Source organism: Rhinoderma darwinii, chromosome 3 (genome assembly GCF_050947455.1).
Source record: "Rhinoderma darwinii isolate aRhiDar2 chromosome 3, aRhiDar2.hap1, whole genome shotgun sequence".
NCBI classification, from domain to species: Eukaryota; Metazoa; Chordata; class Amphibia; order Anura; family Rhinodermatidae; genus Rhinoderma; species Rhinoderma darwinii.
The window spans coordinates 361949283-362021371 of NC_134689.1; the positions used below are offsets into that span (position 1 = coordinate 361949283).

A 72089-nucleotide genomic window follows, 5' to 3' on the forward strand; every position below is an offset into this window, starting at 1 on the left:
ATGCTGCCACACTAGAAATGCTGCCAAACGAGAAATGTTGCCACACGAGAAATGCTGCCACACTAGAAATGCTGGCACACTGGAAATGCTGCCACACTGGAAATGCTGCCACACTAGAAATGCTGCCACATTAGAAATGCTGCCACACTAGAAATGCTGCCACACTGTAAATGATGCCACAGGCCTCCGCTGATATCATGCCACAGGCCTCCGCTGGTATGATGCCACAGGCCTCCACTGGTATGATGCCACAGGCCTCCGCTGGTATGAAGCCACAGGCCTCCAATGGTATGATGCCACACCGTATATGCTTCCACAACGTATATGCTGCCACACTGGAAATGCTGCCACACTGGAAATGCTGCCACACTGTAAATGCTGCCACACTGTAAATGCTGCCACACCGTAAATGCTGCCACACCAGAAATGCTGCCACACGAGAAATGCTGCCACACGAGAAATGCTGCCACACTAGAAATGCTGCCACACTGGAAATGCTGCCACACTGGAAATGCTGCCACACTAGAAATGCTGCCACACTAGAAATGTTGCCATACTGTAAATGCTGCCACACTAGAAATGCTGCCACACTGTAAATGATGCCACACCGTAAATGCTGCCACACTAGAAATGCTGCCACACTGTAAATGCTGCCACACTGTAAATGCTGCCACACTAGAAATGCTGCCACACTAGAAATGCTGCCACACTGGAAATGCTGCCACACTGGAAATGCTGCCACACTGGAAATGCTGCCACACTAGAAATGCTGCCATACTGTAAATGCTGCCACACTGTAAATGCTGCCACACTGTAAATGATGCCACAGGCCTCCGCTGGTATCATGCCACAGGCCTCCGCTGGTATGATGCCACAGGCCTCCGCTGGTATGATGCCACAGGCCTCCGCTGGTATGATGCCACAGGCCTCTGCTGGTATGATGCCACAGGCCTCCGCTGTTATGATGCCACAGGCCTCCCTGTTATGATGCCACAGGCCTCCCTGGTATGATGCCACAGGCTTCCCTGGTATGATGCCACAGGCTTCCCTGGTATGATGCCAAAGGCTTCCCTGGTATGATGCCAAAGGCTGCTGACACGAACGCACATGAACAGAACTTACCTGCTCCTGACGCGACCTCCGCTCTGTCAAACTTCTTCCTGACTGTTCTTCTTGCGCCTTCGCCTCGCTGCACTGAACACATGACCGGAAGCCGCGGCCGGAAGTCGTCATCTCACAGTGCGGCCGCGGCTTCCGGTCGACATGAACATGGCGCCGGATTTCGCTCTAGCAAAGACCTGACTTTTGGTCTGTGTGTGAGCGGCGCATGCGCCGCTCACACATAGACCGCGTACGCTATAGTGGATGGGACGGCTCCCGTTCGCATTCTCTATGGGGATGTGTGTGCCGTATTCCATCACTGTATGTGTCGTTAATCGACACACACAGTAATGGAAAAAAAAAATGGCAGCCCCCATAGAGAAGTAAATGAAGTAAAAACGAAAAAAGTACAACACAACAACATACATTAATAAAATTTATTGATCTATCAAAATAAAACCCATAACATATTAAAAAAATGTTGGTCGTGACACTGTTCCTTTAAGAAGAGAACCTGTTTTGGATGTGTCACGGAACATTATTTGATATATTTACAACAGAGGGGAATGTTAGGAACGTTTTAAAATGTATGATTACTTTATCTAATGAAGACTAAAAATGTGTATGCAAGCTTACCTGTAAAAGCCTTGACTGACAAAATGTCTAATATGTTTTATTGTTAAGATAACTGATATTATATATGAGGAGGGGGGAGCTGAATTCCTAAAAATTCCTAAAAAGGGAGATTAGAATTTCCCGACAGAAATTAAACTTCCATTTAGTTTTGTTTTTTAGGTGTCAAGTATGATGTATGAAGCAAAATGTATTAGACCTAGTTAGACTTGTTGTTCTCAAAATATGTATAAAAACTCTGTCATTTAGTGTAGATGCAGACATTTTGCCATATTGTCTCCTTATCGATAAGAATAAAAGCCAGCGCTTTTCCATTTATTCAGATGACGCCTCAATACTATTTTGATAAGAATAGAAAGTTCTCCTAACATAAATGATTATTACAAAAAATCTTACATTCTAAGATCGATATTTTATCTTGGTCTGATCATGCTCCTATCTCCATAACTATATCTGAGGAGTTCAGTAGCTCTCCTTTCTCTCCTTGGAGGCTTAACAACTCACTTCTGAACAAATCTGATTTATCTAATCAAATTAACACTAATCTAACAAAATATTTTGAAATAAATGATAATGGAGAGACTTTTGATACCATCGTATGCTGCGCACACAAAGTAGTGATTAGGGGTCTTCTCATTAAAATGGCAGCGACTGAAAAGAAAAACGCATGATAGCCTTCTGACCAAAATAAAAATCTTAGAAGATAAATATAAATTACATTTTTCTCCTCTAAACCATACGGAAATTAAGAAACTACGTTCACAATTATACTTATACAAGCAAAACAGGTATGAACTCAATCTCAGGAAATCTAAGCTGACTCACTATTGGCAAGGAAATAGGGCGTCCCAACTTCTGCCCAATAAAATCAAATACAAATAGGCGAAATCGAAAATTCTCTATATTATCGACTCTAATGGTAATAAAATTCTTAATTCGCAGAAGATTACTGAAGCTTTTGTGAACTATTACAGTACTTTATACAATTTGAACTATCAAGTTGATACGACTCAACCAAATATGGAAATAATCAATAATTTTCTAAAAGATATATCCTTAACTCAGATATTCCTAACTCAAAAGGATCTCCTAAATAAAATAAATTCAGTGGTGCCTCCCATTACAAGATCAATCTTAATCTGGGACTAAAGAAATTTGCAGTGTCTGATCTCAAATCAACTTATAAATTTACGTGGGTAGAAAACTCCCTCCGCTGTTTTGGTAATGATATCTCCTACCGGCATCTAAATTATTTGTTTTCAAACTGTTTTTATTGGTAAAAGCATATTGAAAAAGGTATACATCACAGTATTATAACATTGGCAACGCAAAGCCAATACACAATTGTCAAAATAAAAGAGCAACAACAACAATGGGGTCATAGAGAGGGGAAGGAGGAAAAGTGGGGGTTAGGGTAGGACAATAGAAGAATAAAGGCAAATAAAATAAAAGAGTATTGTGTGACAATAATGGCCATACAGTAACAACATGTCTTGTATACAGCAGTAAACAAACAAAGGTCAGCAAAACCATTGTATGAAAATGATAAGCATAACAACATATACAATAATATGTAAAAGCAACAAATCATAGCAATGTTTACAGTTTAGAAAAATCAGGTAATTCAAGCCAGGGAGACCAGGTGGATAAATATTTCCCACGCATCCTATTTTCCCAATGAGCTAGTTCTTCAAATCGCTGAATTTCAAACATCTTATCTAACCATTGAGTAAAAGTTGGAGGGGCAGTGTGTTTCCACAATGTGGGAATCAACAATTTAACTGCAGTTATCATATGAGTCGGTAAATTGTGTTTCTTAGGCGTAAATCCAACTATAGGCTTCCATAATAATATCAATTCCAAAGTTAGTTTGATGTTGAGAGAGCAAATTGTATTCACAGCTTTTTCTATTTGAAGCCAGAACGGTTGAATGAGGGGGCAATGCCACCAGATATGTGAAAGTGAACCAATAACTCCATTACAGTGTACCAGTGGTGTTTTGTTTTATACCATCGTGTAGTTAATTTAAATGAGTTCTCTTGAGTTCTTGTACACAGAGAGAAGCCATGTGTATTTGCCCGTTTGAAATGTGTTTCTGGCTCAGTGAATTGCACCCCCAGCTCTTCCTCCCATTTCCCAATATAACGTGGTTTATACTCAGTTTGCATTGTTAAAGCATGGTGATACATCTGGGATAATTTAGGAGCAGTGTATGGGTCTAAAGCAAACAGATCTTCCAACCAAGTATTAGTACGAAGAACAACAAGAGACTTCGGTAATTTTTGGCATTCAGTAATAATTTGGTGTGTCAATAAAAAATTTCCATGTGGAACATTAGCTTTCTCGTGAAGATGCATTATCTCGGCATCATCAGACGTCGCTTGAACATCAGATATAGTCAGGGTGTTCAAAATATCCCAAGGAACAGGTAAGGTGGAATCAGGATTACGTTGGAGACATGGGATTAAACATAAAGGCATTAAGGAGGAGGGGGAAGATAATAAATTGGAAAATCTGTTCACCTCTTGCCACACTGAAATAGTGCCCTTGAGGAGAGTATTAGTGCAAAGCGTGCGTGAACTGACCGAACGCAAACCCCAGAAGGCCTGCCTTTCCTCCACTGACATAATAGAGCAGCTCTAAAAGTTGCTCTTCTTTTATTTTATTTCCTCCTCCACTGACATAATAGAGGCATAGATATTCCCCGGGTCACGATGTGCTAAAATAGTCCATCTGCGAAGATGGTTGGCCCTATAATAGGACAAGAGGTCAGAGAGACCAAAGCCTCCCAAGCGGGAATTTGTAATAAGGTATTTGTAAGATAGCCTAGGGAGTTTGTTGTTCCAAATAAATGCAGAAAAAGTATTTTTAACTAATAGAAATAAGGAATTAGGGAGCAAGATAGGTATAGTTTGGAGAACATATAACAATTTGGGTACGATAAAAGTTTTAAGTAGGTTCCTCCTACCCATCCATGACATAAAGGGTATATGTAAGGAGTGAAAGTAAGTTTTAATATCAGCTAATAAGTTTAGATAATTGAATTTATAAAGTAGGGATGGGTCTTTAGGGATTTAAATGCCCAGATATTTAATAGACGTATCTGGCACATATAAGGAAAGCTGTTTTTTAAGTGTGCTATGATAGGTTGGGGGACCGAAATATTGAGGTGAGTAATCTGAGGAAAAGAACGCTCAGGGTTAGTGGTGAGTATCAAAAGATCATCAGCAAATGCTGCTGTTTTGTCCGTAAGCGCACCTATGGATAAACCTTGGATAATGGGGTCCTGATGGATTTTCTGCACAAGCGGGGTCCTGACGGATTTTCTGCACAAGCGTCTCCATAACCGACACAAATAACGTCGGAGATAAAGAACAGCCTTGTCTCGTACCATTAGTAATGGCAAAGTAATCCGACAGCACGCCATTTACTCTCACCTTTGCACTAGGGCCACTATATAAGGAAAGAATCGCCTGAATAGAAGAAGAAGGTATACTAAATTTCTCAAGGGAAGCAATCATATAAGGCCAATCCACTCTATCAAACACCTTTTCTGCATCCGTACTAAGAAGGACTAAGGGTATTCAAGATTTTAAGGCATATTGCACCAATCTCAAAATTCTTGAGGAATTATCTGATCCTTGTCTTCCCTTGACAGATCCAGTCTGTTCAGGACCAATAATGTTAGATAACAGAGGGCTTAGACGGGTTGCTAGAGCTTTCGCCCACCACTTTATGTCAGTGTTAAGGAGAGAAATGGGCCTGTAACTTCCACATTGTGATGCATCCTTCCCTTCCTTAGGAACAAGGATAATATGTGCCACTAGAGCTTGACATGGAAGTTTCGAGCCTGTCAGGAGTGAATTACAGAGAGAGGTGAATGGAGCTATTAGTAAGTATTTAAATTGTTTATAATAATTTATAGTTTAACCATCTGGGCCTGGACTTTTACCTGAGGGGATATAATGAAGGATCTGTAGAAGTTCTGATGGGGAAAAAGGGGCAAGCAGTTCCTGGGCATCATTGTCAGATATACGCGGATTGTCAATAGAATATAAAAAGGAATGAATAGCTTGTTTGGTGGAGTCTGGAGAGGAAATAGAAGTGTTAGAATCTGCAAGATTGTAGAGACTCAAATACAATTTTTGAAAGGCATTAGCAATTAATTTTGTATCTGTGACAAAATGGCCCGGGGAGTGTGCGATATGGCAAATAAATGCTTTATCCTGTTGAGTTTTAAGAAGGGCGGACATAGTTTTGTTACCCTTGTCTCCATGAGCATAAAATTTAAAGCGTGAAATCTGAGGCAGTTTGGCTGATTTAAAGTTGAGAATATTTTTAACTTTATTACGTAGGGAATATAATTCGTCTTTAGTAGATACAGCTTGAGTACGCTTATGGAGATTTTCTAGCAAGGAGATTTGAGAGAAAAGGGAATTTAAAAGTGCCGACCTCTGCCTTTTAACATGGGTACTTAGGGAGATAAATTCTCCTCGTAAAACCGATATATGGGCCTCCAAGGTGACAGCAGGTGAAACAGCTGGTGTAATATTAGCGTCAAAGTAGTTCTGTATGTGCGTCTGTATACAAGATTGGTAAGAGGGATCCGCAATCAAGGTGTCATTAATCCTCCAACACCATTGTCCTTTAGGAACATCCGCTAGTGTTAGGGTAGCATGGATGGGTGCATGGTCCGAGAGGAGAATATTTCCTATTCCAGACTGAAGCAAAAATGGGATATGAGATTGAGATATAAAAATCTAATCTAATCTGTGGCAGGTGTGGTGTGTGTGGGAAAAATAGGTGAAGTCCCTATCAGAGGGATGTAATATTCTCCAAGTATCTGTCAGGTATAAGACGTTAAAGAATTTACGAAGTTTTGCAGTGTGTCTATATGAAAGTGAGTACTTACTAGTAGTGTCCAACAATGGGTTTAAAGGAAGATTGAGGTCACCTCCAACCACCAAAACACCTTCAGCAAATTGTTTGAACAATTTTAATGTCTGCACTATCCACGTAGTCTGCTCTAAATTAGGTGCATATAAATTTGCGATCGTAAAAAGAGTATTGCCCAAGAGGCATTTGATAAATAAATAACGACCCTCCGGATAGACCATGTCAGCTAACCATTTGAAAGGTACACTTTTGTGAAAAAGTATACTTACTCCTCTACATGAGGACCAATAAGTGCTATGGGAAGTGTTCGGAAAAACATTCTTGCGCAAATTTGGAATTTTGTGTCTAATATGCGTCTCTTGTAATAGAGCAATTTTCATTTTATCTGTAAGAATTTGTTGTAAAATTTGACTTCTTTTCCGTTTAGAATTCAGACCTCTGACATTAAATTAAGTAATTTTTAAGTCTGCCACAGGTATAGGTTATAAGCAGGAGTAGATCGACACACACAGCTACAAATAAAATGGTGAAGACCACCTATTGTCCGTGGAAAGGGGAAAAGTGGTGGAAGGGTGGAAAGGAAACGCACGGGGATGGAAAGGGATAAACACATAAACAAAAAGGTTGCTAGCAACCATAAGGACTGCAACATCCCGTCAAATCTATATGTCAAATAATTATGTAAGCATGTCCTTATCAACAGGAGGAAATCATGAACAAAGAAAGTTCCTGCGTAACTAGATACATACAAGACATATATGTACGAGCAATCCCCACACTGTAAAACTTACCAGAACATACGGTAAAAAAGTTACATGTCAAAAATATAAACTCAGATCACAATAATAGAGAAACACTATCTCCTGACAAGTTTAAAATTGTAGTTTAGTAAGAGATATTATGGGAGATCTTCATGTTACTCACAGCGTTTCTTCCACAGCCCTAGTGGAGAAACGGGTATGCCAATGAACCATCAGGTAATCATCGAGAGGACAACTCGCAAACAGTCCAACTGTCTATCACGAGCAGAAGCTTTCTTGACTTAAGGTGAAACGGTTCTCATAGATTGATTCCAAAATGAGGGACCAGGTAAGGGTGGCGAGTCTACCATGGTAGATGGAAGCCACGACGGAATGTCTATAGGCGGAATGTCCAATTTCTCCCAAGCAGCTTCAAGATCTACAGGTTTTTTTAATGATGAGTTGGCGGCAGTCTTTAGATATAGCTATACCAAATGGGAAAAGCCATCGGAATTACAATTTTTTCCCCCATAAAGCATCAAGTAAGGGTTTAAGCACTCTACTTTTTGCTAAAGTTGAAGGAGCGATATCTTGAAAAATTTGAATTGTAGAAGTTTCGTAGGTCAAAGTATTTCTATTTCTAGCAGCTTTTAAGATGGCAGCCATGTCCGTGTAACTGAGCAAACCGCATAGTGTATCTCTCGGAGGGTCGTTGGAGCGAGGCTTGGCCCGCAATGCTCTGTGGATACGTTCAACCGTAATGAATTTGGCCGCATATGGGCCTATGAGGTCAAAGAAGATATCCATGGCTAGTTGAGGCAGACTATCATGTAGAATAGATTCTGGAATGCCTCTGAGTCGAAGGTTATTCCACCGACTCCGATTTTCTTGGGCTTCAATACCTAATAGGGTCTCATTAATACAATCTAGTTGAGAGTTGAGAGCACATTTGACCTTTGCACTATAATGCAGCAAATCATTTTAGATATCTTCAAGGGATTCAACCTGTGCCTCAAGTCCACGGAGATCAGATTTAATATCTGTGAGTTCTTTCACTAGCAGAGTAAGAGCTTGGTACAGTGTCCTTTTAATAAAGCCTCTTGACACTGGAGCCATCTGAGAGTCATCACCATTATCAGAATTACAGCCTGCACTATCCATATCAGAATCGTCCTCCAAAAGGTTGTCATCAGGGAGGATAAGGGCTTGTTTGGACTTACAGGCTGGAGAGGCTGCCAATTTTTTCCTCAAAAACGTATCAAGATCCGCTTGTGTTATGTGAGCCTTAGGAGTGGGTACTGCCACTTTAAGTTTGTCTTTAGATGTTTTGACCATAATGGCGATATGCAATCTGAGTAAGCAAATGTTTTGGAAGTTTCAGCAACAGGTAAGTATTCGAGCTACCATCGACACGTGAGAGTATGTAAAATTAAACACAGAGAGTGAGAACAATATAGCTGTCCATGAACCAGAGACTATTACAGCGCCATTCAGTCAGTAATAGAAGTGCTCCTTTGCAACAAGTGTAAAGAAAAATGGCTGCCGGCCACAATCCCTTCCCACACTCACTGGAAAGTTCCTGATATGTGAATCGGTAGTTCTCTATGTTCAGAAGCAAGCAGAGAGCTGTGGAAGCGTCCCAGGAGACCGTGTCTGATAGCGAGGTCTGAAAGTCCAGTATTCAGGACGTCTGCGGGAATCCACTACCACAGCCGCGTGGTGAGATAGGCCGCACTCTCGTGGCGATGAGGTAAGTAAAAAACTCACTCCTGTCAGACCTGCTACGATGGTAAATGGTGGTAGGAAGGTGTCAAGATGTGTACAGAACACCGGGGGTAAGTTCCATGGACGGATGATATGAGATTCAGACCCCGGCATCTAAATTATTTGGTGTAAATTATATCCCCCTTTTGACCACTATTAAAGAAGATATTAAAAGGTTAAAATTACAGGGCATCTCTTGGTTAGGCAGGATCTCAGCATGTAAAATGGTAATTCTTCCCAAGATTCTTTATATGTTCCGCAATGTTCCAATATTTCTATCCATGTCATATATTAAAAAATTACAATCTATACTACAATCTTTTATATGGGGGAATAGGAAACCCAGAGTTAAGGCAGATATATTGTACTTACCCATTCATATGGGTGGTCTGAATGCTCCTTCAATCCTATCCTACTATAGAGCAGTCATACTGGATCAATTGAAATCTCTTTGGGCACAGGACACCCCTAAACATTAAGCTTCATCTTCTGGGTAAACATACTATCTCGTCCCACTTAAAAGCATTATTATTTTTTTAAACAGATTTTACTCCCTATCTATTCACATTGAAAGCGGTGGTGCAAGTATGGAAAGCATCAGCTATTAATTCAAAATTATCCAACTTTCATTTGTATAGCTCATCATTAGACGTTCTAGAAGCGTCTATTGAAAACCTTTCAATATATAACTGGAAGGGTCATGGACTTTTATCTGTTGGTCAATTCTGGGAAAATTACTCCTTTATTTCCTTCTCATACTTAGTTTACACATTTGGAATTCCTAAACACGATTTCTTTAAATTTCTAGAAATAAGACATCTATTGTCACGTTTACCATTAACTTCCAAGGGTCTATGCCCCTCACTACTTGATAGCTTGTTGCTCTCCTCGCAAACCAATATTAAGGGTATTTCTAAATGCTACAAATTGTTAAATGACACAAAAATTGATCCATCTGAACATGTTAGGAAGAAATGGGAAACTACCCGCCATATTTCTATTTCTGAGGACCAATGGCGGAGTGCTCACTCCAATATATCTAAAGCTTCCAAGTGCATTAACCCCTTAACGCAATGTACATGATAAGGGTTAAGGGGGCAGCCCAGTGGCTCAGTGGTTAGCACTGTTGCAGCTGGGGTCCTGGGTTCAAATCCAATGAGGAGTGGACATGGCTTCATAAGTAGGGAAAGTGACGCAGAACTTCTGAAAAGTAGATATTAGTAAGTGACATATATTCATCTTTCCAACACCTTTGTTAACATTAGACATAAAGTGGCCAACCCCTATAAATTGGTTTGAGCTACAATACCACACACAACCTGTGGACAGGTGTGGTACAGTTTGCAGAAGGCAGCATTATTTTTCTAATTCTGGACAACTCTTTTAAGGAAGCACTCCCAGTAAAAATCCCCCCTTTTCCCCCTGTTTGTAACTGAGATGGCGTAGATGATGGTGACAACATCTGCATGGAGTTTGTATGTTATCTCCGTGTTTGCGTGGGTTTCCTCCGGTTTCCTCCCACACCCCAAAAACGTACCAATAGGGAATTTAGATTGTGAGCCCCAATGGGGACAGTAAAAAAAGAGGACCTCTGTACAACGCTTCGTAATATGTTGGCGCTATATAAGTAACTGAAATAAATAAATAAAGGGGAAGTATGGAGGGCTGAGCTCGCTCCATACACAGCCGGTGACGGCTGTGTTACGCAGCCGACACCTCACTGCAACGGGTGGCATTTAAAGAGTTAGAATCAGGGGGGCGCCCCGTTAAACACGCCATCGCGGTGCGATCGGCAGGTAGCAATGGTTTTTATGGCAGCCTGGGGGCCTACAAAAGGCCCCCAGATCTGCCATCTTTGTACTACTTTGAAGCTCTGCCTCCGGCAGGGCTTCAAAGCAGACTGTCAGAATCACGATATACAGCAATACATTAGTACTGCAGTATATCATGCAAGCTATCCAACGATCGCTGCTTCAAGTCTCCAAGGGGGACTCATAAAAAAAGTAAAAAACAGTTAAATAAAGGGTTTTTTTTATGTTCCAAAAAAACAAAGTATTAAAAGTTAAAAAAAAAAACCTTTTCACATTTTTTCCCTAAATCAATGTTAAAAAATATAAAAGTTAACATAACTGGTATCACTGCGTCCGTAAAAGTCCGAACTATCACAATATAGCGTTGTTTAACCCGCTTGGCGAATGCTGTAAAAAAACAATATACATATATAAAACACGCAAATTGCTGTTTTTTTGTCACCTTAGCGCTCCAAAAAAATTAAATAAAAAGTGATCAAAAAGTCACATATACTCCAAAATGGTATCGGTGAAAACTACAGCTCGCCCTGCGAAATTGTAACTAATTTGATGGGAAAATGAAAAATGTATGGCTCTCAGAACATGGCGACACAAAAGATTTTTTTAATTTAACAAATAGTTTTATTTTTTTAAAAGTGGTAAAACATAAAACAAAACATATAAATTTGGTATCGCCGTAATCGTATCAACCTGTAGAATAAGGTGAATATGACGTTTTTACCACCTGATGGATGTCGTAAAAACAAAACCCGCCAAAATATTGAGTTTCCCAGTACATTATGCGGTACAATAAATGGTGCCATGAAAAACTACAACTTGTCCCGCAACAAACAAGCCCTTGTATTGCTATATAGACGGAAAAATAAAAAAATTATAGCTTTTGGAAGATGGGGAGGAAAAAACAGAAGTGAACATCCGAAGGAAGGGGTTAACCATCTAGAGAATGGTAGAAAAATCTTTTATTTTTGGTACTTGACACCAGTGAAATTAAGCCAGATTTACCCAAGGTTCTCAAACCTATGCTGGAAATGTAACACGCAGGTAGGAACATTTTATCATCTCTGGTGAGAATGCACACTAATCTCTAATATCTGGTCCCAGCTATTTCAAATTTTATCCAAAATTCTTAAGCGGAAAATTCTTCCCAACCCTCAAATGGCCTTGAAAGGCCTTGATTTAGACCCATTTCCCCCTGACCAGAAAAAGTGTAATGTTACATGCATTCATAGAAATTAGATTAAAAATGGCTAAATTTTAGAAAGAAAATAACTCCCGAGCATTGAAATTAATTATTCAGGGAACTAATGATAACTGCTGGATCGAATTGATGTATGATATTGTTCGTAAAACGGATGTTTTGTTCCAACTGGAGCCCTTGGCTCAAAAGCTCATTCAACACTATTCCGAAAGATCTATATGAACTTTAATTTCTAATGTATTTCTATACTTTTCAAGTTCTCTTACACACTACTATTGTTTTACTGTTAAACTGTTTTATACTATAATATACTGATTTGTAACTCATACTCTGTATATTTTTATATTATGATTGTATTTCACAAAAAATTATAACTAAAAATCAATGTTCCAAAAAAACAAAAATAAAAAGGAGGTATTCATTTTTCAAATCTGACATGTTTCACTTTATGTGGTAATAACGTCGGAATGCTTTTACCTATCCAAGCGATTCTGAGATTGTTTTCTCGTGACACATTGGACTTTGTTAATGGCAAAATTTTGCTCGATATGTTCAGTATTTAATTGTGAAAAACACCAAAATTTGGCGAAAAATTGCAAAAATTAGCATTTTTCTCAACTTAAATGCATCTGCTTGTAAGACAGGCAGTTATAACACACAAAATTGTTGCTAACTATCATCCCACACATGTCTACTTTATATTGGCATCGTTTTTTGAACATCCTTTTATTTTTCTAAGACGTTACAAGGCTTTGAACTTTAGCAGCAATTTCTCACATTTTCAAGAAAATTTCAAAAGGCTATTTTAACAGGGGCCAGTTCAATTGTGAAGTGGCTTTGAGGGCCTTATATATTAGAAACCCCCAAAAAGTCACCCCATTTTAAAAACGTCACCCCTCAAAGTATTCAAAACAGCATTTAGAAAATGTGTTAACCCTTTAGACTTTTCACAGGAATTAAAGCAAAGTAGAAATTAATTTTTAATCCAATTTTCTTTATAACACAGAAAGTTTTACCAGAGAAATGCAACTCAATATTTATTGCCCAGGTTCTGCAGTTTTAGGAAATATCACACATGTGGCCCTAGCGAGCTACTGGACTGAAGCACCGGCCTCAGAAGCAATGGAGTACCTAGTGGATTTTGGAGCCTTATTTTTATTACAATATATTTTAGGCACCATGTCAGGTTTGAAGGGCTCTTGCGGTGCCAAAACAGTGGAAATCCCCCAAAAGTGACCCCATTTGGGAAACTACACACCTCAAGGAAATGATCTAGAGGTGTAGTGAGCATTTTGACCGCACAGGTTTTTTACAGAAATTATTGGAAGTAGGCCGTGAAAATTAATATCTACATTTTTTCAAAGAAAATGTAGGTTTAGCTTATTTTTTTCTCATTTCCACGAGGACTAAAGGAGAAAAAGCACCACCAAATTTGTAAAGCAATTTCTCTTGAGTAAAACAATACCCCACATGTAGTAATAAACGGCTGTTTGGACACACGGCAGGGCTTAGAAGGGATGGAGCACCATTTGGCTTTTGGAGTTCACATTTAGCAGGAATGGTTTGCGGAGGCCATATCACATTTACAAAGCCCCTGAGGGGACAAAACACTGGAAACCCCCAACAAGTGACCCCATTTTGGAAACTACACTCATCGAGGAAATTATCTAGGGGCATAATGAGCGCTTTGACTCCACAGGTTTTTTGCAGAAATTATTGGAAGTAGGCCCTGAAAATAAAAATCTACATTTTTTCAAAGAAAATGTAGGTTTAGCTAATCTTTTCTCATTTCCACAAGGACTGAAGGAGAAAAATCACTGCAAAATTTGTAAAGCAATTTCTCCCGAGTAAAACAACACCCCATATGTAGTAATAACCGGCTGTTTGGACACACGTCAGGGCTTAGAAAGGAAAGAGCGCTATTTGGCTTTTGGAGATCACATTTAGCAGGAATGGTTTGTGGAGGCCATGTCGCATTTGCAAAGCCCCTGAGGGGACAAAACAATGAAAATGCCCAAAAAGTTACTCCATTTAGGAAACTACACCCCTTGAGGAATTCATCTAGGGGTGTAGTAAACATTTAGACCCCATAGATGTTTCATAGAATTTATTTGAATTGGGCAGTTAAAATAAAAACAGTAGAAATAGTTTTAGCCCAAAATTTTTCATTTTCTCAACAAATAAAGGAAAAAAAGAACCCAACATTTGTAAAGCAATTTCTCCCGAGTACGGCAATACCCCATATGTCGTCATAAACTGCTGTTTGGGCACACGGCAGGGCTCAGAAGGGAAGGAGCGCCGTTTGGAGTGCAGATTTTGCTGGATTGGTTTCTGGGCACCAAAACAGTGAAAACCCCCCAGAAGTGACCCCATTTTGGAAACTACACCCCTCAATGCATTTACCTAGTGGTGTAGTAAGCATGTTAACCCTGCAAGTGTTTTGTAGAAATTAGTGTTCACTTGATGTTGCAGAGTGAAAATGGGATTTTTTCCATAGATATGCCAATATGTGGTGCCCAGCTTGTGCCACCATAACAAGACAGCCCTCTAAATTATTATGCGGTGTTTCCTGGTTTTAGAAACACTCTACATGTGACCCTAATCTTTTGACTGGACATTCGACCAGGCTCAGGAGTGAAAGAGGACCATGCGAAATTGAGGCCTAATTTGTCGATTTACAAAGTATTGGTTCACAATTGCAGAGGCTCTGATGTGACATAATAAAAACAAAAGCCTGAGAAGTGACCCCATTTGGAAACTACACCCCTCAAGGCATTTATTAAGGGGTGTAGTGAGCATTTTCACCCCACGGGTCTTTTCCATAAATGAATGTGCTGCGGATGGTGCAAATTAAAAATATTTTTCTTTTTCCCTAGATATGCCATTTCAGTGGCAAATATGTCATGCCCAGCTTATGCCACTGGAAACACACACCCCAAAAATTGTTAAAAGGGTTCTCCCGGGTATGACGATGCCATATATCTGGAAGGAAACTGCTGTTTGGGCACGCTGTAGCGTTCAGATGGGAGGGAACGCCATTTGGCTTTTTGAGAGCGTATTTTGCTTGGTAGTAGATTTGTTTGAGTATTGCTGGTGTTTCCGTTTATAATGTGGGGGTACATGTAAGCTGGGCAGAGTACATCAGGAGCATAGTCAGGGGGTATAATAATGGAGTAAAAAAACAATAAAATGATCCATAGATGTGTGTTACGCTGTGAAGCAATCCTTTCTGCACAGGCCGGTGTTGCACTGATATATGGCGTCCTTTCTTATTCCCCTTTTGGTCCACACTCCGCACCTTTGCAGTTTGGGGAATTTTGCTGGGAAAGTGTTGTTCTGGTATAATACGGGCACCGTCGCTTCCAGCAGATATGTTTGGGCCCTCCCCTTCCTGGTTCCCTAATTTTAGGTCCTTGATAAATCGCCTCTTGAAACAGAAGAAATGTTCCCCTCGGGCTGCACAACTGCATATTTTTTTATTTCCTGACTTATTGGAGCCATAACTAATTTTATTTTTTCATAGATGTAGTGGTATGAGGGCTTTTTTTTGCGGGACGAGCTGTAGTTATTATTGGTACCATTTTGGGGTTCATGCGACTTTTTGATCATCTTTTATCCTATTGTTTGGAAGGCTAGGTAAACAAGAATACGCAATTCTGCATAGTTTTTTTTAGTTTTTTATACAGCGTTCACCACACGTTATAAATTACATGTTAACTTTATTCTGCGGATCAGTACGATTCCGGCGATACCTAATTTATAGAACTTTTTTATGTTTTACAACTTTTTGCACAATAAAACTACTTTTGTAAAAATAATGTATTTTTTCTGTCGACAAGTTGTGAGAACCATAACTTTTTAATTTTTTTGTCGACGGAGCTGTATGAGGGCTTGTTTTTTGCAAGACGAGCTATAGTTTTTATAGATACTATTTTTGGATACGTGCGACTTTTTGATCACTTTTTATTCCTATATCTGTAGGGCAAAGTGACCAAAAAACAGAAACTCTGGCATAGTTTTTTACGGTTTTTTTTTTCGCTGTTCACCGCGTGCAATAAAAAAAATTATATTTTGATACCTCAGGTCGTTGCAGTTGCTGCGATACCAAATACGTATGGTTTATTATTTTTTTTCAATAATAAAGGACTTGATAAGAGAAAATGGGCGATTGTGTTTTATTATATTACTTGAAACTTTTATTGTTTTCAAACTTTTATTTTTTTTACACTTTTTCTCAAGTCCGACTAGGGGACTTGAAGGTCCAGCTGTCAGATTAATTTTTTTTCTAATACATTGCACTACCTACGTAGTGCAATGTATTAGATCTGTCAGTTATTCACTGACAGCAAGCCGATTAGGCTTCGCCTCCCGGCAGGGCCTAGTCGGCTTCCATAATGGCAGAGCAGGAGGCCATTGTGTCTCCTGTTGCCATAGCAGCAGTCGCCAGTCCTGATTATCTGTCAGGGCTGGCGATCTGCTAGTAATCGCTAAGATGCAGCAATCGCTTTCGATAGCTGCATCGAAGGGGTTAATGGCATTGATCGGAGCTAGCTCTGCTTCCTGGCGTTACAGGTGGATGTCAGCTGTAACATACAGCTGACTTCCACCGCTGATGACTCCAGATCCGCTCCTGAGCCGGCACCATCTTGCTGGCGGCTACGGAAGTCGATCAGACGCCTCCGCCGGGCGAATCTTGACCGGCATCCATGCTAGGCAGACGGGGAGGCCAGTATTAGGCCTCTGGTTGCCATTGCAGCCACCGGAACCCCGGGTTCTTATGAGCTGCACACACCTTAAGTGCAGCACTCGCGTTTGAGCGCTGCACTTAAGGGGTTAATGGTGGGGATCGAATCTAATTTCGGTCCCCATCATTACAGCCGGATATCAGCTGTAAGATACAGCTGAGATCCGGCAATGATGGCACCGGCTCAGCTTCTGAGCCGGTGCCAAACATTTGGCGTATGGGTACGACAATTTGCGGGAAGTCATGGCAAATGTCGAGAAGGGGTTAAAGGGTTTTGGCACTCCAATAAGCTTTCCTTCATCTGCATTAGCAATGTTCTGCTAGTGTGCAATTAGAACAACAATACAAGGGAACCTAGTCTTTTCTTAAAATAAGCAAGCATGTGGTTAAGATTTAGTCAGATTTTGCATGTTTAACTTCCAGATTAAGGCTGGGTTCACACGACCTATTTTCAGCCATAAACGAGGCGTATTATGCCTCGTTTTACGTCTGAAAATAGGGCTACAATACGTCGGCAAACATCTGCCCATTCATTTGAATGGGTTTGCCGATGTATTGTGCAGACGACCTGTAATTTACGCGTCGTCGTTTGACAGCTGTCAAACGACGACGCGTAAATTGACTGCCTCGGCAAAGAAGTGCAGGGCACTTCTTTGCAACGTAATTTGAGCCGTTATTCATTGAACTCAATGAAAAACAGCTCAAGATATACGGGCGTCACAGACGCCTCGTATATTACGAGGAGGAGCATTTACGGCTGAAACGACGCAGCTGTTTTCTTCAGAAAACAGGCTGTCATTTCAGCCGTAAAAGCCAGCTAGTGTGTGACCATACCCTTAAAGGGAACCTGTCACCTGCATTTCACCTATTGAGATTTACTTATCCCTCACTGGCCACTGCTATCAAAAGTTAATTGCCGTTATCCCCTCTCCTAAACTCCACCACCGACTGTAAATAACGGTCTGCAAACATTTTGCGCCTTTTATCGTAATAATCCGGTGTCCCTTTGTGAGCGCACACCAGAAGAGGACATCAATGCACAAGCACTGGATTTTGTGTGCTGGGGGAAGGCGAGGAGCTGTCAATCAAAAGTAAGGAGGCGGGGTAAACTCGGAAAGACTTGAGGAATGAAGATATGACTCTTTTCAAATGAAGATTTGACTCTTTTCAAATGAAGATCTGACTCTTTTATGCTCATTAGCATACGGTGTGGGAACACTAAAAAGCTAAATACTAAAGCTACAGAGCCGACTAAGAAGACAATTATAGGTTATATAGAAATGATTTTTCACCCACTACCACCAGGTATTGCTGGTTTAATAGGTGAAATGCTGGTGACAGGTTCCCTTTAAAGTGCTCAACTTGCTTCTTCACTGGATACTTGTCCCAATATATATTAACCCCTTAGGCGGGATTCACACGACCGGGTCGGGTCCGAGCCCGAGTGCCGGCCGGTAAAATCGGCCATTCTGCCCGGCCGGTTTGCATAAAGTTATGCATCCGTGCCGGGCCGGGCAGATCCGGACAGTGACATCAGCGGCAGCTCCTGAAGGGGAATCCCCATGTGTTCGGGGATTCCGCTTCAGGAGTTTCCCCTGATGTCACTGCCCAGATATGGACAGAGACATCAAGCGCTCTGTCCAGGAGCGGAATCCCCGAACACACGGGGATTCCGCTCCTTCAAGGAGCTAAAGTGCGGCTAGCACATAGCAGAGCGGGGAGATACCTCCCCGCTCTGCTATAGTGGCGTCGCTGCAGTAGTAGCAGCCGCAGCAGCTGCTGCTACTAGCGGCGCCATCTAAGGTGTCGCCGAGCCAGGGTGCTTTTAACAAGCAGGGGAAGGGAGCCAGCGCAGCGCTCCCTCCACCTGCTGTACACCCCGGCCCTGCAACACAGTGTGCAGCGATGCCATTCGTCAGAATGGCATCAACTCCTCCTCCTCACATGCACTCTGCGCTGTGAGGAGGAGGAGATAGAGCGCAAGCGCCGGGAAACCCGGCCATCACTCGGAACACATTCCGGTGATGGCCGTGTAATACCCGGCCCCATAGACTTCTATGGGAGCCGGGCGGCCGGGTGTCCGGGCAAAGATAGAGCATGTCCTATTTTTTGACGGCCGGATTTTCCGGCCGTCAAAAAATCGGTCGTGTGAATAGCCCCATTAGGGGTCTATCATTCCTAATGCAGCCGGGTGCCGGCCGATTTATGAACGGCCGGCACCCGGACGGGAAACCCTGCCGTGTGAATGAGGCCTAAGTGTCTAAGCCTGTTTTGTCCTTCAGGACCAGCCCCATTTTTGCAAATCTGACATGTGTCACTTTATGTGGTAATAACTCCAGAATGCTTTTACCTATCCAAGCGATTCTGGGATTGTTTTCTCGTGACATGTTGTACTTTATGATACTGAAAAAATTTTGTCGTTAAATTCAATATTTATTTGTAAGAAACGCCAAGATTTTGAGAAAATTAGCAAAAATTAGCATTTTTCTAAATTTTAATGTATTTACTTGTAAAACAGATAGTAATACCACACAAAATACATACTAGTTTATATTTCCCATATGTCTACTTTATGTTTGCGTCGTTTTTTGAACATTCTTTTATTTTTCTAGGACGTTACAACGCTTAGGGCATGACCACACGTGGCGGATTTCCTCCGCAACTGTCCGCATCAATGCCGCACAGAATCTGCGTTGCAGATTCTGCTGCGGATCTGCACAAAATGTGCAGTACATTGATGCGGACTAGCTGCTGCGGACTGCGGGAAAAGTGCTTCCCTTCTCCCTATCAGTGCAGGATAGAGAGAAGGGACAGCACTTTCCCTAGTGAAAGTAAACGATTTTCATACTTACCGGCCGTTGTCTTGGTGACGCGTCCCTCTTTCGGCATCCAGCCCGACCTCCCTGGATGACGCGCCAGTCCATGTGACCGCTGCAGCCTGTGCTTGGCCTGTGATTGGCTGCAGCCGTCACTTAGACTGAAACGTCATCCTGGGAGGCCGGACTGGAGACAGACGCAGGGAGTTCTCGGTAAGTATGAACTTATATATTTTTTTACAGATACATGTATATTGAGATCGGTAGTCACTGTCCCGGGTGCAGAAACAGTTACTGCCGATCGCTTAACTCTTTCAGCACCCTGGACAGTGACTATTTACAGACGTCTCCTAGCAACGCTCCCGTCATTACGGGAGCCCCATTGACTTCCTCAGTCTGGCTGTAGACCTAGAAATACATAGGTCCAGCCAGAATGAAGAAATGTCAAGTTACGCTCCGCAGCACACATAAGATCTGCGGACTTCATTGCGGAATTTTCACTCTCCATTGAAGTCAATGGAGAAATTCCGCCATGAGTCCGCCACTGCTCCGCAACAGACAGAGCATGCTGCGGACACCACATTCCGCTCCGCAGCCTATGCTCCGCAGCGGAATTGTACGCATCGTCTAAACGAACACTGCTAAATTAAAGTGAAAGTCAATGGAGAAACGGCTCCGCTGCGGATTAACGCTGCGGAGTGTCCGCAGCGGAATTTAAGTGAAATTCCGCCACGTGTGAACCCGCCCTTAGAACTTTAGCAGCAATTTCTGATATTTTCAAGAAAATTTCAAAAGGCTATTTTTTCAGGGACCAGTTCAGTTCTGAAATGGCTTTGAGGGCCTTATATATTAGAAAGTCACCATAAATCACCCCATTTTGAAAACTGCACCCCTCAAAGTAATCAAAACAGCATTCACAAAGTATTTTAGCCCTTTAGGCGTTTCACAGGAATTAAAGCAAAGTAGAGGTGAAATTTACAAATTTCATTTTTTTTCTTCAAAAATTCATTTGTAATAAAAATTTTCTGTACCACAGAAGGTTTTACCCAAGAAATGCAACTCAATATTTATTGCCCAGATTCTGCAGTTTTTAGAAATACCCTACATGTGGCCCTAGCGCGGTCATGGACTGAAACACAGGCCTCAGAAGCAAAGGAGCACCTAGTGGATTTTGGGCCTCTATTTTATTAGAATATATTTTAGGTACCATGTCAGGTGTGAGGAGACCTTGTGCTGCCAAAACAGTGGAAACACCCCAAAAGTGACCCCATTTTGGAAACTATACCCCTCAAGGAATTTATCTATGGCTATAGTTAGCATTTTGAACCCACAGTTTTTTTACTAAATTTATTTGAATTAGTATGTGAAGGTGAAAATCTACTTTTTTTGTGAAAAAATTAGGAAATTTTAAATTTTTACAAGGAATAAAGTAGAAAAAACACCCCAACATATGTAAAGCAATGTCTTCCGATTATAGCAATACCCCATATGTGGTAATAAATTGCTGTTTGGACCCACAGCAGGCCTCAGAAGAGAAGGAGCACCATTTGGATTTTGGATTTCTGATTTTGCTTGAATAGTTTTCAGTGCCGTGTCGCGTTTGCAATGCACTGGAGGGAAGAAAACCGTGGAAACCCCCCAATAGTGACCCCATTTTGGAAACTATACCCCTCAAGGAATTTATCTATGGGTATAGTTAGCATTTTGAACCCACAGTTTTTTTGCTAAATTTATTTGAATTAGTATGTGAAGATGAAAATCTACTTTTTTTTCTGAAAAAAGGTAGCCATTTTTAATTTTTACAAGGAATAAAGGAGAAAAAGCGCCCCAACATTTGTAAAACAATTTCTCCTGATTACGTAACTACCCCATACGTGGTAATAAACGACTGTTTGGACCCACACCGGGGCTTAGAAGGGAAGGAGCGCTATTTGGCTTTTGGAGCTCAAATTTAGCTGGAATAGTTTTTGGGTGTCATGTCGAATTTGCAAAGCCCCTGAGAGACCGAAACAGTGGAAGCCCCCCAAAAGTAACCCCATTTGGGAAACTACACCACTTAAGGAATCTATCTAGGGGTATAGTGAGCATTTAGGCCCCACACGTCTTTTGCAGAATTTATTAGAATTAGGCCGTGAAAATTAATATCAACATTATTTCCACTAAAATTTTGAATTTTTTCAATTTCACAAAGGATAAAGGAGAAAATGCACCCCAACGTTTGTAAAGCAATTTCTCCCGAGTACGGCAATACCCCACATGTGGTCATAAATGTTTTTTCATTAGAAAGTAATTAACCCTTTACGAACTGATTCATGTTTTGCTTTTTCGTTTTTCCTCCCCGCTTTCCAAGAGCCACTACTTTTTTATTTTTCTGTCAATAGAGCGGTGTGGGGGCTTATTTTTGCGGGACGAGCTGTAGTTTTTATTGGTACCATTTTTTGGTACGATGCCATATCGGTGGACATAAACGGCTGTTTGGGCACGCTGTAGGGCTCAGAAGGGAGGGACGCCATTTGGCTTTTGGAGCGCATATTTTGCTTGGTAGTAGCTCTGGCGTTTTGCTAGTATTTCAGTTTATAATGTTGGGGCACATGTAGGCTGGGCAGAGTACATCAGGGGCATAATAAGAGGGTATAATAATGGGGTAAATAAATAATAATCCACAGATATGTGGCCAGTGTCGCACTGATAAATGGTGCCCGATCTTATCCACTTTTGGAACACTCTGCACATTTTGCATCGCCATAATCTGGGAGTCTGACCTTTTTTTATTTTTTCACCACCGGAGCCGTGTGAGGGCTTATTTGTTGCGGGACAATTCATTGGTACCATTTTGGGGTACATGCGATTTTGTTGATCACTTTTTATTCAATTTTTCGGCAAGCCAGGTGACCAAAAACCATAAATTCTGACAATGATTTTTATTTATTTTTGACGGCGTTTACCCTGGGCTATAAATGACTATTATACTTTATTCTGCGGGTCGGTACGATTACGGCGATACCATTTGTATATACGTTTTTTTATGTTTTGCAGCGTTTGAGCAATAAAATAACTTATTTAGAAAATAATGTATTTTCTGTGTCACCGTATTCTGAGAGCCATAACTTTTTTATTTTTCAGTCAAAAAAGCTGTGTAAGGGCTTGTTTTTTGCGGGACGGGTTGTAGTTTGTATCGGTACTATTTTGGCGTGCATGCGACTTTTTGATCACTTTTTATTACATATTTTGTGAGGGGTGGTGACCAAAAAATAGTGATTCTGGCATTGTTTTTCGTTTATTTTTTTTTTGCAGCGTTCACTGTGCGGGAAAAATAATATTATAGTTTTATAGTTGGGGTCGTTACGAACGCGGTGATACCAAATATGTGTGCTTTTTTTTTACGTATTCATTTTTTTTCCTATAATAAAAGACTTATAATAGGAAAAAAAGCAGTTCTTGTTTATATCACTTATAACTTTTATTTTTACACTTTTTTTTAAAACATTTTTATTCTTTTTTTTACTTTTTTCACTTGTCCCACTAGGGGACACTTAGACTTGCAGCTCTGATCGCTGCTGGAATACATTACACTAGACACGTAGTGTAATGCATTCCAACTGTCATTGTGACGTGACAGTCACACTGACACGAAGCCTACGACGACCACCCTCGGGGTGGTCCTCATAGGCTTCTGTACATGGCAACCCGGAAGCCATTGTCTGGCGTCCGGTTGCCATGGGTACCATCGCCAGCCCCCGTGATTTCACATGGGGGCTGCCGATCGGCGCTAAAGACCTTAATTGTGGCGTTCAAAATCGAGCGCCGCAATTAAGGGGTTAACTGCCGAAATCAGCGGCGGCAGGCCGCTGATAGGCAACGGGGAGAGCAGGGCTGACACCCTGCACAGTTAACCGCCGCTGCGGTGTAGCGCCGCGCGGCGGTTAACTGTCAAAGCACTGACGTAACTGTACGTCAAGGTGCGCAAACTTACTGCTCACCATGACGTACAGTTACGTCATGGTGCGTTAAGGGGTTAAGAGGTATTTTTAAATGTTTTGGACCTCCGATAAGCTTTCCTTCATCTTTATTAGCAGAGTCCTGTAAGTGTGTGATCGTAATGAAAAGACAAGGGAACCTCTTTCCCTTGTCTACAAAAAGCAAACACGTGGTTACGATTTTGTCAGATTTAGAAAGCAAACGGTAAAACACAAACCATTCTCGATCACTCAGTCACGAGTGAATATTTGCTTGCTTTAGAAAAACAACTACTTATAGAAAAAGGCAAGACCCAGTTGCCTAATGGATAAGGCCTTGGCCTCCCAAGCCAAGGATTGTGTGTTCAAGTCCCATCTGGGGTGTTTACCTTTCATCTTTCTTAAAGTTAAGCTGTTGCTGTTTTAGTTCCTGATTAAAAGTGCTCAACTGGCGTCTTCCAATGGACTCATGCTGCTTCATATATTAATAAGAGGGAAGTAAATGACTTATTACTCACAGTATCTTGACTGACCACTATCGTGTTTTTGAAAATTGATGGAAAACAGACACGCTTGAGGAATCTCTTCATCCCGCGGTGCAATTGGTCAGCACACGGTGGAAAATGGATACACGTGCAGCCATCAGTAAGAGCTCCAGTGGAGCAATCGGTCAGCGCACGGTACTTATAAAGCAGTAACAATTGAGCAATGCCGAGGTTGTGAGTTCAAGCCTCACCTGGAGCACTCTTTTCTTGCCTTCTTATGCTTTATTTAGACCTCCAGTGGAATAGCAAACTTACTCATGGCCCACGATCTACAAACATAATTGAAGGGGATACATGGAAGAGGTATACCGTTTTTAAGGGTGAGTCCCATTTGTGGTGTTTGCCTTTTCTCTTTCTTAAATAAAAGCCAGTGGCATGTTTTAGTTCCAGATTAAAAGTGCTCAACTTGCTTCTTTACTGGATACTTGTCCCAATATATATTAACCCCTTCCCGCTCCTTGACGTACTATTACGTCATGGCAGCTGTATCGTTCGCGCTCCATGCCGTAATAGTACGTCTCGGGAGTAACGCTGCTGTCTTGTTCAGCAGCTGTCACAGCTCCTACGGCGGGGACCGATCGCTGTGTCCCCGCTGATTAACCCCTTAAAAGCCGCGTTCTATAGAGATCGCGGCTTTTTAGGGGTTAAGCTGCCATCGCCGGCCTGCTACGCGATAGCGGCCGGCGATGGTGACTATGGCAACCGGACACCAAACAATGGCGTCTGGCTATGCCATAGACGGAAGCCTAGTGGGTCCTGACAACGTCAGGACCCACTATGCTTGCTGTCAGTGAGTAGCTGACAGTTCTAATACACTGCACTACGCATGTAGTGCAGTGTATTAGAATAGCGATCAGGGCCTCCTGCCCTCAAGTCCCCTAGTGGGACAAAGTAATAAAGTTAAAAAAAAGTTAAAAAAAGATGTGTAAAAATAAGAAAATAAAAGTTTTAAAAGTAATAAAAGTAAAAGTCCCACTTTTTCCCTTATCAGTCCTTTATTATTAATAAAAATATATAAACAAACAAATAAACTATACATAATTGGTATCGCCGCGTCCGTAACGGCCTGAACTACAAAATTATTTTGTTATTTATCCCGCACGGTGAACGCCGTAAAAAAAAATATTAATAAACCGTACCACAATCACAATTGTTTGGTCACTTCACCTCCCAAAAAATGGAATAAAAAGAGATCAAAAAGTCGCATGTACCTAAAAATGGTACTGATGGAAAATACAGTTCGTTACGCAAAAAATAAGTCCTCGCACGGCTTTATTGATTGAAAAATAAAAACGTTATGGCTCTTAGAATAAGGTAACACAAAAAGTGAATGATTGTTTACAAAACGTATTTTATTGTGCAAACGCCATAAGACATAAAAAAAAACTATAAACATCTGGTATCGCCGTAATCGTATCGCCCCGCAGAATAAAGTGAATATGTCATTTATAGCGCACGGTGAACGCTGTAAAAAAAAAAGTATACAAAAACAATAGTAGAATTGCTGTTTATTAGTCACCACGCCACCTAAAAATGGAATAAAAACTGATCAAAAAGCCGCATGCACCCCATGAAAACTACAATGGATTCCTCAAGGGGTCTAGTTTCCAAATTGGGGTCACTTTTGGGGGGTTTCCAATGTTTTGGCACCACAAGACCTCTTCAAACCGGACATGGTGCCTAATAAAAAAGAGGCCTCAAAATCCGCTAGGTGCTCCTTTGCTTCGGAGGCCGGTGCTTCAGTCCATTACCGCCCGAGGGCCACATGTGGGATATTTCTCTAAACTGCAGAATCTGGACAATACGTATTAATTTGTGTTTCTCTGATAAATCCTTTTGTGTTATAAAAAAAATGGTATAAAAAGAGTAAATTTCACCTCTACTTTGCTCTAAATTTCTGTGAAACACCTAAAGGGTTCATAAACTTTCTAAATGCTGTTGTGAATACTTTGAGGGGTCTAGTTTCTAAAATGGGGTGTTTGATAGGGGTTTCTAATATATGGGCCCCTCAAAGCAACTTCAGAAATGAACTGGAACCTAAAAAAATAAATAAATGAGGCAATACTTCGCTTCTTACATTATACTGATAATGAGCCGTGCCCACTCCGAGATGACCCCAGTTTTGACCGTTTGTATAAACGGAGACCCCTATTAGACCGTTCCAGTGCCCGGTTTTCCCAAGCATACACCCCCGAGAAGTGTTTTTCTATTGATGAGTCCCTGGTACATTTTAAAGGGAGGGTTCAATTCCGCCAGTACCTGCCAGGTAAGAGGGCAAGGTATGGCGTGAAGATGTATAAGCTGTGCGAGAGTGCATCAGGGTATACCTACAGGTTTAGGATATATGAAGGAAAGGCCACCCCCAAACCAGACTGCATCCTGGAGTACAATAGGTACATGGGAGGGATGGACTTGTCAAATCAAGTCCTGAAGCCCTACAGCGCCATGCGGTGTGGTATAAGAAGCTGGCCGGGCACATCATACAGATGGCTTTGTACAATGCGTATGTGCTACGTCGATGTGCAGGCCAGAGGGGAACTTTCCTGGAATTTCTAATCTTTAGGGACCAGGAAGGGGGGGCACCCAGTACTTCTGGAAGCGAGGCCACACGCATCGTACCAGGGCAACACTTTCCAGGAGAAGGTCCCCAAACCGGTGGAAAGGGAAAGAGTCAAAAGAGGTGCAGAGTCTGCTATAAGAGGGGGATAAGGAAGAACACAATATACCAATGTGACACGTGTCCCGAAAAACCAGGGCTCTGTATAAAAGATTGTTTTAAAATGTATCATACATCCCTTGATTTTTAATTTACCCTGATGCACTCCGCACAGCTTACCCCCCTCATCTTTCCCTTCTGAGCCCTGCCGTATGCCCAGGCAGCTGATAACAGCCACATGTAGGGTATTGTCGTACCCAGGAGAACCCACATTACAATTTAAGGGGTGTATATCTCCGGTGGCGCATGCTGGGCACACTATATTGGACACTGAAATGGCATATACATATATAAAATTGCAAATCTCACACTGCACCATCTGCTGCGCATTATCTTTTACACAGTACCTGTGGGGTCAAAATGCTCACTACACCTCTAGATGAATGTCTTAAGGGGTGTAGTTTTTAAAATGGGGTCACTTCTCGGGGGTTTCAACTGTACTGGTACCTCAGGGGCTTCTGCACACATGACTTAGCACCAGAAAAGCTCCAGTAGGCCAAATGGTGGTCCTTTCCTTCTGAGCCCTCCCATGGGCCCAAAGGGCAGTTTATCACCACAAATGGGGTATTGCCGCACTAAGGACAAATTGGGCAACAAAATGGGGTATGTTGTTCCTTGTGAAAATAAGAAATTTTGATCAAAAATGACATCTTATTGGAAAAAATATCATTTTTTTTCATTTCACAGCCCAATTCAAATAGGTGCTGTGAAAAAACTGTGCGGTCAAAATGATAACAAAAACCATAAATGAATTCCTTGAGGGGTGTAGTTTCCAAAATGGGGTCACTTCTGGTGGGTTTCCATTGCTTTGATACCTCTGGGGCTCTGCAAATGCAACATGGCACCCGAAAACCAATCCTGCAAAATCTGGACTCCAACAAACACATAGCGCTCCTTTCCGTCTGAGCCCTCCCATGGGCCCAAACGGCAGTTTATCACCACAAATGGGGTATTGCCGCACTAAGGACAAATTGGGCAACAAAATGGGGTATGTTGTTCCCTGTGAAAATAAGAAATTTTGATCAAAAATGACATCTTATTGGAAAAAATATAATTTTTTTCATTTCACAGCCCAATTCAAATAGGTGCTGTGAAAAACCTGTGCGGTCAAAATGATAACAAAAACCATAAATGAATTCCTTGAGGGGTGTAGTTTCCAAAATGGGGTCACTTCTGGTGGGTTTCCATTGCTTTGATACCTCTGGGGCTCTGCAAATGCGACATGGCACCCGAAAACCAATCCAGCAAAATCTGGACTCCAACAAACACATAGCGCTCCTTTCCTTCTGAGCCCTCCCATGGGCCCAAACGGCAGTTTATCACCACAAATGGGGTATTGCCGCACTAAGGACAAATTGGGCAACAAAATGGGGTATGTTGTTCCCTGTGAAAATAAGAAAATTTGATCAAAAATGACATTTTATTGGAAAAAATATCATTTTTTTCATTTCACAGCCCAATTCAAATAGGTGCTGTGAAAAAACTGTGCGGTCAAAATGATAACAAAAACCATAAATGAATTCCTTGAGGGGTGTAATTTCCAAAATGGGGTCACTTCTGGTGGGTTTCCATTGTTTTGATACCTCAACGCCTCTTCAAACCTGGCATGCTGCCTAAAATATATTCTAATAAAAAAGAGGCCTCAAAATGCACTAGGTGCTTCTTTGCTTCTAGGGCTTGTGTTTTAGTCCACGAGCGCAGTAGGGCCACATGTGGGACATTTCTAAAAACTGCAGAATCTGGACAATACATATTTAGTAGTGTTTCTCTGGTAAAACCTTCTCTGTTACTAAAAAAAAAATTGAATAAAATTGAAATTCAGCAGAAAAAATGAAATTTGCAAATTTCATTTCCAATTTGCTTTAATTCCTGTGAAATGCCTGAAGGGTTAAAAAACTTTCTATATGCTGTTTTGAATACTTTGAGGGGTCTAGTTTTTAAAATGGGGTGTTTTATGGGGGTTTCTAATACATAGGCCCCTCAAATCCACTTCAGAACTGAACTGGCACCTTCAAAAAAAGGCTTTTGAAATTTTCTTAAGAATATGAGAAATTGCTGTTTATGTTCTAAACCTTGTAACGTCCAAGAAAAATAAAATAATGTTCAAAAAACGATGCCAATCTAAAGTAGACATATGGGAAATGTGAACTAGTAACTATTTTGGGTGGTATAACCGTCTGTTTTTCAAGCAGATGCATTTAAATTCTGAAAAATGCTATTTTTTGTAAATTTTCTCTAAATTTTGCAATTTTTCACAAATAAAGACTGAATATATCGACCAAATTTTACCACGAACATGAAGCCCAAAGTGTCACGAGAAAACAATCTCAGAATCGCTTGGATAGGTTTAAGCATTCCGACGTTATTACCACATAAAGTGAAATATGTCAGATTTGAAAAATGGGCTCTGAGCCTTAAGGCCCAAACTAGGCTGCGTCCTTAAGGGGTTAAGAGGTATTTTTAAAGGTTTTGGCCCTCCAATAAGCTTTCCTTCATCTTTATTAGCAGAGTCCTGTAAGTGTGTGATCATAATGAAAAGACAAGGGAACCTCTTTCCCTTGTCTACAAAAAGCAAGAACGTGGTTAAGATTTTGTCAGATTTAGAAAGCAAACGGTAGAACACAAACCATTCTCGATCACTCAGTCACAAGTGAATGCTTGATTGCTTTGGAAAAACAACCACTTATAGAAAAAGTCAAGTCTCAGTTGCCTAATGGATAATGCACTGGCCTCCTAAGCCAGGGATTGTGGCTTTAACACCTATCTGTGTTGTTTGCCTTTCCTCTGTCTCAAAGTAAAGCCATTGGCATGTTATAGTTCCAGATTATAAGTGCTCTTCTGGCTTCTTCACTGAGTACTTGTCCCAGCTTCTGAGCCGGCTCCATCACTGTTACGTACAGTTATGTGACGATGCGCTAATCCCTTGGCAGCAGCAACATAACTGTATGTGAGATGTCGCCAAGGGTTTAAAGTAAAGCCATTAGCATGTTTTAGTTCAAGTTTAAAAGTGCTCGACTAGGTTCTTCACTGGATACTTGTCCCAATACATACTAAGAGGAATTCAACTATTGGACAATAAAAAATCTAAAGTGGAGGGGATTTCGAGATGTGATCTTCTGCAAAATCGCAAACAATCGCCCTCCCATAGACTAACACTGGTGTCTACATACTCTCATAAGAGCAATGATATTGCCAACATCATTAAAAAAGAATGGGGGATACTTAGGAGTTCTTTTGATAAAATCCCGGAATTTGAGGTCCCACCACGTATAGCCTATCGCAGGACCAAAAATTTGAGAGATCGTTTAGTACATGCTGATGTGGGCTCTTTGACTAAGAATTATCAATCTTTATTAGCCCCCAAAAAATTTGGTTGCTTCCCGTGTTTAGGTTGTAATAATTGTAGGAATATGGTTAAGAGCGAGGTGTTCACCCATCCTATTAAAGGTTCTACCTACAAAATTAAACATCATCTTACATGTAAATCGGACCATGTAATATATATTATCCAATGTCCTTGCAAATTATTGTATGTAGGTGAAACCTTTCTAGATTGCAGAAAACGTATAAACAACCATAAGTCCACCATTCGTACCAAGAAAATTGATCTACCATTACCTAAACATTTTGTGGAAAATAACCATGGCGAGAATGACTTTAAGTTATATATTGTTGATCATGTACCGCGCCATAGACGAGGTGGAGATAGGATCTCCAAATTGAAAAGATTGGAGTTGGAATGGATTTTTAAATTAGACACCTTATCCCCTAGAGGTCTTAATATAGACTTCAAGATCTTTCCAAGTTTCTCTAGATAATCCAGTGGTACATTCTGATTTGAACATCTGCCCGTGCATCTATCATCTTCCCCTTGTTCCTCCCCCTCCTCTGTGCATTAGGAGAATAGGAAGTAATTTGACCATATCTATAATATAATTATATTTTGTTTGCTATTTACAATGTCTAGGTCTGATATATAGTGTCAGTGTCCTACAGACTATTTTATATATTTTTCTCCTTTTTCTCTTTATCCTAGATATTACTCTCAAGATTTTCCTCAAGGATCGGTTGAGGCTGTATATTTGCACTACTCTTATACCTGATTATATGCATCCTATTTTTTGAAAAGTTTTCTCATATATGTTATTCATGTCTTCCGTCCACAGTATCTCTAAGACGATGTGTAAATCTCTGTATCTGTATATTATGAGCTTTATATATACCCATATGTGCTCCTAAATCCCCATCATTATAGATGAGGTATAAGGATTATTGGTCTGAGACATAATATTTATTCACAGTTTACAGAGATAATATATATAGTTCACATCGCTCTATATTTGACTAATTAGACTCTATAGTGGATGGGATGTATGTGCAACATATGGAGTGATGTTGCCCTTTTTCAAAATGGGTCCGACGATCCTTAATGGGCATTGCGCAGATGCGAATCCACGATATGTCCAATGACTCATAGTTGAGACGGACAGGATCCGACGTCATCTATGGAAAACATTTGTGGGTATATAGCCCTCTTTCAATATGGCGACTAGCGCCTCTGGTAGACAATGCGCATGCGTATAATGATGTATCATGCGATGACTCATACACACAGGTGCTAGGATTACGCAATGCTTAGTTTTCATGTAGTAGGAAAGTGCACAACGCTATCAGCCGATCCAGCGAGGGTAAGATGTTTTTAAACCTTATTTTATACACCTGCTTTCCTACACTATCACATGTCATCACACACATGTAGCCCATCTGATTGATTGGCCTTATTACAGTGAATGCACTATTTATACTATGTATATGTAATGTTTCTTAATTTATTTTCATATTCATGTATTAGCACATCCATAGGGGATCCTATTGATATAAAAATTTTGTATACCTGTTGTAGCATTATTGCACAAGTTTATTATATGTATGTAATTGGCTTTATGACTCTGTATTGCATATATATGCGTTCTGTGTGTCACTTTATTATGCTTGAGAAAGGCTCGTATCGAGCTGAAACGTTGCACCGTGGAATAAAAGGATCTTCACATTGAAAATTCGGTAGTGCTGTCTCCATTTCTTCTTTGTCTTGACTGAGGGGTCACTCGGACTGTGACCCAGGAGACGTGCACCCTCTTGATAAATTTATCCTGTGCTGCTGATCTATACCTATCTATTGCTGAGTCCCAAAAGCGTGCACGGATACTTATTTGAGAAGATCCTGAAGGTTACATTGAACCTCAATCCACTTTATTTTCCTACTCTGAGGAGGATGTGAGTAGAATTTTACGGGGATTACCGGGAGAGGTGTCGTTTCTCAGTGTACCGGCTGTGGAAAGCATTAAAAGGAAATGGGAGAATGAGTCCAAAAAGGCCATTACAGTGGAATTGCATTTGATTACCTTGGGCGAGTATTGCAAAGTCAATCGCATACCCCGTGGGATGCGTTCACACCTGGCACCAAATCTATTTTCCAATAATGCGGATTTCTGTCAAAGATCAATACAGATCGCAAATAAATATTCACGAGATATTATGTTGCTGAATATTGAATTTCTCCAAAAAGAGCTATGTGAGATCAGGATGCGGATGCAAGCTGTGGATGATACACTCAAAACTCTCCTGTCTGAAGATGACCTGAAGAATTTCAAGTTACGTATAGTGGAATCAATGCAGAAATTTCGCCTAAATGGTGAGAACGCCAAACGCCAGAAATGGCATCGAGACATCGAGGATTATGAATCCGGGAAGATCTATAATTGGCAACGAGACCCTACCATCAATAAGGGTAATACAAATACCAACTATATGAAAAGAAGAAAACGCTTTTCCAACACGTCCGATACTGATAATATTGAAACATCTACTGGTTTTTTAGGTGTCAATCTGGACATCGACGTCCGAGAAGAGGGGGACACAAACACAGAAGGTGGCACAAGGACCCGAGCCTTCAGAGCAAAGAGGGACCGTCAATTTGTCAACAAGGAATACAAAGTCAGCAAAAATCCATAGAAAATCTTGTGGTAAATATATCATCACGTGACTTATCTAATGTGGAAATTTCAGCCCTGAATAAGGGATTATCATTTAGTCCTACTTCCAGTGTGGATTGGTTCCAATTAGAACTGGATCTTTTTGATTTTTTTCGCAAAATAAAATTCAAGGTATTGTTTGCCGGTAAAAATGTCGACATTAGATCTGTACATCATACTGAAATCACACTAAGAGAGATTGGGTTACATAAAAAAAGTGTACATCAACCCTTTATCAATGAACCTGCAATTGATACATTTATTGATATTGTGAAAAATCGTATTCGTACCTTGAGAGAGAGTGACAATGGTAGATTCGTAGGTCCTCCCAACTTGACGAGGGATGAGATAGTGGCGGTTGATGGCCTTTCTCGTGATGTGTCCCTGACCATCAAGCCCGCGGACAAGGGTGGTGCCTTGGTGGTCATGGACACATCGCGATATTTGGCTGAATTAGCTAGACAATTGTCAGATATTAATGTGTATGAGCCACTTCCCGGGGATCCTAAATTTAGAATCAAAAATACCATTGATACAATATTGGCTGAGGCCCACAATGCGGGTATCATTGATGGTGACCTGTTGGATTTTATGACGGTGCGGCATCCGGTGGTTCCTGTGCTGTCTTCCAAAAATCCACAAGTCATTGGTAGACCCTCCGGGCAGACCGATTATATCGGGTTGTGGTTCCATTTTTTCACCGATAGCCATTTTTCTAGATAAAATGTTACGTGATTTTGCCACCAATGCTAAATCATATATTCAGGACACTACTGACTTTTTGATTAAATTGAATGAGGTTGAGTTGACGGGGGACTGCACACTGGTATCATTTGATGTGTGCAGTCTCTATACCTCAATCAACCACACGAGAGGGCTTCATACTGTATCTGAAGCGTTACAACAGTCTAACTATACCCATGAATGTATTAACCTTCTTATGTGTCTCTTGGAAATTGTCCTTACAGAAAATTACTTCTTATTTGGTGACTCCTTCTATGCACAGAGGAGGGGTACGGCCATGGGATCTAACGTGGCTCCCACATACGCAAATATGTTTATGACAGCTTTGGAGGAAGGCGCCGTCTATGTCTCTCCCCACTTCACTAAGGTTTTGAGGTGGTGGAGATACATAGACGACGTCTTCGTCATCTGGACAGGCACCTAAGTAGAGTTGGAGTGTTTCTTTAGTTTTCTGAATAATATAGATGATGATATTAAATTCACTATGGATTCTTCAACAACATCCCTAAATTTTCTTGACACTAGAGTTTATATTCAGGAACATAAACTTACCACAGATTTGTACAGTAAACCTACAGATCGTAATAATTTACTGAGGTTTGAAAGCTGTCACCCCCACCCTATGATCGCTTCTCTCCCCTATAGCCAGATGTTGAGGGTGAAAAGGATTGTGCAGGATCCTTCAACTCTCGACGTCAGGTTGAGTGATATGTCTCAGAAATTCAGGAATCGGGGGTACCCTAAAAAACTATTGGACAATAAAAAATCTAAAGTGGAGGGGATTTCGAGATGTGATCTTCTGCAAAATCGCAAACAATCGCCCTCCCATAGACTAACACTGGTGTCTACATACTCTCATAAGAGCAATGAAATTGCCAACATCATTAAAAAAGAATGGGGGATACTTAGGAGTTCTTTTGATAAAATCCCGGAATTTGAGGTCCCACCACGTATAGCCTATCGCAGGACCAAAAATTTGAGAGATCGTTTAGTACATGCTGATGTGGGCTCTTTGACTAAGAATTATCAATCTTTATTAGCCCCCAAAAAATTTGGTTGCTTCCCGTGTTTAGGTTGTAATAATTGTAGGAATATGGTTAAGAGCGAGGTGTTCACCCATCCTATTAAAGGTTCTACCTACAAAATTAAACATCATCTTACATGTAAATCGGACCATGTAATATATATTATCCAATGTCCTTGCAAATTATTGTATGTAGGTGAAACCTCTCTAGATTGTAGAAAACGTATAAACAACCATAAGTCCACCATTCGTACCAAGAAAATTGATCTACCATTACCTAAACATTTTGTGGAAAATAACCATGGCGAGAATGACTTTAAGTTATATATTGTTGATCATGTACCGCGCCATAGACGAGGTGGAGATAGGATCTCCAAATTGAAAAGATTGGAGTTGGAATGGATTTTTAAATTAGACACCTTATCCCCTAGAGGTCTTAATATAGACTTCAAGATCTTTCCAAGTTTCTCTAGATAATCCAGTGGTACATTCTGATTTGAACATCTGCCCGTGCATCTATCATCTTCCCCTTGTTCCTCCCCCTCCTCTGTGCATTAGGAGAATAGGAAGTAATTTGACCATATCTATAATATAATTATATTTTGTTTGCTATTTACAATGTCTAGGTCTGATATATAGTGTCAGTGTCCTACAGACTATTTTATATATTTTTCTCCTTTTTCTCTTTATCCTAGATATTACTCTCAAGATTTGCCTCAAGGATCGGTTGAGGCTGTATATTTGCACTACTCTTATACCTGATTATATGCATCCTATTTTTTGAAAAGTTTTCTCATATATGTTATTCATGTCTTCCGTCCACAGTATCTCTAAGACGATGTGTAAATCTCTGTATCTGTATATTATGAGCTTTATATATACCCATATGTGCTCCTAAATCCCCATCATTATAGATGAGGTATAAGGATTATTGGTCTGAGACATAATATTTATTCTCAGTTTACAGAGATAATATATATAGTTCACATCGCTCTATATTTGACTAATTAGACTCTATAGTGGATGGGATGTATGTGCAACATATGGAGTGATGTTGCCCTTTTTCAAAATGGGTCCGACGATCCTTAATGGGCATTGCGCAGATGCGAATCCACGATATGTCCAATGACTCATAGTTGAGACGGACAGGATCCGACGTCATCTATGGAAAACATTTGTGGGTATATAGCCCTCTTTCAATATGGCGACTAGCGCCTCTGGTAGACAATGCGCATGCGTATAATGATGTATCATGCGATGACTCATACACACAGGTGCTAGGATTACGCAATGCTTAGTTTTCATGTAGTAGGAAAGTGCACAACGCTATCAGCCGATCCAGCGAGGGTAAGATGTTTTTAAACCTTATTTTATACACCTGCTTTCCTACACTATCACATGTCATCACACACATGTAGCCCATCTGATTGATTGGCCTTATTACAGTGAATGCACTATTTATACTATGTATATGTAATGTTTCTTAATTTATTTTCATATTCATGTATTAGCACATCCATAGGGGATCCTATTGATATAAAAATTTTGTATACCTGTTGTAGCATTATTGCACAAGTTTATTATATGTATGTAATTGGCTTTATGACTCTGTATTGCATATATATGCGTTCTGTGTGTCACTTTATTATGCTTGAGAAAGGCTCGTATCGAGCTGAAACGTTGCACCGTGGAATAAAAGGATCTTCACTTTGAAAATTCGGTAGTGCTGTCTCCATTTCTTCTTTGTCATAACTGTATGTGAGATGTCGCCAAGGGTTTAAAGTAAAGCCATTAGCATGTTTTAGCTCAAGATTAAAAGTGCTCGACTAGGTTCTTCACTGGATACTTGTCCCAATACATATTAAGAGGTATTCAGTTTTTAAAGGGTTTTGTCACTCCATTAAGATTTCCTTCATCTGCATTAGAAATGTCCTGTTAGTGTGCAATTAGAACGACAATACAAGGGAACCTAGTCTTTTCTTAAAAAAAACAAGCATGCGGTTAAGATTTTATCCGATTTGGAAAGCAAACGGTACAACACAAACCTTTCTCGCTCACTCGTCACATGTGAATATTTGCTTGCTTTGGAAAGAAAAAACCACGGCGCAGAGCAAATTTACAGCCCCAGTGGCCTAATGGATAAGGCACTGGCCTCCTAAGCCAGGGATTGTGGGTTCAAGTCCCATCTGGGGTGTTTATCTTTCATCTTTCTTAACCCCTTCAGGACTGAGCCTGTTTTGGCCTTCAGGACGAAGCCGATTTTTAAAATCTGACATGTGTCACTTTATGTGGTAATAACTCCGGAATGCTTTTACCTATCCAAGCGATTCTGAGATTGTTTTCTCGTGACACATTGGACTTTATGCTACTGGCAAAATTTGCCCGATAGATTCAGTATTTAATTGTGAAAAACACCAAAATTTAGCGAAAAATTGCAAAAATTAGCATTTTTCTCAATTTAAATGTATCTGCTTGTAAAACCGATAGTAATACCACACAAAATAGTTACTAGTTACCATCCCCCACATGTCTACTTTAGTTTGGCATCGTTTTTTGAACATTATTTTATTTTTCTAGGACGTTACAAGGCTTAGAACTTTAGCAGCGATTTCTCATATTTTCAAGAAAATTTCAAAAGGCGATTTTTACAAGGACAAGTTCAGTTCTGAAGTGGCTTTGAGAGTCTTATATATTAGAAAGTCCCCATAAATCATCCCATTTTGAAAACTGCACCCCTCAAAGTATTCAAAACAGCATTCAGAAAGTGTATTAACCCTTTAGGCGTTTCACAGGAATTAAAGCAAAGTAGAGGTGAAAGTTACAAATTTCATTTTTTTTATACAAAATTCATTTGTAATACATTTTTTTCTATACCACAGAAGGTTTTTCCCAAAAAATGTAACTTATTATTTATTGCCCAGATTCTGCAGTTTTTAGAAATACCCCACATGTGGCCCTAGTTCGGTCATGGACTGCGGTGTAACGCCGCGCGGCGGTTAACTGTTAAAGCGCGGACGTAACTGTACGCCCAGGTGCGCGAAGTTACTGCTTATCTGGATGTACAGTTACGCCAAGGTGCGGGAAGGGGTTAAAGTTAAGCTGTTGCTGTTTTAGTTCCTGATTAAAAGTGCTCAGCTGGCTTCATCCACTGGACTGATGCTTCTTTATATATTAATAAGAGAGAAGTAAATGACTTATTACTCACAGTATCTTGACTGACCGCTATCTTAAACGCTGTCGTGTTTTTGAAAATTGATGGAAAACAGACACGCTTGAGGAATCACTTCGTCCCGCGGTGCAATCGGTCAGCACACGGTGGAAAACGGACACGCGTGCAGAGATCAGTAAGAGCTCCAGTGGCGCAATCGGTCAGCGCACGATACTTATAAAGCAGTAACTGTTGAGCACTGCCAAGGTTGTGAGTTCGAGCCTCACCTGGAGCACTCCTTTCTTGCCTTCTTCTGCTTTATTTACACCTCCAGTGGAATAGCAAACTTACTCATGGCCCATGATCTATAAACATAATTGAAGGGGATACATGGAAGAGGTATACCGTTTTTAAGGGTGAGTCCCATCTGTGGTGTTTGCCTTTTCTCTTTCTTAAATAAAAGCCATTGGCATGTTTTAGTTCCAGATTAAAAGTGCTCAACTTGCTTCTTTACTGGATACTTGTCCCAATATATATTAAGAGGTATTTTTAAAGGTTTTGGCACTCCAATAAGCTTTCCTTCATCTTTATTAGCAGAGTCCTGTAAGCGTGTGATCATAATGAAAAGACAAGGGAACCTCTTTCCCTTGTCTACAAAAAGCAAGCACGTGGTTAAGATTTTGTCAGATCTAGAAAGCAAACGGTAGAACACAAACCATTCTCGATCACTCAGTCACAAGTGAATGTTTGATTGTTTTGGAAAAACAACCACGTACAGAAAAAGTCAAGTCCCAGTTGCCTAATGGATAAGGCACTGGCCTCCTAAGCCAGGGATTGTGGCTTTAACACCCATCTGTGTTGTTTGCCTTTCCTCTGTCTCAAAGTAAAGCCATTGGCATGTTATGGTTCCAGATTATAAGTGCTCTTCTGGCTTCTTCACTGGGTACTTGTCCCAGCTTCTGAGCCGGCTCCATCACTGTTACGTACTGTTATGTGACGATGCGCTAATCCCTTGGCAGCAGCAACATAACTGTATGTGAGATGTCGCCAAGGGTCTAAAGTAAAGCCATTAGCATGTTTTAGTTCAAGATTAAAAGTGCTTGACTAGGTTCTTCACTGGATACTTGTCCCAATACATATTAAGAGGTATTCAGTTTTTAAAGGGTTTTGTCACTCCATTAAGATTACCTTCATCTGCATTAGAAATGTCCTGTTAGTGTGCAATTAGAACGACAATACAAGGGAACCTAGTCTTTTCTTAAAAAAACAAGCATGCGGTTAAGATTTTATCCGATTTGGAAAGCAAACGGTACAACACAAACCTTTCTCGCTCACTCGTCACATGTGAATGTTTGCTTGCTTTGGAAAGAAAAAACCACGGCGCAGAGCAAATTTACAGCCCCAGTGGCCTAATGGATAAGGCACTGGCTTAGGCAAATCAATCAAAGGCATAGCTGGAGACATAGCAAATTCCACAGACATGATATTAGCAGAAGACTCTGAATCCACGAAGGCACTGCCGGTAGCAGACCTACCACCAAAAGAGACCTGAAAGGGAAGCAAGATTTTATTACGTTTCATATTTACGGGAAATACCTGTGCGCCCAAGTGACCTCCCCGATGATCACTTAGGTGCGGAAGTTTTCCGGCTGCTTATTCTTACGCCTTGGACAGTTGTTCACTTGATGCTTGTCATCCCCACAATAGAAGCAGAGACCATTCTTCCTGCGGAACTCTCTACGTTGTTGGGGGGACACGGAGGCCCTGAGTTGCATAGGTACCTCCGATTCTTCCGTGGAAGAGCGAAGCAACGGGACCTCGGGAGGCATCATGGGGGAGTCAGAGGGGAAAACACAAAAACGTTCAAGTTGTCGTTCCCGGAGACGTCGGTCAAGTCGTACCGCTAAAGCCATAACCTGATCTAGAGAGTCAGCAGAGGGATAGCTAACTAGCAGGTCTTTCAGGGCGTTCGACAGACCCAACCTAAACTGGCACCTTAAGGCAGGGTCATTCCACCGAGAAGCTACACACCACTTCCTAAAGTCAGAACAATACTCCTCAACAGGTCTCTTACCCTGACGTAAGGTCACCAGCTGACTCTCGGCAAAGGCAGTCCTGTCAGTCTCGTCATAAATGAGTCCGAGAGCAGAAAAGAAAAGATCAACGGAGGAAAGTTCAGGGGCGTCAGGAGCCAAGGAGAAGGCCCATTCTTGGGGCCCTTCCTGGAGCCGGGACATAATTATACCCACCCGCTGGCTCTCAGAAACTGAGGAGTGGGGCTTTAAGCGAAAGTAGAGCCTACAACTCTCCCGAAAGGAGAGAAAAGTCCTCCGGTCTCCTGAGAACCGGTCAGGCAACTTGAGGTGGGGTTCAAGAGGTGAGGGGCACTACCATGGTAGCATCAGGCTGGTTGACCCTCTGAGCCAGGGCGTGGACCTGTAGGGAGAGACCCTGCATTTGCTGAGCCAGGGTCTCATGGGGGTCCATAGTAGTGTGAGGGACCAGGGTAGCCTAGGTATATGGCTTGTGATTATGTAATGATGGGGGTAGGGAAACAGACAAGTGAGCCCTAATCTACCCGCCACTCAGTCCCTGCCTACTTGCAACGACCCGCCCTAGGCGACGGGGAACAACTGGGCGACGGTCCCTACGCTCAGTAAGTGCACGACAGACAAACAGACAAGGGTACACAAAGCTAAGGGAAATGGGGCAGTTGCCCACGGCAACACCGTGAGCAACAAGAGTGGTGAACGAGCCCAGTCAAACCAGGAGTGTACGAGGTACCAAACGCTGAGCAGGAGAGTAGTGAACAAGCCGAGTCAAACCAGGAGTGTACGAGGTACCAAACGCAGAGCAGGAGAGTAGTCAGTAAGCCAGGGTCAGAATGAAGCAGGGTCAAATAGTTCAGAAGCTGCAGCAGGGCCAGGAAACCACACGAGAAGAATCACAAGCAAGGAGGAACAGGAAAGGCAGGTATAAATAGACAGAGGGTGGGAGCTAGCTCCGTCTGGCCAGGCTGTGATAGGCTCTCCCACTCCTAAGCCTGCCATCCTGAGTGGTGGAAGATGGAGTCAGTCTCACAGACATAGAAGCAGGTGCAGACTGATTACCTATGGGCGTAGACACAGAAGCTGTGCCTGGTAGATCCTTTACAATGGGCACACAATTTCACATGGCTTAGTTGCAATGTGATTGCACTGTATACTAGCATACCCCATACAGTCACAGTTAAAGCCCTGAAACATCATTTGTTGAAACATGGCGTGTATGACCAGACCCTACAATCCTTTGCCACCGACGCTCTCATATTTCTCATGAACCATAACTACTTCAAATTCAACGGTCAATATTACCTACAACAGAGGGTAGTATTAATGATGGCCAAATTCTCACCCTCGTTGGCCAACCTTGTCATGGCATGGTGGGAGGAAATTACCCTGTTTTCCAACACCAATCCTTTTGCCAACTATACACACTGGTATGGCAGATACATCGATGACCTCCTCTTCATATGGGAAGGAGATGTATCTGCCATACCCGATTTCCTTCTCTATGTCAATAACAATGATTTTAATCTGAGATTTACACATAACACTCATGAGAATAGCATAAATTTCCTAGATTTAAAACTTACTGCTACAACGGGAAAACAAATACACTCTGAAATTTATCAGAAACCAATATCTGGCAACACCATTTCACATGCCAGCTCCAACCACCCAAAACACACTATCTCATCAATACCAATAGGAGAATTCACACGAGCAAAGAGAAACTGCAGCTCAAGTCATAGTTTTGATAGGGAAGAGAGAGAAAAAACACACGGCGCCACCTTGTGCAAGTCAGTGGGTAAAGGATGAGACGAGAGGGCATGTATCATGCTCACCTAGGTAGGATGTAAAAAGGCATGTAAGACCACAGTGCTGCTGCCAGATCCGAGTCGGTATCCCGAGGGGACCGCTTTGTTGAAGGGAAAAGGAGGAGAAAAATGGATCTTTCTGAGGGCGCTGCTGCGTGGTGGAATTGATAAGAACAAAGTCCAGGGTATGATAAACGAGAAGTTTTATTTCAATGAGTGGCTACGCGTTTCAACGCCGAACAAGCGTCTTCCTCAGGCCATCGGATGACCAAAAGGGGTTACAAAAATTGGATGCTTAACAGGGCTAAAGCAATTGTTAAAACTAAAGATAGACAAGATTTGCTACTAGATAAATCAAATAAAGTGTAATGACAGGGATAGGGAAACAGACAAGTGAGCCTAATCTACCTGCCACTCAGTCCCTGCCTACTTGCAACGACCCGCCCTAAGCGACGGGGTACAACTGGGCGATGGTCCCTACACTCAGTAAGTGCACGACAGACAACCAGACAAGGAAACACAGAACAAAGGGAAACGGGGCTGTTGCCCAAGGCAACACCGTGAGCAACAAGAGTAGTAAACGAGCCGAGTCAACATAACTATGATGCTAGGAGCCCGGCTCCCTGCAGTGTGTTCGGTCCGGGACTGGCGGCCGAAATACATTCCGTCCTTTATGGACCGAACATGCTCGTGTGAACACACTAGGCGGAAATGCTGAGTAAAACTCCACAGCTTATCCGCCCCGGTAGCCGCAGGGAATTCCGCCAGCAAAACCGCACCAAATAGTGGCGCAGGTTTCGTGAGGCATGTCCGCTGCGGGAATCCTGCAGGGAAAAAAAAGTTTAGACTTGCCCCGACCGTAGTCTAGGCGACGCGTCTCTCTTCTGAACGAAGCCCGGCCTCCTGGGCTGACGCTGTAGACCATGTGACCGCTGCAGCAGTCACATGGGATGAAACGTCATGACAGGAGGCCGCGTCGCCAGGACTACGGCCGGGGTAAGTCTAAACTTTTTTATAAATTTAAAAAAAAAACTTTTTTTTTCTCATTTGTGATTTTTGCGGCAGAAGCGCAGCATTTCCGCAACAGAGGAGCAGCGATTCTGCAGCATAAATTGACTTAAAAAACCACACCGCAGGTCAATTTTTTTTGCAGCGTGTGGATGAGATTTGTTCAAATCTCATCCACTCTGCTGCGACTGTTATACGCTGCGGATTTTCCGCAATAAAACGTGTTGCATAAAATCCGCAGTGTTCACGCCTAGTGTGTTCCTACCCTAACAATAAGTCCCAGTTCACAGAGTTTTTGGGGCTTGATATTGACTCGGACACTGCGTCGGAATCAGGGCCATAAAACATCCAAAACCGCCTCCCATTGATTTAATCTGAAATCAATGGGAGCCAGTCGCGGAAAAAATAAAAAGCGGCATGTCCTTTCTTGCCGTGGTTCCGCCTCTGACCTCCCATCGAAATCAATGGGAGGCAGAAAATGCATTTTTCGCTGCGTTTTTTGTCTGCTGTCCTCAATTGCCGCAGGCAAAAAACGCAGCAAAAAACACAGCAAGATAGTGTGGGCAGGTCAAAATCTGACTCAAAATTCTTTAAGGAATATTGAGGCAGATTTTTTCTGCCTGCAAAATACTCTGTGTGAACAGGGCCATACATAATCAGCACTTTGAGACACTTTACTCACTGTGTCAGAAGAGCTGCTGGCTCCCACTCCAGTACTTGTTGTCAGGCGATGTCTTCCAGGTGATGTCTTCGGTCCAGACGTCCAGTCCTTCACCTCCAGCCAGGCTCCAGAAATGGCGGGGATCGTAGAACGCCTGCCGCCGCTCTACATTTGGACTCCTCCCCCTCTCCTTACGCAGCTACGCGGAGGAGGAGGAAGTGGAGGAGGAGGCGGAGGAGGCGGAGGAGGAGGAGGCGGCTTAGGAGGCGGAGAAGGACGAAGAGGACGAGGCGGAGGAGGACGAGGTGGAGGAGGACGAGGCGGAGGAGGACGAGGAGGAGGAGGACGAGGAGGATGAGGAGGCGGAGGAGGACGAGGCTTAGGAGGCAGAGGACGAGGCTTAGGAGGCAGAGGACGAGGCGGAGGAGGACGAGGCGGAGGAGGACAAGGCGGAGGAGGACGAGGCGGAGGAGGACGAGGCAAAGGCGGACGAGGAGGAGGCAGCTTAGGAGGCGGAGAAGGACGAAGAGGACGAGGCGGAGGAGGACGAGGCGGAGGAGGAGGAGGAGGAGGACGAGGAAAACGAAGCTTAGGAGGCGGAGGAGGCGGAGGAGGAGGCTTAGGAGGACGAGGCTTAGGAGGACGAGGTGGAGGAGGATGAGGAGGAGGAGGACGAGGCTTAGGAGGAGGAGGAGGCAGGGGAGGACAAGGCTTAGGAGGCTTAGGAGGACGAGGCGGAGGAGGACGAGGCTTAGGAGGCGGAGGAGGAGGCGGTGGAGCACGAGGCTTAGGAGGCAGAGGAGGACGAGGCTTAGGAGGCGGAGGTGGCCGAGGAGGAGGAGGCCGAGGAGGAGGAGGCGGAGGAGGATGAGGCTTAGGAGGCGGAGGAGGACGAGGCTTAGGAGGCGGAGGACGAGGCTTAGGAGGAGGAGGACGAGGCTTAGGAGGAGGCTTAGGAGGCGGAGGCTTAGGAGGCAGAGGAGGACGAGGAGGAGGAGGACGAGAGAGGAAGAGGCTTAGGAGGACGAGAGAGGACGAGGCTTAGGAGGAGGAGGAGGACGAGGCTTAGGACGAGGCTTAGGAGGATTAGGAGGAGGAGGAGGACGAGGCTTAGGAGGAGGAGGAGGAGGACGAGGCTTAGGAGGCGGAGGAGGAGGCAGCCCAGGTAAGCTGTCTCTGCGTCGCTGTCCTTGTGTGCCCGTTGGTGCGTCTCGCTCGTGGGTGTGCGCTCCGGCACTCGCGGTTACGCGCGCGCATGAGCGGGCGGGTGCGCGCACAAGCGGGCGGTGTTTGACGGCCCCCACGACGAGAGGGGAACCCGCAGCTCACGACATTACTTTGGTGAAAAGAACAGGCCCCATTGCAGGGGCCTGTTTTTTCTACCAGATGAAAGTCGTGGCAGTTGCCGGGCCCCCCTTTCAATTAGGTTTGGCCGGGCCCCTTACAGAAGTACCCCTAATACCCCCCTGATGGCGGCCCTGGCTCTCCCACTCCTAAGCCTGCCATCCCGAGTGGTGGAAGATGGAGTCAGTCTCACAGACATAGAAGCAGGTGCTCAAGGGTGATCGGTTCCAGCATCCCCACACGAATAAATCTTTTCCCATAAAAGGCTTCTATACATGTGATACCAATTTTGTGGTATACCTGGTAAAGTGCCCGTGTGGGCTAATATATGTGTGCGAAACCACACAACACATTAGGGATCGCATAACAAGCCACAAATCTACTATCCGCTGTAATAAAAACTGGTTACCATTACCAGACCACTTCAGTAAGGCTAATCATCAACTTTCCCAATTTCAGTTCCAGATAATTGAACACATTCCTCAACCACGTAGAGGTGGCAACCACATACATTTACTTAAGGAACGGGAATCCTACTGGATACATACATTACAAACCTTAAAGAGGCTCTGTCACCAGATTCTGCAACCCCTATCTGCAATGTAGATTACAGTAACGTTTTTATTTTTAAAAAATGAGCATTTTTGGCCAAGTTATGACCATTTTTGTAGTTATGCAAATGAGGCTTGCAAAAGTCCAAGTGGGTGTGTTTAAAAGTAAAAGTAAGTCGATCTTACCTGCAAACGCTGATGCTGCTGCAGAATCAACTGTAGCCTCTGGTGCCGATGTGGCCGTCACGATGCAGGACCTGTGAGTGACGTCACAGATCTGCACTGTCAGATGCTGGGCGTTCTGAAGAGAAGAGGATGTTACTTCTCTTCAGAGTGCCCAGCTAGTAAAAGTATTAAAAACGCCCCGATGTACGCACCTAATACACGCCCACTTGTACTTTTACTTTTAAACACACCCACTTGGACTTTTGCAAGCCTCATTTGCATAACTACAAAAATGGTCATAACTTGGCCAAAAATGCTCGTTTTTTAAAAATAAAAACGTTACTGTAATCTACATTGCAGCGCCTATCTGCTGCAATAGCAGATAGGGGTTGCAAAATCTGGTGACAGAGCCTCTTTAAGTCCCATGGGTCTCAATAGGGAATTTGACCTAATGAATTGATACGAAACCCTATTATCTTCTGTGCAGTTCATGTATTAATGCCAGTTCCTATATCTTGTTTGACTTGCATATTCTAACTTGTTGTCTTTTCTGTTTCTAGACACGCTAGAGAAAAAACACATCCACATGGACCAGGTAAAAGTACCATAAAACCGGCTGTCAAATCTCATCTTTATTCCTTCATTTTTATACATATATATTTTTTCTGATTTTTATTTTATTTTTTATTTTTACTAATTTTCCCTTCTCTCTATATGTTGCCATGACTACTATCACCTTCTATACCGTTCCTACATCTATCCTTACATTGACATCCCATACACATGGGCTGAGATCATCTATACCTTCAGACATACGGTCCCTTTCCTTCTCTGGTTCGTTGTCATGGCAACTAGATAGCGTCCGATCAGTTTCTGTCAACATACTTCTCTATATAGTTACATTCCTTCATTACATGCCACTCACATATATATACACACACTAACACACATTCTTACTATAATAACCTCAGGAATATTCATTGCACTCACATCAGCTGCTAGGTCCCTTTGCTCTCTTTCTCCACGGTCCCTTACTATAATTACCTCATGAATATTCACTGCACTCACATATCAGCAGCTAGAGGCTCTGTCAATACTCCCAGAAGGTTCCTTTTTCACGGTCCCTTGCTATAATTACCTCATGAATATTCACTGCACTCACGTATCAGCTGTTAGACGGCTCTGGCTGTACCACTGACGTCAGTTCCGGTTGGTCTGGTATAAACACAGACGCAACTCACATAGCACAGACACACAGGGAATATCCGGCGGACAACCCATACCAGTGATATCGTCTTACAGGTACAGCAGCACATGTCTTTCCTCTTACTTTCTCCCTTTAGTTTATCCTCTAGTGTTTGTTCCTTTCCACACTATCCTTTATTTTCTACCGGTACTTTATGGTATGGTCTACAGTGAGGACTCTTTCCTCTCCCCACCACAATAACAAAACTAAATCAATATATGTAACCTAGGTATTGCATTACCATCAGAGGTTTCCAGATTGTTTATGCCCCATACAGTTATATACTGCTAGATCCTCCTTGAGCATATTTAACTTAATTTTGTTCTGACTATTCAGCCCCTAGTCTTGTTTTTATAGATCATTATGACTTATTCTTTCATAGATGATTATGATTTCCTTAATTCTTGTGTTACGTGTTCCACTAATTGATCACGCAATTTTCTTTATACAGTTCAGTATTAAAATATTTTTATTTTTCCTTATGATGTATAATAATTGTTCTCTGTGTATATCTGAGGTGACAGCGTTATATAATTTCATGTAAACAGATAACTCATCTATATATGTTATTTTCATATTATTATTTTTCATTTGTTCATACTGTATTTTTATAAATTTTATTGCCAACTTTGTAAAAGCATTTCATTCTTTATCATTTTAGCGACCGTGACAAAGGCCGAGGTTCGGCCGAAACGTCTTTACCAAGTCGCTTTCCACCTCAACTTTACCATCTTTTGTTGCAATAAAACTTAAATTTGTTTGCATCTGGATCTTTTGCGTACCTCTGTGTGTGCTGGGGTTATATATTTCCAATAGAAGCAGGTGCAGACTGATTACCTATGGGCGTATACACAGAAGCTGTGCCTGGCAGATCCTTTACAGTACCCCCCCCTTTTATGAGGGGCCACCGGACCCTTTCTAGATGGACCTGGTTTATTGGGGAAACGAAGGTGGAACCTCCTGACCAATACCCCAGCATGAACATCCTGGGCGGGTACCCAAGTCCTCTCCTCAGGCCCGTATCCTCTCCAATGGACCAGGTACTGGAGGGAGCCTTGGACCATCTTGCTGTCCACAATCTTGGCCACCTCTAATTCTACCCCCTCAGGGGTGAGAACAGGGACAGGAGGTTTCCTCGAGGGAGCCAAGGACGGGGAGCAGCGTTTAAGGAGGGAGGCATGAAAGACGTCATGCACTCAAAGACGGGGGCAACTCCAGTCGGAAGGAGACAGGATTGAGGACTTCAATGACCTTGTACGGCCCTATAAACTGGGGAGCAAACTTCTTGGACAGGACTTTAAGGCGCAAGTTCTTTGACGATAACCACACCAGATCCCCGAGCATAAACAAGGGGTTAGCAGAACGTCTTCTATCTGCCTGAGTTTTTTGTATGCTCTGGGACGCCTCTATGTTCTTCTGAACCTGGGCCCAGACTGTGCACAGGTCCCGATGAACGACCTCTACCTCGGGATTGTTGGAACTACCAGGTGAAACGGAGGAGAACCGTGGATTAAACCCAAAATTACAGAAAAAGGGGGAGACCCCTGACGAGTTACTGACCCGGTTATTAAAGGGAATGTGTTGCGAGGTTTTTTTTTTTTGTTTTTTTTTTAATTGAACAGTTAGTGTAAAAATGATGAAACATTGTTCTAATTTTTTACTTTTTTTTCACTAGTTAGGAAATATTATAAATTAGATTCTAATTTATAACACTTCCCAGTGCTGGTCACTAGATGGAGCAATTCCCAAAATTGCAGCATTGCATGTGGTAAAGCAACCACATTGCTTTATGCTGCAAAATTTGGGAAAACTCACTCGCTCTAGTGAGCTCTCAGAATCCCCCCCTCCTTTATCCTGGCTAGTGCCGGGAGAAACGAGGGGATTGAACGGTCAAACCTCCTACACTGTGTGTCGCCATTTTTTGAGCTAACACACAGTGTAGTAGGTTAACATACACTAGTAAACACACAGTAAAACACGAACATACATAGAAATAACTTACCTGCTCCAGTCGCCGCCGCTCCCTCCGGTCCGTCCGCTCTGTCTGCTACCGGCGCTCCAAGTGCACAAGTCTGGAAGCCGCGACCGGAAGTAGTAATCTTACTGTCCGGCCGCGACTTCCGGTCTACAGGAAAATGGCGCTGGACGGCGCATAGTTCAACTTGGACTGTGTGGGAGCGGCGCATGCCCCGTTCCTTAACAGACGGCGTACAGCATAGTGAATGGAACGGGCCCGTTCGCATTCACTATGGGACTGTAGCTGCCGTATTCCATGTCTGTATGTGTCGTTAATCGACACATACAGAAATGGAAAAAAAATGGCAGCCCCCATAGGGAAGAAAAAGTAAAAAAATCTTAAACACAAACACATAAATAAATCTAAAAGTTTTTTATAAAACACTAAAATCGAACTGATGTAAAAAATTTTTTTTTCGTGACACTGTTCCTTTAAGGGAAAATTCAGCGAGGGGAATGAATGAGACCCAATCATATTGACAGTCAGAGATAAAACACCTTAAATATTGTTCTAGAGACTGATTAGTCCTCTCGGTTTGGCCATTAGTTTCAGGATGGAAGGCAGAGGAGAAGAACAGATCAATCTCCAACTTTTTACAGAAGGCTCTCCAAAACAAAGAAACAAATTGTACCCCTCTGTCAGAAACAATATTGACAGGGATATAAAGAAAAAAAGAAAATGTGGTTATTACAAACCATACCTAAAGAACCCAAAGTTGCAATATAATATGGCACGGTGCCATTCCTGATATAAGATAATGAAAAAAGAAAAAGAAAAGAAAAAGATCCAGAAATATAACTAGGCACTCTTGGGTTCAGTAAAAATAAATAATTATTTTATTTTTTGAATCCAGATAATACTGGTAAAGTTAAATTTATACATAAATACACAAAAAAGACCAATTTAAAAAGAGAATTCTCCTGGCCAGGAAAAGAACATACAATAAACCTTCAAATCATAAGTGATATTGCCTGATGGATATATAGCATGATGTATATGTTTTACACGTTTTTACAAAAAGATTTCCAAATTTAAAACCGCTGGACTGTGTTCACACTTGCGGTTTCCAAACATATATGTAATTTGTATCACAATATTGCCAAAGTACCTATTTGAAGCAACTGGTAAAGATATTATTAACGAGATTTACTTCATATGCATGTAAAATGACTTGACTCTCAAAATAAAAGAGTAGCCTCACAATATGTGGTTATAAGCGTGCTTCTTTCTTTCATCAAGTGGATCGATAATTCCAATTCAAATCTAATGGTGATAGGAAGTCTTTTCACAGACCCTTGGGTCAATGTATAGCCCTCAAGCAGTTGGACTTTGAAATAAGATATAAGCTTATATGGGTTTTTACCTTCACCTCCGACATCCAGTAAGTGCCGGGAAGACCATGCAGGGAGGTAATTGACTCCGGTGTAAGGAATGGCAGATCTCCTCAAGAGGGAAGTTCGCCTGTGTGGCCACACATTTGATTTCAAAGCATCCACATCTCCACCATTGCTTCCCTTGGCACTTTCCTCTATTGATCCATGCAGGCAATAACCGCTGTACTCACGGAGGTAAGAGCCCAACAATGCAGGATCGCACACTGATATTTCAGGTAAATTAAAGGCACTCCAAGAGGAACAGACCCAACTGGACAGGATCGCACGCCGGCAGCCAGGTAGATAATTATTCCAACGTATGTTCCTTTCCACGTGTGATCTTCAACACTGGACAGGTATTCTCTGGGCAGGGTTAGGACGTCACTACCTGCCCCATTGATTAGAACAGCTGACGCGTTTCATCCCTGGACGGGATTTCTTCAGAGCAGTTTGACAAGTGCTGCCAAACACACTATATTTATAGTGACCCAAATTCATTCATTGGTTCCATAATAGAAAACATAATGTTTCACACAAAGATATTATGGATATTATATATTTAAATCTTACATGAGAAGCTGCAATGATATATATCTCTCAATTTAAATAACAGGCAAAAATATTTTTATATTCAAACAAACAATTAGAATATCCAAAAAATCAAATTCATAGATATATTCAGTATTTATCCGGAGGAGGGCAATCAGTGGTGTGTCTCTACTTGGTCACAATAAGACCAATAGTTGAATTTTACATAATAATATAATTACTGCCTGAATTCTGTTATTGATATTAATTCTTCCGTAAATACGGATAACTACTACCATCCAGATTTTGTAGTGGATTTATAGAGGAACGAGTTTTTCTTCAATAAGGGATCCCCCCTTAAATCATTATAACACAAGATGAAATCTGTTCAATTCTTTAAATATATATTATATGGGATATATCCAACCATACACATAAGCAAATGGGATACAGATAATACTTCAGGGGAGGCAGGGAAGGAGAACCACTACCTATTAAGGCATCAGGACCCGGGTCCCCACCACCCCCAAAGCAGAATCGATCCCAATAAAATCAAAATTAGTTTGATAATTTTACTACTAGATTACATCATACTAGGCATATGCGTATATAAGACTATGGTAAATAATAGGAGCCATCGTGAGATTCCAAAGGGGGGGGCCGGAATGGGGATCCAGCATCAATAGAGCCAAAGATCCCCAATTCCCACCACCCATAGAGAGCCAAATTCAACTCCCATCAATATAGAAGATTACAGAAATTGAAAATTATGTTAATTCATTTGATATCATTTATCCAATTGATTGATCATTCCATATTGGGAATAAATTTGCTCCCAATCATACCACTAAAAAGATTATAATTATATGGAAAATATGGTATCCAGATAGAGGCATATTAGAATTTTACTATCAGGTTTCCAAAAATAAAAACCAGAGAGTATGTATATTAAATCCAAAGGTTTCACAACCAATTTTCTAGATCATTCTCAAAAGATGACATAATAAGGGTCCCATTCTTTAATCCAATATTCCTTTATCAAAGATTATTTGTATCCAAAACTAGCTAACTCGAAGATACTCGAATTCTCTTTTTAAATTGGTCTTTTTTGTGTATTTATGTATAAATTTAACTTTACCAGTATTATCTGGATTCAAAAAATAAAATAATTATTTATTTTTACTGAACCCAAGAGTGCCTAGTTATATTTCTGGATCTTTTTCTTTTCTTTTTCTTTTTTCATTATCTTATATCAGGAATGGCACCGTGCCATATTATATTGCAACTTTGGGTTCTTTAGGTATGGTTTGTAATAACCACATTTTCTTTTTTTCTTTATATCAAATTTTGGAGGGTGTTTTTCCTTCTTGTTTTTTCTTATATACCTTTCAAAGGGAAAGTATTTTCTTTCTTGAACTGTGAGGGTATCAGTGGTGTGTCTCGAATATGGCTTATTGTCTAGACTTCGAGGTTGATGCACAGATTGCTGCACTTCTGAATTGTGAAAGGAATAGAAGTGCAGAGGATTTTGGAGGAGATATATATGGTTTATTTAAAAATCATCGGAGGCTTATTTTGAGCCATCTGAGACGCAAGTGGGATATTCAGAGCTTAGAGGCATATAGGCTGTCCAAAATTGTCCCAAGAGGTCTACGTAGACGCACAACACCAGCATCACATTTTAAAAGCGAAGTATTTTTGGAAAAATGGGATGAGGAGTGCTTGAGACACTCAAGGAATTTGATGGACTTGTTAATAGAAGAGGAGAAAAATATGCTTAGTTCGCTCAATGTGGAAATCGAGGAGAGTGTTAAAAAATTAGATATATTCTGTAAGGATCAGGAATTTGAAAAATTAAATAATAGTCTCAAAAAAGAGGTGGAAATGGAACTTCGTGAAATATCAGTACGAAAAAGGAGAAAATTCCAAAGGGATACTTTTGACTTTGAACAGAAACAAATTTTCTCCTTTACAAAAAATAGAGAAAGACAGAATAGGAATAGAGTACGGGTGAGAAGAAATACTTTTATGTCAACAGATGGGGAAACTACAAGTGACCCATCTAGTGATAATGAGATGGGGAAACACATTGGAATTGAGGAATCACAATCCAAGGTTTCTTTTTTAGGGGACCGAAACAGAGGGAAATTCGGAGAGGAAAGAATAGTAGGGAAAAAAGGAGGACCCAATACAAGACAACGCAGGGGAAGATAGACAATAATCTGAATAATATAATCAATCTAACCGATTGCCTGTTATTTAAATTGAGAGATATATATCATTGCAGCTTCTCATGTAAGATTTAAATATATAATATCCATAATATCTTTGTGTGAAACATTATGTTTTCTATTATGGAACCAATGAATGAATTTGGGTCACTATAAATATAGTGTGTTTGGCAGCACTTGTCAAACTGCTCTGAAGAAATCCCGTCCAGGGATGAAACGCGTCAGCTGTTCTAATCAATGGGGCAGGTAGTGACGTCCTAACCCTGCCCAGAGAATACCTGTCCAGTGTTGAAGATCACACGTGGAAAGGAACATACGTTGGAATAATTATCTACCTGGCTGCCGGCGTGCGATCCTGTCCAGTTGGGTCTGTTCCTCTTGGAGTGCCTTTAATTTACCTGAAATATCAGTGTGCGATCCTGCATTGTTGGGCTCTTACCTCCGTGAGTACAGCGGTTATTGCCTGCATGGATCAATAGAGGAAAGTGCCAAGGGAAGCAATGGTGGAGATGTGGATGCTTTGAAATCAAATGTGTGGCCACACAGGCGAACTTCCCTCTTGAGGAGATCTGCCATTCCTTACACCGGAGTCAATTACCTCCCTGCATGGTCTTCCCGGCACTTACTGGATGTCGGAGGTGAAGGTAAAAACCCATATAAGCTTATATCTTATTTCAAAGTCCAACTGCTTGAGGGCTATACATTGACCCAAGGGTCTGTGAAAAGACTTCCTATCACCATTAGATTTGAATTGGAATTATCGATCCACTTGATGAAAGAAAGAAGCACGCTTATAACCACATATTGTGAGGCTACTCTTTTATTTTGAGAGTCAAGTCATTTTACATGCATATGAAGTAAATCTCGTTAATAATATCTTTACCAGTTGCTTCAAATAGGTACTTTGGCAATATTGTGATACAAATTACATATATGTTTGGAAACCGCAAGTGTGAACACAGTCCAGCGGTTTTAAATTTGGAAATCTTTTTGTAAAAACGTGTAAAACATATACATCATGCTATATATCCATCAGGCAATATCACTTATGATTTGAAGGTTTATTGTATGTTCTTTTCCTGGCCAGGAGAATTCTCTTTTTAAATTGGTCTTTTTTGTGTATTTATGTATAAATTTAACTTTACCAGTATTATCTGGATTCAAAAAATAAAATAATTATTTATTAATATTGACAGGGACCCCATGGAGACGCAGGATGTGTTTGACAAACAAGTTAGCTAACGTCTTAGCATTGGGTAGTTTTTTGAGGGGCACAAAGTGCCACATCTTACTGAAGCGGTCTACTACAACCCACACCACCGACTTGCCTTGAGATGGAGGCAAATCGGTGATAAAATCCATGGAGATATGGGTCCAAGGTCTCTGGGGAATGGGCAAAGAACGTAGTAAGCCCGCTGGTCGGGACCTGGGAGTCTTGGACCTAGCACATACCTCACAAGCGGCGACGTAGGCCTTAACGTCTTTAGGCAACCCAGGCCACCAATAGTTTCTGGCAATGAGGTGCTTGGTACCCAGGATGCCTGAATGACCAGATAGTGCGGAGTCTTGATTTTCCCTAAGTACCCTTAGCCGGAATTGCAGGGGAACAAACAGCTTGTTCTCAGGAAGGTTCCCGGGAGCTGAACCTTGATCAGCAGCAATTTCAGATACTAAATCAGAATCAATAGAGGAAATGATTATACCTGGAGGCAAAATACAAGCAGGATCTTCCCCCGAAGGAGGGCTGGCCATGAAGCTACGCAACAGTGCATGAGCCTTAATATTTTTAGACCCAGCCCTATAGGTAACCAAAAAATTTAATCTGGTAAAAAATAATGCCCATCGAGCTTGTCTCGGGTTTAGCCTCTGGGCCGATTCTAGGAAGACCAGATTCTTGTGGTCGGTAAGGACCGTTACCTGGTGCCTAGCCCCCTCCAGGAAGTGGCGCCACTCTTCAAATGCCCATTTAATGGCTAAGAGTTCGCGGTTGCCAATATCATAGTTACTCTCAGTGGGCGAAAACTTCCTGGAGAAGTAGGCACAGGGACGGAGATGGGTGAGGGACCTGGTATCCTGGGACAAGACAGCCCCCACTCCCACCTCGTACGCGTCAACCTCCACGATAAATGGCTCCATTTGGTTGGGCTGAACCAACACCGGGGCCGAGATAAAGCACTTCTTAAGGGCCTTAAAAGCCTGGACAGCCTCAGGAGGCCAGTGGAGGAGATCAGCACCCTTGCGAGTGAGGTCCGTAAGAGGCTTAGCGATGACCGAGAAGTTAGCAATAAATCTCCTGTAATAATTAGCGAACCCCAAGAAGCACTGTAACGCCTTCAGGGAGGCAGGTTGGACCCATTCCGCCACAGCCTGGACCTTGGCGGGGTCCATGCGGAATTCATGAGGAGTGAGGATTTGACCCAAAAATGGTATCTCATGCACCCCAAACACACATTTTTCGGTCTTCGCAAACAGTTTGTTTTCCCGAAGGACCTAGAGCACCTTCCTGACATGCTCAATGTGGGAGGACCAGTCCTTGGAAAACACAAGTATGTCATCAAGGTACACTACAAGAAATACCCCCAGGTAATCTCTTAAAATCACATTTATGAAATTCTGGAAGACCGCGGGAGCATTACACAACCCAAAGGGCATGACGAGATATTCGAAATGACCTTCGGGCGTGTTAAACGCAGTCTTCCACTCATCCCCCTCTTTGATGCGGATAAGGTTATACGCCCCCCGTAGATCAAACTTAGAGAACCATTGGGCCCCGTGAACCTGATTAAAGAGATCAGGAATCAAAGGAAGGGAATACTGGTTCCTTACAGTGACCTTATTCAAGTTACGGTAGTCAATGCATGGCCTAAGACCACCATCCTTCTTCCCTACGAAGAAGAAGCCAGCACCTACCGGAGAAGTAGAGGGGCGAATGTAACCCTTGGCCAGGCATTCCTGGATATACTCTCTCATGGCTTCACGTTCAGGACAAGAGAGATTAAATATCCTACCCCTAGGGAGCTTAGCTCCTGGTACCAAATCGATAGCGCAATCGTATTCTCTATGAGGAGGTAACACTTCGGAGGCCTCCTTAGAGAAAACATCAGCGAAGTCCTGAACAAACTCAGGTAGCGTGTTCACCTCCTCAGGGGGAGAAATAGAATTAACAGAAAAACATGACGTCAAGCATTCATTACCCCATTTGGTTAGCTCCCCAGTATTCCAGTCAAACGTGGGATTATGCAACTGCAACCAGGGAAGGCCTAAAACCAAATCGGACGATAATCCCTGCATCAACAGTACAGAGCACTGCTCCAAATGCATGGAGCCAACAAGGAGTTCAAAAACAGGGGTATGCTGTGTAAAATAACAATTACCAAGAGGAGTGGAGTCCATACCCACTATCGGGACAGGTTTAGGCAAATCAATCAAAGGCATAGCTAGAGACATAGCAAATTCCACAGACATGATATTAGCAGATGACTCTGAATCCATGAAGGCACTGCCGGTAGCAGACCTACCACCAAAGAGACCTGAAAGGGAAGCAAGATTTTATTACGTTTCATATTTACGGGAAATACCTGTGCGCCCAAGTGACCTCCCCGATGATCACTTAGGCGCGGAAGTTTTCCGGCTGCTTATTCTTACGCCTAGGACAGGTGTTCACTTGATGCTTGTCATCCCCACAATAGAAGCAGAGACCATTCTTCCTGCGGAACTCTCTACGTTGTTGGGGGGACACGGAGGCCCTGAGTTGCATAGGTACCTCCGAGTCTTCCGTGGAAGAACGAAGCAACGGAACCTCGTGAGGCATCATCGGGGAGTCAGAGGGGAAACCACATAAACATTCACGTTGTCGTTCCCTGAGACGTCGGTCAAGTCGTACCGCTAAAGCCATAACCTGGTCTAGGGAGTCAGAAGAGGGATAGCTAACTAGCAGGTCTTTCAGGGCGTTCGACAGACCCAAACTAAACTGCCACCTTAAGGCAGGGTCATTCCACCGAGAAGCTACGCACCACTTCCTAAAGTCAGAGCAATACTCCTCAACAGGTCTCTTACCCTGACGTAAGGTCACCAGCTGACTCTCGGCAAAGGCAGTCCTGTCAGTCTCGTCATAAATGAGTCCGAGAGCAGAAAAGAAAAGATCAACGGAGGAAAGTTCAGGGGCGTCAGGAGCCAAGGAGAAGGCCCATTCTTGGGGCCCTTCCTGGAGCCGGGACATAATTATACCCACCCGCTGGCTCTCAGAACCTGAGGAGTGGGGCTTTAAACGAAAATAGAGCCTACAACTCTCCCGAAAGGAGAGAAAAGTCTTCCAGTCCCCTGAGAACCGGTCAGGCAAATTGAGGTGGGGTTCAAGAGGTGAGGTGAGGGGCACTACCATGGTAGCATCAGGCTGGTTGACCCTCTGAGCCAGGGCCTGGACCTGTAGGGAGAGACACTGCATTTGCTGAACCAGGATCTCAAGGGGGTCCATAGTGGTGTGAGGGACCAGGGTAGAGTAGGTATATGGGCTTGTGATTATGTAATGACAAGGCTGTGATAGGCACTCCCACTCCTAAGCCTGCCATCCCGAGTGGTGGAAGATGGAGTCAGTCTCACAGACATAGAAGCAGGTGCAGACTGATTACCTATGGGCGTGTATACAGAAGCTGTGCCTGGCAGATCCTTAACATAAAGACGTTACCAAAATAACATTTAAAAAAAATAATGATATTCCAACATTACGTTTACAATATAGTAAACAATTCACTGCTATTAGAAGCATGATTTACAAATATATTTCATTATTATATGACGATGCTAAACTAGAAAATATCCTAAAATCAGGGTGCAGGATAGTAGCAGGTAGAGCGCCCACAATAGGCAACTCTTTATCCCCTTCACTATTCTCGTCCAACACAACCGGTACAACCTGGCTTCAACAACAGGGTTTTTACAAATGTGGATCTCACCCCTGTAAGATGTGTACACGCACCAAAACAATCAGAAAATTTGAGGATTCCAGTGGTCAATGCAGTTTTCCGATCAAATCATACAATAACTGCAATAGTGATTTTGTAGTATACATCATAGAGTGCACTAGTTGCAACTTAAAGTATGTAGGCTGCACCACCAGGAAGTTTAAAATCAGAATCCTCGAGCATTTAAGCTATATCAGAAAGTTAACCAAGCAATCATTAACGTATCAAATGGCGCACAGCATTTTATTATGTGTCATGATAGAAATACAACCTTTTTTAAAACTTATGCCATTGAAAAAATCAAAAGTTCCACCAGAGGAGGAGACCTTAAACATATGCTTCTAACCAGAGAAGCATTCTGGATATATAACTTAAAAACAAGATTCCCACAAGGTCTCAATTTGAGGAAAGAACTTATGTTCTTATATTAAATGACCCAATGCAATTAGGTTTTCTTTTTATCCAATAAACTCCTCACAAATTCATTATAACGAGTTAATTTCAAATTTATCAAAAATAACTTTTTTATTATCATTCTTATTCTTTTTCGCTCAACGCACTATAGAATATACAAATACAATGATTAATGTACACCCGTTCTTTTGTGTCCTCCTGTGACATTACAAGTTTAAAGTTATCTATTTATTTATACTTATATCCAATGAATTAGTTATACCGGAGTATTTTTCTCCTAAATACACATGCATGTATAACACACTAATATAACAAAATAATTTAAATATAACTTTACGACAAACTGTTTCCATTATTACTTTATAATTTCCTTTTGTTTTTAATATAATATAGAATTAAGCATTTCTATGCCACACTTACTAACGTTTTTCTTATTATTTTTCCATATTTCCTTTACCAATGTCCTTCCTTTCCTTGTTTCTAATTATGTTGCATGTCTCGTATTTACTATGTCCTAATCATTTAATGGCATACAAGTCCAAAAGGGGTATAAACACACTCACATGATATGATGGTCTTTGCGGCTTTGCTTTTAATGCGGTTTCTCTGGTGTCGGCTGATTTTTCTATTATAAATTATATATAAAATTTTCAAATTAAAGATCAACACAAACAATTACACTATTACGGTGCACTATAGTGTGAGTTATTAAAACATACTAATTACTCTATATAGAAAGAAAAAATATACTCACCCATCAAATGATTCCTTGATGTGTTGTTTGAGCGCAGTGGTTCCTGCGCGTCCGGACGCGATGCACAGCTGACTAACCTACAGACACCAAAGGGTTACTTTTATACTTTAACTCTTAAAAAACATACAAGCTGCCCCAATTAAAATATACCTAGCTCCACCCTTGGAGCCGTAACATATAAACCCATGGACTTGAGCCTTATTGAATGAATGATAGCCATGACTAAGAACACTTGAGGTGTTCGAAACGCGTAGGCTCAGAATACCTATTTACTACTGCCTTGCTACCAAGTCTGCCTGTATGTCCGATTTTATACCTTTTTTGATACTGAATAAACATAGGAATATATTCCTTTTTAAACACTCCGACAGCGCTGGATCAATGTCTTCCATTTCCATTTGCTATCCACCGTGGACCGTCGCGGAGATCCGAGCGAAGCTGGAGTGTCAGGCGTTGGACTGGTGAGCTGGAGGTTTCCTCCCCTTGTTTCATTTCAAGTATTTTGCACATTGAAAGCAAAAAGTTCATACAAGCACCATTATATGTATATAAACACAATTATTTTCATGATTTGAAGCACAACTAGTCATTTTTTTTTAAAATTATTTTTATTTGGAGTTCAAAGCATATAATTAGACATAAATCAACACATCATATGTCAGAAATTACAGAGTAACATTTACATAGGTAACATACAAATGATGATATTGTAAGATAAAGATTTGTTCTGGACTCCAGTGTTCATTTTTCTTGTGACAGTATGTTATTATGAATCAAAAATAAATGTAAAACAACTCCAGAATAACATTGTCCCCACTATCTAATAGACCTAGATTGCCCTGGAGATTTTGCAAACTGTACCATGATGTACATTGAAATGTGCGCATTAAAGCGGTTATATCAGCTGAAGAATAATGTTTTTCTGAATTTGCAATGTTTGTGGAGTGACAGGAAGTGTCACACCCCATGTTTCTTCAATGAATTTTAAGGAATGTTTCTAAAACTCCTCTATTTGTGGGCAATGCCACATACCATGTGTGACACCCATGGCCGCAGACCGTCGGGATTACTCACCCCCCGACGGCCGCAGCCATGTATCAGTGAGCGATGGCCCGCATCTCTTCCTTAGGTCTGAGACGCCAGCGCTCACTTCCGCTTCACTCGGCTGTGTCCTGTAGGGTGCGCGCGCACGCTCTTGCCCGGCCTTAAAGGACGCGCACCTGAAAAGTATGTTAATCAGCCCATGGTTCCCCTGGACAATAATAAGGGCCTTGCCTCTTCCTTCATTGCCTGGGCGCTGTTGTGTTTACCCGTGTTAGGCTGTGTTCACACACCCTATTTACGGACGTAATTCGGGCGTTTTAGCCCTGAATTACACTACCGTTCAAAAGTTTGGGGTCACCCAGACAATTTTGTGTTTTCCATGAAAACTCACACTTATATTTATCAAATGAGTTGCAAAATTACTAGAAAATATAGTCAAGACATTGACAAGGTTAGAAATAATGATTTTTATTTGAAATAATAATTTTCTCCTTCAAACTTTGCTTTCGTCAAAGAATGCTCCATTTGCAGCAATTACAGCATTGCAGACCTTTGGCATTCTAGCTGTTAATTTGCTGAGGTAATCGGGAGAAATTTCACTCCATGCTTCCAGAAGGCCCTCCCACAAGTTGGATTGCCTTGATGGGCACTTCTTGCGTACCATACGGTCAAGCTGCTCCCACAACAGCTCTATGGGGTTGAGATCTGGTGACTGCGCTGGCCACTCCATTACAGATAGAATACCAGCTGCCTGCTTCTTCCCTAAATAGTTCTTGCATAATTTGGAGGTGTGCTTTGGGTCATTGTCCTGTTGTAGGATGAAATTGGCTCCAATCAAGCGCTGTCCACGGTATGGCATGGCGTTGCAAAATGGAGTGATAGCCTTCCTTATTCAAAATCCCTTTTACCTTGTACAAATCTCCCACTTTACCAGCACCAAAGCAACCCCAGACCATCACATTACCTCCACCATGCTTGACAGATGGCGTCAGGCACTCTTCCAGCATCTTTTCAGCTGTTCTGCATCTCACAAATGTTCTTCTGTGTGATCCAAACACCTCAAACTTCGATTCGTCCGTCCATAACACTTTTTTCCAATCTTCCTCTGTCCAATGTCTGTGTGCTTTTGCCCATATTAATATTTTCCTTTTATTAGCCAGTCTCAGATATGGCTTTTTCTTTGCCACTCTGCCCTGAAGGCCAGCATCCCGGAGTCGCCTCTTCACTGTAGACGTTGACACTGGCGTTTTGCGGGTACTATTTAATGAAGCTGCCAGTTGAGGACCTGTGAGGCGTCTATTTCTCAAACTAGAGACTCTAATGTACTTGTCTTGTTGCTCAGTTGTGCAGCGGGGCCTCCCACTTCTCTTTCTACACTGGTTAGAGCCTGTGTGTGCTGTCCTCTGAAGGGAGTAGTACACACCGTTGTAGGAAATCTTTAGTTTCTTGGCAATTTCTCGCATGGAATAGCCTTCATTTCAAAGAACAAGAATAGACTGTCGAGTTTCACATGAAAGCTCTCTTTTTCTAGCCATTTTGAGAGTTTAATCGAACCCACAAATGTAATGCTCCAGATTTTCAACTAGCTCAAAGGAAGGTCAGTTTTATAGCTCCTCTAAACAGCAAAACTGTTTACAACATAATTGCACAAGGGTTTTCAAGTGTTTTCTAATCATCCATTAGCCTTCTAATACAGTTAGCAAACACAATGTACCATTAGAACATTGGAGTGATGGTTGCTGGAAATGGGCCTCTATGAACCTATGTAGATATTGCATTAAAAACCAGACGTTTGCAGCTAGAATAGTCATTTAGCACATTAACAATGTATAGAGTGTATTTCTGATTAATTTAATGTTATCTTCATTGAAAAAAACTGTGCTTTTCTTTCAAAAATAAGGAAATTTCTAAGTGACCCTAAACTTTTGAACCGTAGTGTACGTCCGAAAATACGGCTCCAAAGCGGCAGCAAACATCTGCCCATTCATTTGAATGGGTTTCACGATGTTCTGTGCCGACGGTCATTTTTTTTACGCGCCGCTGTCAAAAGACGGCGCATAAAAAAGATGCCCGCGTCAAAGAAGTACCTGTCACTTCTTGAGACGTAATTGGAGCCGTTTTCCCTTGACTCCATGGAAAAACAGCTCCAATTACGTCCGTAATGGACGCAGCGAAAAGCGCCTGCAACATGCCATTACGTCTGAAATTCCAAAGCTGTTTTCTCCTGAAAACAGCTCCGTAATTTCAGCCGTAACGGAGGCTGCCGTGTGAACATACCCTTAGTCTTTGCAAATGGTCCCTTAGTGTTTTCCAGTTCCCAGTGTTCCCGTACCTGGTACCTGTATCCTGTATCCCATGCTACCTTGTTCCTGTGCCATTGAGAGTTGGAGTCGTTTTGCTATCCATAACTACGCCGTCTGTGTTACACCGCGCCTGGTGTCTGCCTGCCAATGTCCCACCCAAGCCTACCATCGCTATTGTCTGAAATTACCACAGGTACCCTTATTCGATTTATAGACATTGACTTGGTATCCTGCTGGCCAGCTGCTATCCCGTTATGGCGGTACGGCCCAGTGGGTCCACACACCCACGGTGACACCATGTAAGAGATTTTCTCTATGTAAGTCACATTTGGGACAGCTAAGAAAATAATGCGTTGGTGCATCTCTGTCCAACAAGTCAGAAGCATATGTAGCTCCGTGCATAAGACGAAAGTGTATTTCACGCCACTGCTCATTTACGATAGCTTCTCTCACTTTCTCCCATCCCTCCAAAATTTTCCTAGATTACTCCGAGTCATTCAATTCCAATTCCCATGATCGAAAACAAGAGGTGCTAGTAGAATTGTAGTTTGGTTCCTTAGTTTACTGTAAATGATTGACAGAGAATCTCCGTTAGTATCCTGACCCTTCAGCCTATCAAATGCCCCCAGAATCTCCACCTCACCCATATTGTGTACTTTAGATTTACAAAATTCCACCACATGAGCAAATTGTAGAAATTGGTTATGACCCAGATTAAATGTCATAGAGAATTCCTACCATGTTAGCAGTCTTCCTTCTTCTAAATGCATAAAATCTTGTAAATTACTAATCCCTTCAGATTTCCATTGAGAAATTGTTTATTCTGACTTCTTGTGGGAAAGATTTATTTTCCCACAATGGAAAATATTTAGAAAGACAATACGGAAACCCAAATAGTTTCCTAACTGCCTTCCAAGTTCCTATTGTATCTCTAAGAAGTAGGCTAGATTTGATGTCTTGGTAGTTGTGCATAAGGCATATGTAACAGGGCCATTAAATTTATTGGGCCTGCTAAACTTTGCTCCAAAGATACATTAGAATAAAAACAAGTAGTGTCAATCCAATCCCTGATGTGTCTGCAAAGAGCAGCCAGGTTAGAACATCTCACTATCGGTAATCGTATGCCACCTTCAAGCTTAGATAAGGTTAATTTCTTGTATGCAATTCTAGGTCTTTTCAAACTAGTCATTTTTATTGAATTACCTGTCATTGTGCTACATTCTTCATATACTGCAGGTTGTCGGATCTGGACAAGAAGCAAAACATCTATTAATGTACAGGAAGAACACTAGAAGCTCACACAATTTACATAACATCACAGGTCTGGCCAGCATTGAAAAGATGGTTGTAAAGGATGTTAACTGGTGATTTTCACACCCAGATATAGCACAACAAGGTTATAATGGATATTCATAGTAGTCACAACCATGAAAGGACAAACAAAGCAAAAATTCATACAAGGAAGGTTTAATGCCGCAGAAATAATAACGGAATTCCACCCCTAACTGCTATTTAACCTTACACATTCGGCACCATGCGTAGGCAGGGGTGAACCTAGCCCCTCTGCTGCCTGAGGCGAACTATAAAAAGATGCACCCCCCCCCCAATGTATCCGAGTTTTCTCATTACTAGCTTTGCACAACAAACACGCAATATATAATTTTTTTTAAATAGGAAAACATTTGTTGTTTATTTGCTAAAGTGCTGTTTGAGGTATAGAATTTAAAGAATTCTACTTCTACTGTGTTACTTTAGTATCATAGATCAGCAACGCAGCATTATCACTGAAAATGGTTTAACACATCTTCTATGCCCCCTTTCTATTACCTAATTGACTTATGATTTTTAACTGAGTTCAGTGGCCCGGCGTGGACGGCATGATGCATCGACGTCACTGTGTCGGGCAGTTGACGTCATCAGCGTGCTCCCGATCTCTTGTAGGCCTCAGGCCTAAACCAGGCTGTGGCTTACAAGAGCAAACAGCGGAGCAGTGGTTTCTATTGTGGCATATTTAATTTTTTTTTACATTTTATACTGCTAACTTTTTTCTGGTAGGTTCCGCTGGACCATTTGGACTACGTCGTAGATTCATTGGACTACTTCAATGATCTACTTTTTTAAAAAATAAATAAAAATTGTGAAAGAGGGTTGCATGGAGGAGTTTTGATTTCAATAAAAAATTCTTATGTCTGTTTTTTTTAATACTTTAATATGGCCTTTAGGGCTGCTGTCTGACAGCGTTCAATTACTAAGGCTGGGGCTTAGCATTAGCCAGTAAAAAGGCTATCACTAACCCCTATTATTACCCCGGTTCCCACTGCCGCCAGGGATACCAGGAAGAGTCGAGTACGATTCAGTACCTGGCCATCTGAAACGACGGTTAGGCCGCAGGCTGGTATTAGGCTGGGAAAGGCCAAAAAACGTGGCCCTTCCCACCCTGGTGATGCTAGGCTGCAGCTGCTTTAGTGTATCTGGCTAGTTATGAAAAATAGGGGGAACCCCACGTCATTTTTTTAAAATAAATTGAATTTTTTTTTAAGTCAGATCCCCTCTATTTTTCATAACCAGCCAGATACAATAAAGCAGAAGCAGCCTAGCATTACCAGGGTGGGAACGGCCATGGTTTTTGTCCCTTCCTAGCCTGATAGTACCAGCATGCGGCCACCCCAGTACCCTTCACTTCAGATGGTTGGGTACTGGATAGTTTTCCAGCTCTTCCCGGGACTCCTGGTGGTGGTGGGTAGCAGGGTAATAATAGGGGGCGAGTGCTAGCCTTTTTGCTGGCTAACACATACCCCTTCTTAGTAATGGACGCTCTCAATCAGACAACTGCCATTATTAAGGCGGTAAGGAAGTATTCAAAAACAGACATAAAAAAAAAACATTTTATTGAAATAACTCTTCCACACAATCCACTTTAACCATTTTATTGAAAAAAAAGCTTACAAAGACATGACAGGTTCTGTAAAGATTGGATGTGTTGGAATAACTCTGTATATGCCGTACCACTCCCTTTCTAGTGGGAGCTCATACGTTGTCTGTTGTATAAATTTTATTTTTTCTTTATGATGACCTGTATACGTTCTTCACAACATTTATTTTATTTACCTTTCTTTTATTATCCATATTATTTTAAATCCCATTTTCTCAAAATGTTAAAACTCATAGGAATTAACAATTGAATTATTATTTGAGACTTTAACTATTTACTTCTACCTGCTCAATAAAGACATATTGAAACAGAAAAAAAGCTTAAAGTGCAGCTAAACGTTCGACAAACCTCTGATATGTCATAACAATGAAAACCTCTGACATGTCAGTATGACATGATAAAAGTTTAGTTACAGTTTAAAGGCTATGTACACCTTTAAAAACATTATATATATGTATATATATATATATATATATATATGTGTGTATGTGTGTGAACATATCTATCAATGTGATTGGTGCAGGTTTTAATTACTTTTTATTGAAAATTATTTTTACTTTTTGAGATGCAGCTGCTTTGTATCCTGTATACAGAGCAGCTGTATCTAGTGCTGAGACCTGAATCGATTAGGTCACCTATTATCGATCACATCTAAGTTATGAACTCAGATGTGATCGGTAACAGCTCGATCCTGCCCCTACTAATTTAAAAGGGGGGCCGGGAGTATACTGCAAGGGGGGGGGGGGGTTTGGGCGTTCTACTGACAGCAGAGGGCTCTATAGGGGGGAATAATCCCCCTCATAGAGCCCTCACTAGTTACTATAATGAAAGGTTAGGGGGGTCTGAGCATCCGACTGACTGCTCTAAAGGGAGGGGGGGCAGAATACTCCCCCCTATAGAGCCCTCTGCAGTAAGTCAGACGCTCAGACTGCCCCTGCCCTGCATTTCCCTATCATTCCATTATAGTAACGTGAGGGCTCTATGGGGTAGATTATTCCCCACTCATAGAGCCCTTGGCTGTAAGTAAAATGCCAAGACCTCCCTTGCAGTATACTCCCGGGTCCTGGTCCACCAGCTACGGTCGACCGACACCTTTCAAATTAGTGAAGGGAGAAGCGTGAGCGATGTAAGTGCCGCTCAGTTTTAAATACTGGCCACCGCTCACCGCTCACCTCGTGCATCGTGCATCTCATTACTCCTCTTCTTGAGGAGAGAGCACTCGACCGCTCCTTCGGCAGACCTGCTCCTCTCCGGCGGCGCATGCTGCGTACAGCGTCAGAGAGGAGGAGGAGTGTTCTTACAGATGGGCACCATCATGCGGCACATCAGGTAAGTAAAATAAGGCATGCCCCCTCCCCCGGTCCAGTCTGTCCCTGGTTCAAAATGCCGCCTAGGGGTGTAACTAGGAAAGACTGGGCCCCATAGCAGGCAGACAAAAACTCTTGACTGGGGTCCCCCAGGTGCCACAAGCAGCCCCCTTATAGATAGTGCCCCCTGTAAACAGTGCTTAACAGCCCCGCCTATAAACAGTGTCACACCCCACTTGTAGATAGTGACCCCCCACCTCCCCCTGTAGGTATTGCCATAAAGCCCCCCCTGGTATATTGCGATATTCAGCTCCCACTGTATATAGTGCCACACAGCCCCCCTCCCTTGTATATAGTGCTGCACAGCCCCCCTTAGTAGATAGTGCCACACACAGCCCCCTGTAGATAGAGCCACAGCCCTCCACCTTGTAAATAGTGCCACACAGCCCCCCTTTGTCTATAGTGCCACAAGGCAATGACGCATCCGAGAAAGTTGTATCAGCCAGGGAGATGTCACTCAAATATGGAAAGGTGGGTTTGGAGGCAGGACTATGTGACTCTTCAGGATAGCGGCACCGCCCCATGACCCTCTAATGAGTAATTAGCATATAGTGTGCGCCGTTTTAAAAGTGGATTTTAAAGATTTTGCTGCATCTGAGAAAAAACATACAAGCAAAATATTGTCAGGTCCTGTATTACTGCATGGTGGCGGTTCAATGGGTTAAAACTACCAGACAGGTTCACTGTATTTCAAAGATACATTCAATTGTGCTCCCACAACACAACAATTTTAAAGGATTCACTGGTGTGATATGAGTAAAATATAACATTTATTTATAACTCTCTAAAAACAGGGGTACAATCACCACTGTGAAAAAGCCCCACCGTGTGTATAAAAACGTATTAAATAATAAACTCTGAGTTCTAATTCAATTGTGAACCTCCTATAGCTCATTGTTCAACAAGAATATCAATACGGAATCAGCATTTGAAAAATGGGCATAACAATAGTCTTGACCCTAATTCACACTAGAGTCCGTGATAACCGCACCGGAAGCTCCTAGTGTTGAGGTATACAAACAATGCTAGTGTTCCCAATGCTAAAAAATTCCTATTCACAACCGACCCAACGCGTTTCAATACTCATCATCAGGGGTCTGTAGCTTGGTCACTCTGGCCAGGGATGCCAGCGATATTTAGTTCAGCAGCAGGTATTCTGCTGTACTCCACGGAAGCATGGTTATACCATCTTAAAGGATAATCCCACAGCACTGTTCAAAAAGGAGCTTTTGGGCATTCTGGGTGATGCAAAAAGCAGGTCCTTGATCAGTGCTAGTGAATTTAATTTCCTATTTCCACAATTTCCCATCATGGCATGTTTTTATAGTCTGCCCAAAATCCACAAAGGGTACCCCCCCTTACGTGGCAGACCCATTGTTTCAGGCATAAACAATCTAACTCAAAATGTAAGCACTTATATTGATCAGGTGCTGCGTCCGTTTGTACTGGGTTTAACATCATATGTACGTGATACCATGGATGTTTTGAAACAAATTGAAGGTATCACTTTGGAACGCAGTACTTTTCCGGCTAGTCTGGATGTAGAGGCATTGTATTCCTCCATTCCACACAAACTTGGCTGTGAAGCGGTAGAGTACTTCTTGAGATCTAGAGGTACTCAATTTGTGGCTCATAACCAGCTAGTTTTGCAGTTATTACATTTTGTGCTGGAGAAAAATGTATTTATCTTTGAAGACAGGATTTTTCACCAGCAATGTGGTACTGCAATGGGAAGTCCAACTGCTCCCACCTATGCAAAATTATTTCTTGGCTGGTGGGAGGAGACAATTGTTTTTGGGGAGAGTTTTTCCAAGTGGACTTCGTCAATAGGGATCTGGATCAGATATATTGATGACGTGCTGCTGTTCTGGAATTCAACAGTGGAAGAATTCAATAGTTTTGTGGCTGCCCTTAACCAGAACGATCTAGGGCTAAGGTTCACATGTGAAATCAACAATCAGGAACTGACTTTCTTAGACCTTAAAATTATAAAAACATCAGAGGGTACAATTCGTACTCAAGTACATCGTAAGGAAACAGCAACCAATAGTTTCCTGCAATGGAACAGTTGTCATCCTTATCCCCTTAAACGCGGTATTCCCAAGGGTCAGTTCATGAGAGTACGCCGGAATTGCAGCTCCATGGACGACTTCGAGAGACAGGCAAAGGAACTTACAACCAGATTGAAGGATAGAGCTTTCCCTAAGGGAGTAATCAGAAAGGCCTATGTGGGAGCGAGAGATGTGGACAGGCAGAGTCTTCTTGACAACGAAGGGAAGAGAGAGTTACGAGACTTATAGGCACTTATGATTCTAAACAATGTGAAATTATGCATATCCTGAAGAGATATTGGCGTATTCTTAGTACTGATGCAGATTTGATAGATCAGATTACGCAATGGCCTTCAGTCACATTCCGGAGAGGGAAAAACATCAGGGACAGAGTTATGCATAGTTGTTTTGACCCCATTGCACCTAAAGGAACATGGCTGGACAGACAAATACCAGGCACACACAGATGTGGCAGGTGCAAGGCTTGTGATTTTATTCAAAAAGGTGACAAGTTTAGGAGTGTCGTTACGCAATTGGAATATGACATTCGTGATTTTGTCAATTGTAAAACAGCAGGGGTGGTATATCTGATAACATGTCCATGTCCACTGAATTATGTGGGAAAAACGGTGCGGCAGTTTCGGCGCCGGATCAGAGAACATGTTGGCGATATTGCGAATTCTAGAGATACTCCTATATCCAAACATGTACACGCTACACATCAGGGTCGTGCAGAATGTCTTAAATTTCAAGCAATTGAACTCATTAGGCCTCCCAAATGGGGAGGTGACTGGGATAACCTCATACTACGAAAGGAAGCCCAGTGGATCTATAGATTGGCGTGCACACAACCAGGGGGTTTAAATGAGCAGACAAATTATGCATGTTTTATTTGAACATTCATTTAAACATTCATTTCCATGGCCAGTTTTCCCTTCAGGATAGCAAGAGACCCACATGGTCATCATGACAGGTGGTCTCTTTATTATCAATGATCATCATGTGGGCAGTCTGGCTATGGTTCCTTATTCAGTAGGTGTTCCAATGACACCTTGTAGTGGGGTAGACATTCATTTATCTACACAATATGTATTATCAGTGTAGTTGATTTATCAATGGCAGTCCAGCTGCGGGTTTTGAGCTGATCCGCAACACTTACCCAAACTCTCAAATATTGATATACTCCTTCTTTGCAGTGGTGATTTCCCGGCAGCATGGGCGACTCGATTGTGGCCTCTACTGCACCTGCGCGTTCGGCTTTTGATGCGGTCGATGTTGGTTCCTGGCTGTCAGCTGATGGCCGGGAGTCACATGGACAGGTGTCACGAATTCGATTGGTGAGTGTGTTTGGCTGTTTCGATTGGCGGTGCCGAGGACAGGGGGAGGAGTCAGATGCTTTAAATAACTCAGAGTCCCAGAATGAAGCATGCCGCTGACATCTATGCGAGCATGCTTCCGTGGTGTACAGCAGAATACCTGCTGCTGAACTAAATATCGCTGCCATCCCTGGCCAGAGTGACCAAGCTACAGACCCCTGATGATGAGTATTGAAACGCGTTGGGTCGGTTGTGAATAGGAATTTTTTAGCATTGGGAACACTAGCATTGTTTGTATACCTCAACACTAGGAGCTTCCGGTGCGGTTATCACGGACTCTAGTGTGAATTAGGGTCAAGACTATAGTTATGCCCATTTTTCAAATGCTGATTCCGTATTGATATTCTTGTTGAACACTGAGCTATAGGAGGTTCACAATTGAATTAGAACTCAGAGTTTATTATTTAATACGTTTTTATACACACGGTGGGGCTTTTTCACAGTGGTGATTGTACCCCTGTTTTTAGAGAGTTATAAATAAATGTTATATTTTACTCATATCACACCAGTGAATACCAGACAGGTTCCCATGAAATATACAATTAATTGAGAACAATTCCATCTGCCTGCATTTTTGTCATTATAGATATATCTTATATAATTACAGTTCCAGAACCAAGCTCATACATATATACAGTACCACAACCAAGCTCCGTACATAAATACAGTACTAGAACCAGGCTCTGACATATATACAGCACCAGAACAAAGTTCATACATATATATACAGCACTAGAACAAACCTCAGTACATATATAAAACACCAGAACCAAGCTCAGTACATAAATGCAGCACTAAAACCAAGCTCATACATATATGCAGCACCAGAACAAATACATCTCAATTTAGTGCAACCCCTGCCGTATAGGTTTGTACGGCGTAAAACTACAGCTCCCAGCAAAGACCGAACAATGGTAAGGATAGGCTGGAAGATGCTGTTTCTCAAAAAAAAATAATCATACCACCAATCATCTCGCTGCAGATCACACAGTGACTACATTACTGTTTACAGGCAGAATAAACATTTATATTAAGTGACTCACCGGTGACATCTCAGATTCTAGTTCTTTTCTTCTCCCTCCGGTCCAGACCTCTATGATGGATTTCTCCCGGCCATGACCCATTTCTGCAGTTTTCCGCTCAAATGTCTTCAGCTTCTCACTTTTAAAACATTTCTGCACCTATAAACGAAGATAAAATTCTCAAAACCTCTAAATATAATAGCGCCATACACTGTGTCCCTGATTATAATAGTACCATACACTGTGTCTGTAGATAGTACCTCACATATAGCACCCCCTGTATATAGTGTCCCACATATAGCTCCCCCTGTATATAGTGCCCCACATCCCCACATATAGCTCCCCCTGTATATAGTGCCCCACATCCCCATATATAGACCCGCCCTGTATATAGTGCCCCACATATAGACCCCCCTGTAGTTAGTGCCCCACATCCCCACATATAGACCCCCCTGTACATAGTGGCCCACATCCCCATATATATACCCCCCTGTACATAGTGCCCCACATCCCCATATAGACGCCCCTGTATATAGTGGCCCAGATCCCCATATAGATCCCCCTGTATATAGTGGCCCATATAGACCCGACCCCCCCCTGTATACAGAGGCCCACATCCCCACATATAGACAACCCCCCCTGTAGATAGAGCCCCCACAGTAGATAATGCCACTCACAGTTTTAGTAGAGAAAAAAATAAAACTTTACATGCTCACATGATCCCATCCGGTGGCAATGCAGATCTGCTCTCTATAGACGCAGGTACAATTACTGCAAGACGGGTTGGCTGTCGCTAACACCGGGCCCCTTCCGGTGCTAGCGACGCCCCCGAGCATGAGGGGGCCAATGTTGCCCGGCCCATAAATGTTAGAGGATCGGCGGTGCGGGCCCCGTAGTAGCGTAGCTACAGCAGTAGCAGTCATAACGTCTGCTAGCGGCTCCACCGGACATATGGGGGGCGAGTCGGCTAGCGGCACAGGCCCCCTGAAGCCACGGGCCCAGTAGCGGCCGCTA

General features: G+C 42.1%; 3 non-coding genes across 3 annotated transcripts; all 3 read left to right on the forward strand.

Moving 5' to 3' along the window:
• Positions 1–24310: 24310 nt before the first annotated feature.
• TRNAI-UAU (transfer RNA isoleucine (anticodon UAU)) lies at positions 24311–24403 on the forward strand. The gene is given in 2 exon segments: positions 24311–24348; positions 24368–24403. It is a non-coding gene; the product is annotated as a tRNA-Ile (tRNA).
• A 12438-nt stretch (positions 24404–36841) lies between these two features.
• On the forward strand, positions 36842–36914 carry TRNAR-CCU (transfer RNA arginine (anticodon CCU)). Its single transcript has one exon. It is a non-coding gene; the product is annotated as a tRNA-Arg (tRNA).
• A 1156-nt stretch (positions 36915–38070) lies between these two features.
• TRNAI-UAU (transfer RNA isoleucine (anticodon UAU)) lies at positions 38071–38163 on the forward strand. Its single transcript is given in 2 exon segments — positions 38071–38108; positions 38118–38163. It is a non-coding gene; the product is annotated as a tRNA-Ile (tRNA).
• Positions 38164–72089: the final 33926 nt, after the last annotated feature.